Source organism: Acomys minous, assembly GCF_964271855.1.
Source record: "Acomys minous genome assembly, chromosome: 10".
Lineage (NCBI taxonomy): Eukaryota > Metazoa > Chordata > Mammalia > Rodentia > Muridae > Acomys > Acomys minous.
The window spans coordinates 100,989,324-101,061,412 of NC_140491.1; the positions used below are offsets into that span (position 1 = coordinate 100,989,324).

General features: G+C 40.6%; 2 protein-coding genes and 1 long non-coding RNA gene across 4 annotated transcripts; 2 read left to right on the forward strand and 1 right to left on the reverse strand.

Moving 5' to 3' along the window:
* Nucleotides 1-3,407: 3,407 nt before the first annotated feature.
* GALNT3 (polypeptide N-acetylgalactosaminyltransferase 3) lies at nucleotides 3,408-43,163 on the reverse strand. 2 transcript variants are annotated; one of them, XM_084798178.1, is made up of 12 exons: nucleotides 42,412-43,163; nucleotides 35,377-35,446; nucleotides 27,475-28,098; nucleotides 23,126-23,298; nucleotides 18,555-18,704; nucleotides 16,556-16,790; nucleotides 15,999-16,116; nucleotides 14,361-14,561; nucleotides 11,901-12,032; nucleotides 11,632-11,733; nucleotides 6,980-7,132; nucleotides 3,408-6,170 (listed from the first exon to the last, which is right to left on the reverse strand). In XM_084798178.1, the coding sequence occupies exons 3-12, from the start codon at nucleotides 27,987-27,989 to the stop codon at nucleotides 6,048-6,050; spliced, it is 1,902 nt and encodes a 633-aa protein (XP_084654304.1). In that variant the 5' UTR covers nucleotides 27,990-28,098; nucleotides 35,377-35,446; nucleotides 42,412-43,163; the 3' UTR covers nucleotides 3,408-6,047. The 2 variants fall into 2 exon arrangements, with proteins under 2 accessions (XP_084654304.1, XP_084654303.1); XM_084798177.1 differs by lacking the exon at nucleotides 35,377-35,446.
* LOC311607323 (uncharacterized protein) lies at nucleotides 42,383-47,761 on the forward strand (the record flags this gene model as incomplete). Its single annotated transcript, XM_084798978.1, has 3 exons — nucleotides 42,383-42,637; nucleotides 43,217-43,376; nucleotides 46,767-47,761. 3 exons carry the CDS (start codon nucleotides 42,383-42,385, stop codon nucleotides 47,051-47,053), a joined length of 702 nt encoding a protein of 233 aa, XP_084655104.1. The 3' UTR covers nucleotides 47,054-47,761.
* Nucleotides 47,762-47,773: 12 nt separating this feature from the next.
* Nucleotides 47,774-57,668, forward strand: LOC311606771. Its single transcript, XR_014782435.1, has 3 exons — nucleotides 47,774-47,974; nucleotides 54,001-54,049; nucleotides 55,185-57,668. It is a non-coding gene; the product is annotated as an uncharacterized lncRNA (long non-coding RNA).
* Nucleotides 57,669-72,089: the final 14,421 nt, after the last annotated feature.

The following is a 72,089-nucleotide window of genomic DNA, read 5'->3' on the forward strand; positions in this document are numbered from 1 at the left end:
TTAGCATTTCTGCATTAAGTGTGATGGAAAAACAGACATGGAAGTCAAGAGAAGAGAATTATTATAATCTAATGCTGAAACTATTCTGTATAAGAATGTAAAGTGTAGCCGGGCATAGATGTACACACAAGTCATCGCAGCATTGGGGAGATAAAGGATCAAGATTTCAAGGCTATCCTCACCAAGATAGCAGGTTCTAAGCCTGACTGTGAGAAGTGAGACGCTGTCTCAAAAAATTTTTTAATTTAAATAGTTATAACAAAATGTAGACTGGAGGTGGGCATTAGGTTTCAAGATCAATGGTTTGGAGGTCTTGAAGGCAGAGAGTGGTATGTAAGTGTATAGGTGAACTAGGGTTGAGCCTGTAATCAGAATCTATGTTCTTCCATCTAACAGTGTCCCAGACCTTAGCACAACTGACTCCACGATGGAAGTGCCATTCAGGCCATAAAACTCAGTACACAGACAGCACCCCTTGTGAATATTAAAACAAAGACCTAATCCTTCAAAGTCCATAGTTCTGGGAAAGTCTCTAAATGTACTAACCTTGCTTTTTGGCTTCTCAAGTTCTGCTTCTGGCTAAATGTTCTTTTTAACTGAAGTATGTTAACCAGAATGTATGTGTGTGTGTGTGTGTGTGTGTGTGTGTGTGTGTGTGTGTGTGTGTACTTCAAAGAAAGAAAGAGAGAGGGAGGGAGGGAGGGAGGGAGGGAGGGAGGGAGGGAGAGAGAGAGAGAGAGAGAGAGAGAGAGAGAGAGAGAGAGAGAGAGAGGCTTACTCTAGCTTTTCACCCTGAGAAAGCTCAGGATACATGGGGATCCCAAATACCCAGTGTAGTTACCAGTTGGGCAATACTTTATATTACTATATAAGCACATGTCCAGGCAGTCTTCTCTGGTGGATACTCCACAATATTCAAGGACAGTCACTAGCAATAAGGGGGCTTGTGGCTGAGGGAGGAAAATGTGGCAGTCTAGTACTGAGAACTCACTATACTAGAGCCATGGAAATGAGTTATGAAGTTGACTATAAGGAAAAAATAGGGGTGAATCAAAGCAAAAACAAACTAACAAAAACCCAAATGATCAAACAAAAGAAACCAGACAATTCAATAGATGGATAGCAACAATTAAATGAAATGACCATAGATTGATGATTAACAGTAGCACAAATGAGGAAAGAATGAAATATCCAGATAGCATGGTTTCAAATGAAAAATGCAGTTATTCCAAAGCTTAGCAATAAAACCAAAAGTAATGTCATAAAACAAAAATTAAATACTCCTTTCTTTCTAGAAGATGAAGATTCATCGTTAGCAGACGTTCAAGGCAAGATAAGGAATGTAGTATTCATATAAATTAGTTTCCTGAGTAAGAATTGGCAGAGGAAAGGGTTCCTGGAGGTAGGAAGGACCAGGAAGCCATTGTGATAATAACAGGTAGACAGACACTAACCTCTGGTGATGCCTGAATTAATAAGCATGTAAAATATGATAAAGCCATTGTGGTAATCTCAAACATCCATGGGCACCCAAGTCTGTGGGAAGTTATTTATTTGATGTGGTTTTAGTATTAGCCTTGACATCACCTGTGAATGCTGGAGTTGCAGAATCACATTCTCAACCCCTAGGCTTTATGAATTACAAGCTACATATTAATGGCAGCCAATGTGGGTCAAGTGTAAGCAGACAAAAAGCAGCTACTTTTCTAGTTCATTTCTACTGCTGTGACACAGGGGCTTACTTTAGTTTATAACCCCAGGTTACAGTACATCATTGTTGGGGAGTCAAGGTAGGAACTCGCACAGCTAGTCACACCACACCCACAGTCAACTGCTGAGAAATGAAAGCATACACGCTCACTTGCTCTCTGGCTTTATTTCTCCAACCTTCCACAGTTCAGGATTCTCTACCTAGAGAATGCCGCCACCCATGGTGGGCTGGGTTTTTCCACACCAATTAATTTAGTGAATCTAACAGAGACATCCTGTCCTAATAAGCTTCAGGTGTCACTTTGACCCAGTCTACAGCCATCTGAGGAGTCTTAATTGAGGCATTACCCAGATCAGACTGGCCTGAGGCCATTACTGTGAGGGATAATCTTGATAATCGGACAGGGGAGGGAAGAGCTCACTGAGGGAAGGCACAGCCCTAGGCAGGTGGGCCTGGGCTGTGTAAGAAAGATAGCTGAACAAGCCAGTGAGTGAGCCGGCAAGCAGAATTCCTCGGTGGTTCCTGTCTCCTAGTTTGTTCCCAGTCTTCCGTTAATGATGGATTATGATCTGGAAGTGTAAATTAAATTAACCCTTTCCTGCCCTTCTTGCTTTTGTTCAGAGTCACTCACACACAACAGAAGAGTAACTAGAGTACATGCCTACAGGCCAACCCAGTGTAGACAATCCCGCATTGAGACTATCTTCCTGGGTAATTCGGTGTTGTCAAGTTGGCAATTAAACCAGTGCCATTTCATTATTAAAATTTGGAGTCTGTTTTCTGTCTTCGGCTGATGGAGCCACCAGCTTCTCATGGAACTTTTCTGCATGAAAACATCATTGTGCTGTGCAGTCCACATTACAAGATTATAATCTTCATAAGACAGGGGCTATTAATTGTACAGTATTAGTACCTAATGCTTAATATGGTCAACAAAACAAAAAGATGTTTCGTAAGTATTGTTGAAACGATATATGTGGCAAAATTCTGAGCAGACCAACTTAAAGGCAGAAAGCCCTATTCTGACTCATAGTTCAGAGGTCTCAGACCATGGGTGTTGACTCCATTGCTTTGGGTATGTCAGCAACCATATGCTGGAACATAGATGCTTACCTTAGGGCCTCTGGGAAACAAGAGGGAGGCTAAGAGGAGCAATACCTCCAAGGGCACGTACAATCCTGGTAACATCACTTCCTCTCATCATAGCCCACTGCTGAACAGTTCTACTGCCTTCTACTAATGTCATACCTTGGTGATGACAGCTTTCAACAGTGGCCCCTGGGGGGCTTCCAACTTAAACCCTAGTCCTCTGTGTGCAACAGAAAGGAGAATAACTTCTTCAGTGCAGCTGTGCTGGTTGGTGATTAGGGAAAAGTAGATAATACATACGATCATTTGAAAACTATATGAAGTATTTTAATTGAAAATATGCATGAATATACACATACATATACTCCTTTCTGTTTTCTGCATACCAGTTCCCTCACACAGATGCTGCTGTAGGGCCAAGGCATTTATCGGATTATGAGCAAGTTTTCCAAAGCTGAGTATCTGCCTTCACACAAGCTACACTACAACCACAGTATCTTAAGGTATTTATTTCTGTTGTTATTAAAATGCATTTTAAGTTTACAACTTAAAAGACAACAGAATTGAATTTCTCCTATGAATTCAAAATTGTTTCCCCCCAAATAACTTTTTTTTTTCACATTTATGTTTTATTTTCCTTTGTTGAGCAGGATCTTCTTTGACACAGGCTGTCCTTAAATTCTCTATGTAGCACAGAGTGACTTTGAACTTCTGGTCTTCCTGACTCTGGCTACCAAATGCTGGGATTGTATGATGGTGCTACCATGCTTGTTCTTCATGTGGTGCTGGGATTTAATCCAGGGCAGGCTAGGCAAGCACTCTTCCCACCTAAGCTGTATCCCTAGCCCTTCACACGTCTTGATAAATTCATATGTGCTTTCTCTGATAACGTGATGCAAAACTCATCACAGTCAATGGGCAGTTTTAGTTTAGTGCATTGCTTATTTCCTCCTACAGTTAAGCAGGTACTTGTTAGCTTTTGGACTCAGTTCTGACGGCCTCTGGAATGGTCTTCTGGAATGGAGGCAGCATGCCAGGTCTTCAGTAGGAACAAGACCATTTGCCCTGGCAGCTTCAAATTGAGCAAGAGTTCCACAATTTCACACTCGAGTGCAGGCAAATCATGCAGGTGGATGAGAGCCAGGCTCCATGAATTACTGTTAAGTCTGTTCCAGAAATCATGACAGTTAAGAGGGAATCCCAGCCCCCCCCCACCTCCACTCCCACCCCAGTCACCAATCAAATTACTGCTGTGACACCTGGTGACAGCCTCAGGCTGCTGTAGGAGATGAGGACATTTCCTGTGGATGTATTTCACTTGACCACAACATAATCAACCCAATCTGAGAGACTTAACTTCGAACACAAGGCATCAACATAGGACCCCTGGTGAGGGTCCAAATAGTGGCCTCATTTTTAAAAACATGTTTTACTCAAGTTCATTTATAGAATATCATTGAAAAGTGCTTTTTTGCATTGTTTTTAGAGATAAAATAATCATTGAGAGCAACTTTTGCTCATGATCATTTAAATCCAGAGGAACAGAAATTGTGCATCTTTGTGGCCAAAACAGTATGCTTACAATTACATATCATTGTTAGCTACAATAGAGAAACATTCATTATTAATCAAATATCAAACTTAAAAGGTAGAAAGTCATCTCAGTCTTACACATACAACAGTGGCATACTGTTTTTAAATGGTGTACCTTTTTCTCTACCCTAAAAGAGACAGATGAATGGCAAAGTCTTATGTCCTGTGTAACTTTTCATACATAAAGTTAGAAACATGGTGCATGTTCCTTAAACTGAAATGAAAATCTACAATGTAACTGACTAGAGAATAAGGAATTTTTAATTAATCTTTTTAAATTTAATGGGTGATTTATTTCTTAATGAAAGCTATAACACTGGGAAATGTTTTCCTTTGTACAACTGAGACCCTATTAGCTTTAAAAGTTAAAAGCAAATTTTATTTTGCTTCTGAAATAATACAAGAACCCTTTCTATAGGAGGAAACGGTGACTTCAAAAGATAATCTTATGAGGTCATTAAAGGAAATTATCAGGAATTCATATATCCACCAGCATTGTCATTTCCTGTTATCACGCCACTGTTATGGTTTTCATTTTCCTGAAAAGAATCTGGGGCTCCACAAATAGCAGGTGACTAAAACCAAGGATAAAAACACGCATGCTCTCTCTACCCACCATAAATTACAGATCTTACCCCAAATTGGGCAAAACTGAAAGGAAGGTTTGCAATAGTGTTTAGGGTTCTTTTCTCTTCTTTTGTTTTCTTTTTTTAAATTGTGTTTTCCATATAGATAAAAGTAAGGCTTTATTTCAATATGGTCAGAGTAATCCATTGCAAAGACAGTCTATATAATGAATCATTAACAATATTTAGAATTGAGTCAAATATACTGCATTTGAATTCAGTACCACAAACATTCAAGTTAGTAAATATTGCTAAGAAAATAAGACTACTAGAAATGAAAATGAACCCTTATTAACAGCTAATAATTTATAAAGTTTATTTTTTTTTAAAAAGTACTCTGGAAAAACACACAGTGTAGTCACGCCAGAAAAGCTATTTGGGGAAGACACATGTGCATCAAGTGGAGTCAGCTTCAGACTAAAAAATATTTGTGAATTTTCCAAAAATTTGTGTTAAAAATAGTCCTCTCCTTATTCAACTTCATGTTTAAGGAAATATTTGACAGACAAGTAAACAAAGGAGAACAAAAGTTTACCTGGATTTTAAAACAATAAATTCTAGATCTATAAAAATTTCCTGGCTTGTACAGAAAGGCCAATGACTGACCTTCATTGATCCATTTCTATATAGTTATAAAAATACAGTATCAAATCTTTTCTATTCCCCCTAAAATTAGGAGAAATCTCTTAAGCTGTGAATGTGTGGATGTAGGTACGCATATCCAAGTATACAAACACACATCACTTTACTAGGAAAATTGTTTTCTTCATACTGTAAACATCTCTCCTCTACCTCTGGACACTTCGGAATAGTCTTTGGTATTTCTACTTGTGCTTTCAGACAGAAACCTCCAGGATCTCTGCAGCGGTACTACATAGGCATCTTAAGATATAAATAAGGAAAATGCACTTGGAATAAGTTACAATTAGCTGCTTTTGCATAATTTTCAACAACTACAGTGTATGCCTAGTCACAGTTTTTATGAGGAAGAATATGTCTTTTTTCAACTCCTTAATTTTAAGGAACACTTAATCATTTTGGCTAAAATCCCATTTTTGGAGTATATCTGATGGGTCGCATGGCACTAAGTTTGGATGCTCTCCATTTGCTGAAAGGCACATTTTAAATAATGGATTATATAGAAGTTGGTCCTAGGGGAAAAAAAAGAAAACAGAACAGACATTAAGTTTCAAGACTCACAGTTAAGAGATTTAAAAAAAAAAAATGACCTCATGGTTTCACTGAAGGAGAAATTTTGCGTAACAAATGTATGTGATTATTTTTATTTTTGGTTTTTTTTGAGACAGGGTTTCTCTGTATAGACTTAGCTGTCCTGGACTCACTTTGTAGACCAGGCTAGCCTGGAACTCACAGAGGTCCACCTGCCTCTGCCTCCTGAGCTCTGGGATGACAGGAGTGCGCCACCGCACCGGCCTATGTCTCTGATTCTTAATTTTAAATCTAAGATCAACTGAGGCTGATCAAATCTTGGCTACTTTTGTTTATAACACTATAATTCATGTCCCTGCTGTTCAGTCAGTGCAAAGTATGTCATGGGTGAAGAGGTAAATAGAGAGCAAAACCTGACATTTTCAAATGAGCAGCTTCAAAATCAGAAAAGCCACTCTTGGGATATTCTACTACCATACAAAACTAGTTTTAGATAAGAATTAACATGGTCAAGCGCCATGATTTTCAGAATCTATTGGAAAAGCTCTTAAAAAGTCAAGAATAGGCCACAAGTTAGTAATTTATACAAGTTTTTCAACTGTATAAGCCGCTTCAATTTTTCTGATTAGTTGTTCCCAAGGGTACTTAATCCCTAGATATCATTCAAGAAGATAGGTAATACTAGCGGGGTTATTAAAGGCGAAGAAATTCTGATATACGGTATAGTAAGGCAATTGCAGCTATTCCAAAGTAATCTGGTGAATGCATGAGTGAACCGCAGCCAAGTCACCTTCTGAAGCTCCCATATCTGCTCTCCTGAGGCGATTGTCCGGTGACCTTTATAGGCACACGCCTTCAGCTGGACGATGCCCTGAGTAGCGTGAAGACATAACTCTTTCTGGATGTTGTGCCGGATTTCACGATGAGCCGAGTACTCGAAGTACTGTGGGAGGCAGAAGGTCGTGACTGACAGAGGCACTCGGTATGCCCAGTTAGTTGCAGAATAAAACAAGATGAAAACCAACCAGCTTCCCACTGAATGGTAAACTCAGAGCTCTTCAACAGACACAACAAAAATAGCAAAAGTGTAAGCTGAGTCAATGTGACAGGAGATACCAGCCTCATCTCTCTGTCCGTTACCAGCAGTGACTACTTTCTAAATAATGGTGTTCTTTCCTTTCCCAAACTAGAAACTGGAAATTACAAGGCAGGGCGGAGGCTAGCACAAGGGTACTACAGAAAGCAGCCTGGAAAGTTCTAGTAACAAGTTAACTGGCTTCTTCTTCTCTCCCCCTCAAAACAATCCTCTTATTCATCTCAATCAAGGCGTTTTCACTAATCTATGAACTAGAACGGACTCTGAGAGCCTGCTTCTGCCTCCCTCCTCACCCCGCTGTGAGACGGGTGTCATTCATCTGCCCACAGGATCACTAAAATCACCAAAACGAATGGGTTGATGGGTAGAGAGCACTCTCTGCGAAGACCATCACGTGGTCAGCACTTGGTGCCTTGTAGCTCTTTGCTAATGAATCTCTCTCCTCATAGCCAAGTAATAACTCTCCTAGTTCTGCTGCCATTCCTTCTCTGGTGTTCTTTCATTCCTGCTCGCTCCTGTACCCTCACTTCTCTGACACCTGACTTTATAATGCAATGCCAACATCTGACCCCATGATGCAGCAACCCTGTCAGCTGTCTGTTAGCTCCTTTAACCTTAACAAAAGTCACCCCTGTTGCTCAAGGCTATAACCCTAGCATGCAGTGTTCAGGACTCACTCTTACAGCAGCCACTGCCTCAGCTGTAGTAGACCAGGCTCCTTTAACACAAAGCTACCTCTACAGGCTAGCCTAAGAGTTCATTGTATTGGTGAGGCTGCTGCTTGGGACCACCTGGGACCCTTCCCTGCTTTGCTAACTCTTTTTCATCCATTAAGAGCTCAATCAAATATTACTTTACCTGTTTCCCTCTCCCCAGTTGCCCCCTTGGTGGAAAACTATAACTTTCAAGGCTTCCATAGGACACCAGGAATGGCATTTTCTATACTATTATATGTGGAGCTTGGATGGATTCTCTGTGAGCCAAACGTGAGCACTGTATCAACTAATAATATTCATGGTCAGTGTCACAGCAGGCACTTTACTGACTTAACAATCTTCTCAGCCCCAGAGTAACATCCAATATAAATCAAATATTTAATAATGTTGGAAGTCTAAGGATAAAATGAGTTAACATAATTGATTTTCAATAATGCAATAATTTCTGTTAGCACTAATATTTATTGAGCCCTTATTATGTGCTAGAGTAAACACTCCATAAACATGAGCAGAATTCAGAGCCTTGGCCCTAAACTTGAGACTTGGTCTCATACTTAAATTTCTCGTCTCCTGCGAGCAAAACAGTAATTGATTTTATAACCAGCTTTTTAGGTGGAAGCATTGTTAAAAAAAAAAAAAAGGAGTTTAAGAAGGAGAAAGAGGCAGCATTCTAACTATGCCTAACTAAGTAATTTAAACTAAGGTAAACCTTAGGAACTCAAAGATGGTAAGAAACACAATCCAGCACTTTACATGACTGATATTTAAAAGTCAGTAGGATGAAACTTGCAAGGTAGTGAAAATAGTTCAAGACACATCAGTAACAATAACAAAGTATATAATTAAGCAGCTGAAAATATAGGAGAGACATGTCATTCAACTTGGACACATGTTCTAGAGGAACTAGTAGCTGTCATAAAGCTGTAATAAAAAACTGCATTGGATCAGAATATTCTCAAACCCAGCCATATAATAAAAATACTTGGCATTCAGAAATAACTTCATAAACACTGTTACCAAGGGTTATATGTCACAAAACACCATTAAATGGGCAAAATGGAAGGAAATGAGAAAATGCTCAGGTTAAATGAGGCTTCTGAATTTGAGTTCTCCATGAACTAAAATTAGCAAAGTAGTTGAGGGAAATAATTGATTAAAAAGAATATGATTGCTCAAATGTTAGTTGACAAGGATGGAGACCAGTGGACATGCCAAAGTGGGCAGGAAAAAGCCCATGAGGGCCTCACCACTACACAGAGAACTAGACAACAGAGGAAAGCTAAGAGCAGGGGAGGTGGACTTTCTCAAGGAAGAGCACACCCTTTGGATGTCCAGTGCCAAACACATACAAGTAACATTCTACAGACTAAACAGTGATATTTAGGAATATATACATATATATGAATATATATGCATGTGATATATATGCATATGAATATATATATATATATGCATGCAGTCGTAATTAGTGTCAATATAAGCCACAAATTTGAAGGAGCGTGGGGAGGGGTATATGGGAGGGCAGGAAGGAACAGGAAAAATGTTAGTTATATTATAATCTCAAAAATAAAAAAAGAACAAGTAAAATATGTAATTAGTAACTTGTGTTAGAATGACAGAAGCCAGAGTCATCTTAAAATAGAAACCAGACACTATTCTCTTGATCAAAAAGCTCTTGATGGCTTCTGTTGAATTCAGAATCAGATCCATCTTCCTTAATGGGTCTGCAGAGCTCTATACAACCAGGTTCTTTATCGAAAATCTCTGACCTCATTTCCTTCTCTCCTTGCCTAGACCACTATGTGCTGGCCACACCGGCCTTCGGTGTCATCTGCAAACGTCTGCTGCAGCAACATGGCTGCTCTCACTCAGCCTTTCTCTGATGTTCTCCCTGAATGCTAGACTCCATGTAAGATGACTGTCCCAGAAAAATCTTTAACTCAGAGTCTAACCTCTGAATCCATCACTCACATTATCTCAACCTGCCCCGTCTTTTTTAGCACCCCAGAATATATGCTTATTTTTCATTTCTTACGGAAAAAATGCTTCTGTGACATAAGCTCCCCAGGGTCAGTAACTGTCAATTGCTGCAACAGCCCAGGTTGTATCATGAATGTAAACAAATATTTTTTAATGACTGGATTTCCCTTACCCCCAAATTTCTTAACAACAGCCTACTCTGTTGATAGTTTTAAAATAATTTATAATTCTATATAAAAATATCTCCTTGGAAAAGATAATAGAAAAGTACACAAAATAATATACACACTATATTTTAAATGTCTAAGTATTAACAATCATTGGAATATATTTATGAATGAGAAAATAAGCATATTGTTATTACAAAACAATGTAATAATTTATATGACTATTATTCTTATATGCATGTTTCTCTCTACCAAACACACTAAAATTATATATGTATATATATGTGTGTCTATGTGCACTCGCATCCCATTTCAGAATTCTTTGACTGTACAAAGGTCCTTAGCCAGCTCTGGCTTCTGTTATATACCCCATGTGGTTTTAATTACTTTATACAAATAATGACTGAAACAACATTAAGCTGAGTGAGTAGGAAGACATGCGAAGTAGACTGCCCAGGAGGCACATAGATCCTTTTTTCTAATACTGACACTTTCAAAGTCCTCTCAAAGCACGTATCTTTTCTCCCACTCCTCTCATTTTGTCACCATTCCCACCAAACACCTAAGTCTTAACTCAGCTCTCAGTGTAGAGTCTAAAGTGCTGCCTTTATCAGGAAATCCATGGGCACTGCGTCTAATTCTGATCTGGTTTTATACACCTGTGCAGCACCCTGGACTCTTATGTTATACTGACTGTAAATGCTGGTTCTGTAATTCAGGTGTTTCCCAAGGTAGTTAGGAGCCAAAAGGATTAAGCCCAGCAGAGGCAGCACTCAGGGGTCAGTCAGGGAAGTTGCTAACTGACTGGAGAAAGTCTAATCCATCCTTCTGGTAGTTAACTTCCAAATCCTATGGTTTTGCTAAAATCCAGAAACGTAATGTTTTCTAGAGCTTTAGTAGGCCAGGTAGTAACATTTCACATTTGCTCTTAATTGGAAAAATTAAGTGAAAACAAAACAAGGATGTCAGTAATTTAAAATTAAATTAAATTAAAATATTTTTAAAAAAACAAAAGGAAAAGAAAATATAGCATTTGGATGCAGGATACTGAAACAATCTCTTTGCTCCCAAAGGAACCTACAGTGCAGCTCTGTCAGTATTGACTCTGGATGCAATTTGCTATTACACTGAATACAGTCTTCATCCAACAGCTCACAAAACACCCGTACCGACAGTCATACCAGCACAAATAATCTACATTACACACACACACACACACACACACACACACACACACACACACTATCAAATACCCTGTTTTGTTTTTGTTTTCTTTTTTCATTCTTCTTTCTATTGACCAAGTGGGTAACTTCAGAATATTTTCAGAGCCAAAGCGAAAACCAAAGTAAATTACTCTATACCTTCAATATTACCTTGTACACACCAGTTTAATTCAGCATCAAGCTGAGCTGTGACTTCTGAAACCCACATAGCACCTGACTGAAAGTGTTAGTGAAGGAAGGCGTCCCTAGGCAGGGCTCACCTGGTTTCCCCCGAGGCCATGGCACGTGTACAGAATCAAAGGTTTGCCTCCCTGGTTATTTTCACCAACATCCAGACATAAAGGTTGACCAACACTTTTAATCTAAGTAAAAGATTTAAATCATTAAAAAATTAAATTGTAGCATTTTAATTTTTTAATTAATTTTAGTGAAGTGGCATTAATAATTAAAACTTCGAAAGCAATAAATTAAAAGGCATGGAATGGAGTTTTTTTTTTCATGGGAAAAATGGAAACATAAAAATACTCACATATCCAGATATAACAGGATTAAGGTCTGGCACATACACCTCTGGGTAAACAGTGTTCAGGTACCATGTGAAATTTTTACACTGAAGGCGTTTCCTTATTTCAAATCTTTTTGAAAGATCGCCAAATGATTTCTAGAAATAGAAGGGGGAATGAAGGGAACACTTAGTCCTGTGGGCTCTGATAAATACTTCAAAGGCTGCTATTTGATTTATATGTCCGTATTAAGCGAAGTTCTGGGTGCAAACACAAGATGGACTTCAAATACAGGCCACTCATTCAAGCAACAGGTGTACTGCCTGCCTGGTCATTGGTGGTTTCAGAAAATCAAGTCACACGGGAGTGCTGACCAGAGGCTGCCATAAACTTTATCTGCGGACCCAATGTCTACAGAGCAAAGGGTTCTACCAAAATGCTGTGAGCACTGGGATGGTTACGGAAGAATTCTGAATTCATCCCGACTCTCTACTTTAAAATAATCTACATAGTTAGATGTGAGGAAGCACAGTGGTGTTTAGGAACAGCGCTAAGACCCAATGAAATCAAGTCAAATTCCAAAAGATAATCCCCCGAACTCCACAGCTGGCTATTTTCTTTTCTAATTTAAGTGTTTTAATCTTAACAAAATTCCCGGCTGGACCTTGGATCGAAAAAGGCAATTTTGAGTTAATTGTATTTTATTTTCTTTTATTTTAAAGGGCAAGGAAGACAATTAAAAATACACTAAGCTGAAAGATATTTGGTTTATGGGAAACATTTAGAGGAATTGAATTTGATACCTAAATGGATGAGAGCAGAAGTAATGAAGTTTAAAAGTTCAACCAAAGAAGATACTTTCTTATGCCAATTTCAGTATCTTGAATTCCAGCGTTTTAGCAGAACAGAATGACTCTTGGGGACAGCTATGTGTTCTGTCATGGGAACAGGTATTGGCTGGCTCACTTCATAGCTCCTCTATGGGTGAGAAGCAGAGTGTACACTTTATTTTAGCACCTTCCTCCTGCTCAGCCATGCGGTACAGGATTGCTCAACTTGTCTTAGTCATCTTTGGTTAAAAGCGCCCCACCCTGGAGTAGTGTGTCCTACTGACTTGTATAGGGAGATACTGGGGACCAAGGAAATAGGCGAAAAGATCTTTCCTGACTGTAGCCATCAATACACAGATGCCCGACTTCTGGAAATGCCTTCTCTAAGTTAGCGCTGCTCCCTACAGACACGTCCTTAGACTGCTGGTTAATTCATCACTCCCATATAAAGCTGATGGAACCAGTTCTAATGTCTTAAGGGTCATGATTCCGCCAACCACAATCTATGAAATGTCAATAGTAAGAGTATCATATGATTAGGACCTGCACATGATAGCTTAGCCACAGGTATGAAGACCTGAGCTCAGTCCCCAGAACCGCATTATTAAAAAGCCACATGAGGTAGTATCAGCTTTAATGCCAGCGCTGGAGGTGCAGGGTGTAGTCAGACAACCCAGTATTATTCCCAGAGCAGTGACCCTGTCTCCAAAAGAAACAAACAAACAAACAAACAAACAAAAAGAGGTGGATGTCACCTAACACCAAAGGTCACACAGGCATGTGTGTGCATTTGTACATTCCACAAGTGCATGTGTGCACATGGGCATATTCACATCCAGAGAGCATCCTACCTCTGTTAGCACTTAACACTGCCTTATTTCACAGGCCCTCTGGGAAATGAGCAGGATATGTGTGTGTACAGTCTCTCTCCAGAGAGGGAGGGAGAAAGAAAACAGCAGGGCACCACAAACTCCAGCCCAGACAGCTGGCAATCACTTTGTGAAGAGCAGCCTCCCTTTTTGCATTCTTAAAGGGGTGGAAGTTGCCAGATGCATCTCCTGCAGGGAGTTGGGATTTGAGGAATAAAAGCTGTGGTTCATTGTTATGCCACAGTAAGACCCCATCTGTACATTCGACTTAAATGCCACTTCGAATCTCTATGAGTTATTCTCGTCTTTTGAGAATTTGGTTAAGGCGGTTCTACTTAGTCAAATAATATTTGGAGACAGTCACAAAAATATATTTCATATTCAAAGTAAATGTCTGAATTTTATAAAGCTATTTAATTTAATTTAATTTATTTTTTTCTTTCAAGAGAGCAAACTAACATCAATAAGTTATACATTTACTACTGCTATTTGTAATCATCATCATCATTAGTAGTAGAAATGTGTGTGTGTGTGTGTGTGTGTGTGTGTGTGTGTGTGTGTGTCTTCCAGGGATTGAACTTGGCCATCAAGCTTGGTGACAAGCACCTTTACCTGTTACAACATCTTGATGGCCTGAAGTTATTTATTTTAAGGCTTAAAATTTAAAAAGCTTACCTGCAAAAATACTTTGTAAATGATTTCTTTTAACTTGAGGTGATTCAGGCAAAAGGACATATAAACTTGGAGTAGTTTTTACTTGTCATCTCATAATTTAGCCCTCACTTACTTGTTTAACGATTTTTGCTGCATCTGTGTTTCTCCTATAAAATATTTCCTTGTATTCATCCATCCAGACTTCTGCAAGGCGAACTTGGTTACGAGCAATCACCTGCGTGCCTTTTGGAAAGGTATGAGGGCTTTTGCTGCGAAAAACATGTCCAACAACAGAGCAAGGCATAATCTCCAACTGCCCACCACATTGCCACACCTGATAATTAATGATATTTGTTTAAATTTACAGTATTTTTGGGGGGGAAATTGTTGCTTTAATTTTACCTTTAAGATATTAATAAATACACAACTAGTCTCTATGCCAGATCGAGTTATGTTCTATAAACGTAAACAATAGTTTTGCTAAATGCAGTGAGAAGCAGGGAACAAATGAGTATCTTTAGAAAGCTTGTTTACAAACTCATGAGTCTGAGTCCTTCATAAAAACTTATTTCAAGTTTTCTTTTTGGCCAGTAATTATACAAGTGATCTAATATGCAGAGAGGAAACAAGGCCCTGCTGTAGCTCACCTCCCCCTTAAGCACATGGTCACTTGCTCAAAGTGCACACTTTTTTCCTAGGAAATAAAGTAGCCTTCTAGGTACAACAGGACCAAGACTCTGTTTACTTCTTGAATATACAATTAGGCATCAAAGGAAACCATTCAAGAAACCCATTATTACCAAAACAGAACCAATTATAGTTTCAAAGGAGTTGCTCATCATATTAAAAAGTCAACACCTGTCTAGAATGTGTCATCTGAGAGTTCACAGTAGTTCTAAATCAAATGCCTTAAGGATTAGTTCTGCCATCAGTGATCAGTAAGTAAAAGACTGAAGATGAAGTCATGCTTAGCAGTGGATGCTAGAGCTGAGACAAGCGGCCAAACCTCGTCTTTTCCTCACTTAAAGATATCAGATGTCTCAGAAGTTCAGCTCAGCAAACTGCACTGAGATTCAATATGTGCTAGGCCTGGAAACACTAAGGTGAAGTTTTAAAAGATCCCTGCCTTTCAGCCGTTTCAGAGATGGCTAAGGACACTACCACCACTATGCAATGGAGCCAGTAACAAGATGTAAACCTTCTCGTTCCCAGATCTTTGCCCCCCTACCTTCCAATCTAACGGACAAAACGTGAGCGGCATGATTACCACAAAGCGGAACCCACCAAGTTGAATATATCAGGCACATTTCATGACTACTAAAAGCCTTGTTTTGTTTGTATTAACTTATGCATTATGGAAAGAAGGAAAGCAGCTCTTATGGTGCAAAGAACTTAGTCTAGTCTGCTTTGCACTTATAAATAAATGTTTTTCATACTGACTCCCTTGATAATCAACTCATTTCCTGAAGCACTAGGTTTAATTATATTTATCTTGGCTGGAATTCAGTAGCTACAAGTGCATTAATTGGTGTTATTGCCTGGACACAGGAGTTTAACCGATGCCTCTTGTTACACTGGCAACCATGAATAAATATATCAAGTTACAACTTAAACAGAAATAGATCCATGGCCAATTTTCCAGCAATTACATTATAGAAAGCACTAAATATATAAAGACGGCACACATCTGCAACAGTTTGTATGAGTCGGTCAGAACACAATATATTACATTGTTTGACATGCATGCTATGTTTAATCTCCATAAACTTACTCTGAATGACATTTCTATATTTTCACCTCCCCAGATTTCCATTTCTTCATCATAACTTCCAATATGCTCAAAATATTGCTTTGATATAGAAAAAAGGCCTCCTGCAAAGGTGGGGGTCCTAAAAGAAAAAGGTCAAATTTCTATAATTTCATACAGAAATTAAACAGGATGAAAGAAGCCATTTAAAGAACTAAAGCGACATTATAGGCAAAGAGATATTAAACTTAAAATCTTATGTATATAATGAATAACTAAAAATTCTTCAAAGGTAAAGTTCTGGGGGGAGGGGGAAAGTACCTTAAAAATGATCTATTGTCTCTCTCCTTCACCTGTTGTAATAATTCTCAAACTACGATTATGAAGGCATGAGAATTCACCTCATCTTACTGGCTGCTCAATTATGTCACGCAGAAGAGCCTAGTACATTACGAGTCTATACAGAGAATTCAATTTGCTGTTGCTATTAAGAATTATCATGAGCAACTGCTGTGAGTGCGCATGCGCAGGCAGCCTTTGGCGCTACGGTGTGACTGTGCGGCACGGGACAAGCAGCTTACTTAATTGGGTAGGTTTCGTCTTTCCGTCTTTGCTTCTCATGATCAGGAAGTGATTCCCAGCCAAAGGAAAGGCTCCAGTCAAAATTTCCACGGTTATGGTTGCTTCCGTATGGAGAAGGCTTGTTGAACTCAAACGTATTTAGATCTATGGATGCAATATCTGGACTCACCACTGCAGTGTAGTTCTCAGCTATTCTGGCCAGCAAAGGTTCCAACCAACCATAGAAGCACTCACCTGCACAAGGCAGAAGCTACTGTCAACTTAATGCAAATGCTGGAAGATTTTCTCTGATACTTCATGAAAGCTTATAGAGAAATTAGAAGGGAAAGATCATCTGTGTCTTGAATATACACACATGGATGGGTTTTTAAATTTTTTATTAGTTATAATGGACAGAAATGATATATTTACAGTACACAGAGTGTTCTGATACACAAACACACTGTTAAACCTTTGCTATAATCAAGCTAATTAAGACATCCATCCATCACTGTGTGGTATGCGTGTGCGTGTGTGTGTGTGTGTGTGTGTGTGTGTGTGTGTAGAGGATGAGGTCTGTTTCTAGCCCTTTTAATGTACACAACCCAGTAAGACCTATAGCCATCCCACTGTACAATAGACCTCTAAGAGGAGGGATGTTTTAAGGGCAATGGTGAATAGAGTAGGGTTAAAAACAAAAATTAAAATAAGGAAAACTTCTTCTAGAAGGCAATGACCATTTTCCCCTAGAATGGCAGATGGACACTAAGGCATTTGCTGTCCTTGAAACGGAAGCCCCCTTCCTTTAAGAAAAGGCTATGAATCAAGTTAACCTTTGCACTGAACCTTAAAATTATTCTAAATTAAGTAAATTTATTTTCCTCCCCACGACTAAGGCATAGTAACTGAAACCTTACATTCTTGTCCTGGGTCGTAGGAGAAAGTCATCAAGTTAGAATATTCTGAATTTAGTGGCTGGAGAAAAATCATTCGAAGCTGCAAACAGTCCCGATGGAAGTGCGGCTGGGGCAGGGAGTCCCATAAAGGTCAGAATCATGGTCTTGGGCCACATTGTACCACATCGTACAGGTGAGACCCTCATTAAATTAAATTAGGCAGTCATGGCTCAGAAGGACCATTGTCCACGAGGGGAAGAATTCCAAGTCAGATCTTACTGCGATTTTGATTAAGAAAAAATAAATAAATACTATAGAGTAGGATTTTCCTTTGGAAAACACCTCCAGCTCTCTAATCACTTTTCAGATGGCTAGATTAAAAGAACAAAAAGCAAATCCAAAAGTGTGTCGGTAACAGTTGGTGCACGTTCAAACCAGATCCTGGCTGAAGTGCAACCGAAGAGCTGGGCAGTTCAAGGTCAAGCATTCATAGGATGAGTAAAACTCCCAAAGCTTACAGCACCAGTAACTCAGCAGTTTAGGACTGCCTAGCACACCCACTGCACACTGCCTCCAAAGGACTTTCAGAAGCTATAAAACAGTGCCACTGAAAACAACGGGAGCACAGAGAAACACCCCAATAGCAACACAACTAGCAAAGACTGCAATATTCATAGATTAGATAGCAGGATACCCTGTACGAGGTAGAAGAGTTTCAACAAATCTTCACCAGGGGAAAAGAAAAGACTATCCAAGTTAAGCATGGCAGTATTGAGGCAAAGCTTAATGACAGTGCTGATCATATTTAGATGCCAGTTTAAACTGACAGTGTAGGAATGAAAAGAGCGTGGAAAAATTCCTCTTGCTCTTCCTTTTCCTTAGAGCAGAAGGAATATCTGGGGCAGGGGGTTCCTAAGCAAGAATCAACCCTGGGAAAGCTGGGCAGTGTACAGTGGCCAGAGTTCTATTTGTGATGTGAGGATACAGAACCATTAGCTGCTTGGCCTGTTGTGGTAGCATCAGTTAAACAGGCTATTGAGGAGAATGCAATTAGGCATCTAAAGAAAACTAACTTTCAAATGAGGGGGAGTAGAGGGAAAGCTACAAGTACACGTGCACTTACAGTGAGCATCTAAAAATGTGAGCGTCTCCGCAGTTGCTACTGCTGCCCCTAGCAACCGAGCCGTGATGAGGCCTTTTCGTTCTTGTTGTCTGACTATTTTCACTATAGAAAACTGTTTTATATATTCCTCTAGCTTTTCATGCAAGTAGTCTGTAAAGGAGAAAAAAAAATTAGAATTAACTTTCATTGAAATTTATTTTCATCCATAACATCTGAGAGCTAAGGCAATCACCTGCCGTTGACCCTTCTAATTTCACGGCAACATTTGCTCATTCTGCCAGTAAGAGAAACATTATGTTACCTGTCTTTGAGGGAAATGAGACTATGTACACAAATTATAACTCCTGTATTGCCTAATGCCATAACTTGTATTTATTCTGTCCACTTCATTAAAATGCAGGCAACGTGTCAGGGCCGTGGGAGAAGCCTACAAGGAGCGGACCCCAGGAGTTTAGAAAGCTCACAGAGAGCTGAGTCGGGGACTATAAGAGTCAGAAACATAGATTTCAACTGAAAAAAAAAAATAGTCAACAAATCTTTAAACTGGTACTAAAAATTTGAGAACCCTAACAAGAAATTCCAGGCCATCAGGACGGCTCACTAGCTGTTCGGCAGTGATCACAACAGCTTAATACTCAAACGTCAAGAAAAAGGCAAGTAGGGTGGTGCTCAGAGTTGTAGTCGGTTGGGGATAGTTCTACTATCAGCACACGTGTTAGGTGTCTCTTGATTTCTTCCTCAGTAAAACACAGAACTAAAAAAGAAACATGTAAACCAGCAGACAAAGCTTTAGTAACAGACATAATTTAAGACCTTATACATCTGAGTTTGGATGAGATAGGTAAGAGGCAAAAGTTGAGACAACAGATGATAGAAAACTGAGCCAAATCAATACAGCGTTTTTTCACATTTTTAAGCATCTTCACTCTATTCTTTTGCCATTGCGTTATTTTTGTTGTGATGGGGGCTTTTTGTTTTTGTTGTTTCTTTCAGGCATGGTCTTGCTGCATAGCCCAGACTAGCCTTGAATAGAATGTGGTCCTCCTGCCGCAGCCTACCGAGTTGCTGAGATTACGGGTTTATCCAACACATCTAGCTTGCCATTAAATACCTGAATTCTTATTAGTATATAATTCAGTTTAAGTGACCTTGTTAGGCCCAGAGCACAGCGTCAAATACATGGGGGGAAAAGGAAGAAAGTAACCCCCTGGGGAGTGTGTTTGCTCCTGTCACATTTTAATGGTAAGTGCAGAAGAGTTTGGCTTTAGCTTGGATGGCACAGGTGTCTTCAGTGATGCAAAGGGAAATGTGGTGTAAAGGTTAAGGATTCATTAACAGGATGAGATTCTAGGAAGAACACTCCGGGAAAGAGAAATCTAAACATTACCCTCCTATTGTCCTCACTATTGACTTAACATTTTAACTCCTTGTAGGTACCTCAGGGATACTCTCCTAAGGACAAGCAAGACTGTATTATGCCAACATGCAAAAATCTTATCAAACTTTTAAGTGACTAGTAAATTTCAAAGGTTCTCATGTAGACTTATTCACTGAAGTTACTATAGATCCCTTCAATGTGCATCCTTCCTTTTTTAAAAAGGGATGGAGAGATGGCTCAGAGTTTAAAAGAATTGGCTGTTCTTCCAGAGGACTAGAGTTCAAATTGCAGGGCCCACATTCTGGCTCAGAACTGCCCAACACCACTCTCAGGAGTATCTGACACTCTCTTCCTGCCTCCTTCAACACTGCATGCATGTGGCGTACAAACATACATGCAAGCACTGCATGCATGTGGCGTACAAACATACATGCAAGTAGAACACCCACACTCAAAAAATGGAGGCATCATTTTTCTTAAAATCTGAAGTATCTTCAAGTTTTTATCTGCTCCCATTCCTTTTTGAGGATGTAAATAAAAATGTACACCAACTCAGGGATCCTGGGCTAGAGGGACATCCCTTTTAACTGCTTGGCCTTAGGCAGGTTATTTTGCCTTTTCTCTACTTCAGATCCCTCATCTATAGGGAGGGCATGGCAGAATTAGCAGCACTGGTGACTATCAGGAGAATGAGGAGAACACAGGACCTATCAGGTGCACCACTCTAGTGTGTGTGTGTGTGGGGGGGGGGGGAGGTGTGTGTGCGCGTGCGTGCCTGTGTATGAGACAGGTGTGTATCCTACGTTAGCTTTGAGCTCCTGAGCCTCTCTCCTCAGTCTCTGGGTGCTGGGACCACAGGCACTCACCACCACTGATGGCTTTTCACAGTTCCTTACACCAGAGAGGTGCTCACTAGATAAGTTTCAGATTGGATGCAGTGAGACAAATTATACTAGCATTCAAGTATGAATTCTGTTAAGAAATCAGCCCAAATTTATTGTCAAGTGCTTTTTAAAACTATAAAGGGAGCAAGCAGGTCCTTTAGCTGAGAACTCTTCCTTCTGCACCCTTAGCTAGAGGTGGAGGGCAGAGTGAGTGACCCTGAGTGACTCAAGCAGTGATGCTGTGGGGACAGGCAAGACGAGCCATTGGGAAAATGCCTAGCTCATCAAACAGAATTTTCTGAAGGCAAAAAGGGGGGACGGCGGTAATTGCAGTATCATTTGAAAATGTTAAGTTTTAAATTGGTATGAGCCTAACGTAATTAGGTAAGCCTTATGTTTATTTTGAAAGTTATTAGGAAAGATGGCAAAAAAGAGTGCTTGAAACAGGAAGATGAATAGGTAAATTTTCATCTCCATGTCCTTTCATTTAATGGCTGTTTGAGCTTTTAAATAAAGATGCGGTTTTCAAGGGAATGCCTACTTGTAGTCAATGTGCCATGCCTCTATTGTCTCACTACTTGGGACCACCAAGCAAGAGAATAACCATCTATGAAAGAACATTCAAGAAATCAACCGGGAAAAGCATTTCTATGACTACTTTACTAGCTTTTTTTTTTTCAGGTAAACTTATAGGGGACACAGATCTTAATCCAGCGTGACTTAAAACGCTCTGGCTGCTGTCCAGCGAGACAGGAAGAACCACAAAACCGGATTAAGCAGCAAAATACCAGTTTGCTACAATTCTGTGCTAAAGCAATAGGAAAGGTATTAGAAATTCAAAGGTCTACATAGTGTCTAACTCCATGTCCCCTTCCTTCTCTCAGCCCACTCTGCTCCTGTCTATTTGTTCGTTTGCTGTAGCCTCAGGCATTAGCTGGCATTGCAGGCATGCAACACCCCATCTCACTTATGGGAGTCTAACTTGAATACAGAAGACATCAACTATAACACTTCCTCATTCAGAGACTAGGTCTCATGTCAAAAATCTCTGAACTGGGCAACCCCCCCTCCCCCCCCCCCCCGCCCGCCTAAACATTTCTCTATGGAGAGTACACTCACTTTATTCACAGTATTTAAATGGAAGCCGTGGAAATACTTAGAATTGTATGGAGATGAGATGAGGCTAACAGTTTCATTTTATGTCAACTTCTTATCATGTCTGGAATAAGGATACATCTAATGTAACCTGTTGGGTACCTGCCCTTTTCTTTTCCTGAGCATATAAAATGATGATGCACATAACAATGTTTTGGATTTGATGAGGGCATGTTGTACCCATTTTACAAACAAAGAAACAACTAAAGACACGGGATTAAGTGTTTGGGAATCTAACTCCAAAGCTGTGTTTGCTTAGGAGTAATTTTGTAAGCCCTGAAATAAATTGTTTTGTACTTAAGATAACTGTAATTTTGAAAAATTAGAAATCAGAATATTTGTTAGACTTTTGATTCCAATTCAAAATATCTAACAGTGTCTGCCTTATAATTGTAAGTAGTAACAATCATTTAAAGAACATTGCTAATTTAAAAAAACAATACTGAATTATTTTTTCAAAGCCTAGATCTGGAGCCACACTTCCGTGATATAGCAGTTGCCTGCCATACATGAGGCCTGTAGTAGATCCTCAGCACTGCAATGGGGAAAGTACCCTCCAAACCAGAACTGAATGATACCACGGCATTAGGTACTTTATGAGCATCACCTGTTAGTTATGGCACTTAAATTGATTCCTTCGTATTTAAAAACAACCCAGTTATGCTCCAGTTCTAAATCCTACAACGGGATGCTTCACAGAATCAACAGCACATTAATTACACTCACTGTAGTTTTCCTTTTCGGTGGTTTGTGAGTAATGGCGCCATTTAAATTTGGTACAGCATTGTATTACCTCCCATTTTATCAATAAAGAAACTGAGGCCAAAGAGTAAGTAACTTAACAAATTCACAGAGCTGGTTAAGGCCAGAGCTGGGGTTCCAGCTCAGCTTTCCCTCATGCTCACATCTGAGCTCTCAGCCACTGTGCTCTAGAGTAGAAGCCATATATCCAAAAGCACAGCTAGGGACCACAGGCACAAAGTCTCACAACCCAAATTTCTCAAACAGGACATCCTAAAAGCCAAACGTCACCACTCGCCACACACCGCCCAACCCCTTTCAGGCTGTAAGACGGCACACCGACGGCACACCGACGGCCACGCAGTCTCTGGACTTGACCACGTGGATTTACTGATAAGCATGTGCTTTCTTACCGTCTACACTAGCGTCATCCACCAAAATGATTTCCTTCAGCAGTATTGCAGGTGAAGAGTAGAGCACACTGTGGACAGTTCTAAGCAGCGTGGACCACGCTTCATTATGAAAGACTATGATGACACTGGTGGTAGGCAGGGGAGGGCAGCGTTTAAATTTTTGTTCAATACATCTAGAAAAAAGTCAAAGAAGCAGGAGAACAATTATGACTTTCGTTGGTGTATTTCACCATTGTTACACCATTTCTAGAACATCGCTAAAATAAGCATCATTTAATCACTCCTACCCCAGCTGACAGCAACTGGGTTTCTTCCTGTATGAAACTACCTTAACGGCATATAAATACAACTAGACTAAGCAAAGCTCTACAAGCAGCTTATTCACCCTAGTTATGTCCATTGTTACAAATAAAAAGAGTTGAGTTTTCTAAACAGTCTGACTTTTAGGAATAACTATAACCTATAAATGAAGCAACTTGCAAAAATCAAAATTTCTAACTACTGTTTGATACAAACTAAAGTATTTTGTTTTCTTGCCTAAGTTACCAATTTTTCTTTTTTTTTTAATTTAAACTGCCTTCATTAATCAAATACTCAATTTTGCAGACATTATTTTAAGTTAGATGTGTCTTTAAGTACAGGATGTGTGTGTATCCTAATTATTTCCCAAGATATTTAATCAATTTACTTTATTTATGGACTCAAAATGGGAAACAAGCTCACCATAAAACCTAGGTTCTTATGATCATCAAATGTCCAGTACTGCTTACTTAACACCTGTGTTAAGGAATTCACTCTGAGAATATGCTTTGCTGTTTAATTAAGACCTGACATTTTCAAGTTGCCTTTTAACATGATACATTTAGAAAGTTAAATACCTACATACTCATGCTGAGCCAGTCATGATGGTACATGCGTCAGTACCAGCACTTGGAAAACAGAGGCAGGTGAATCTCTGTGAGCTGGAGCCAAATTTGGTCTTTATAGCAAATTTGAGGCCAGGCAAGGCTGCATAATGAGACACTGTCTGTTAAAATGAAAGTCTTGTGTACATAACCATCAGTTACATTGAATGTATATACGGAAAGGACTCCTAAGTGGTTTTGACTTAAGTAATTAGTGTTACCATGAATTACCTAAAAGCATTAGTTACAGATTGTTATCAGATTCACTACTGTAATACTGTCTTCCTCAAAGCGAATGTTATTTATAAAATAATTAAGACAGCAGGGTGACAGTGGTTCAGTACAGCCTCCAGCCTTGAGATGCCAAGATTATCAGTCACCAGCCTTTAGAGCTGAGGTGAGGAAATAGTGTGGGCTTTACAATATTGGGGCATCAAATTAACCATGTGTGGTCTGTGCGGAAGACCAGCTGCCCAGGCAACAGTGTCTCTAAGTCCCATAATGTATCATGGTTGTATCAATTTGGGCAACAGACTATCATTCTCCTACAGGAGAACATGTAGTTCATGAATAATCAAACCTTGCTGCTCACACTCAAAGGTAAGATGCAAGTCATTTACTTGTTGAGATAAGACCCAACACACTTTGTTGCCCTGAGTGGCCAATGCTCCAATCACATCAAGTTCCCTTGTGAAAAGCCTTGTAGCAATGTGTGTGGGATTCTTTACCAAAAGCAGGTCAGCAGGGTGGAATGTTTACGGAAGAAGAAAGACGTTAGATCAGAAGGGACCTGTGAAAAGGACATGTCAGCACAGCTGAAGGGAAACGGGAAGGGCAAACAAACAAACAAACAAACAAACAAACAAACAAAAAACCCACACTATTGGAGGTAGAATGCCACATAGAATCACAGCCAGTTACTTTTTGTAAATTGAAGTTTGAATATACTACTGGTTAAAAATAACATACACTCGCACAAACACACACTTTACCATAATGACACAGAAATAAATTACTAAATGTAAGTTCATATTTCAATACATAATAGTTTATAAACCAACACAAATGCTAAGTAAGATAGCTAGAAAAACTCCATGGCATGGTATAGTCTTATGTTATAGGGAGGAAAGAGAATTTGGGGATCAAAGATTTTTATATACCTTTATTTGCTATGTGGTCAATTAATACAATTAATTTATATAATATTAAAGATGTGCTGTATAAAACTTCACACACACACACACACACACACACACACACACACACACATCACTAGTAAAACATTATCAATTCAACTGTGAAGAATTTCCTTCTGTTTAAGTAAGCCAAGATTTATTTGCTTAACAAATAACTACTAATGTGAATTGGTAAAAATGATACCAAGAGGGTCACAGCAAAGTGCTGGTTATATCATTAATGCAAATGATAAAATTTCTCAGTATGCCTATAAACTGCAATCATTTTGAAATAATGTATATAGTAAATTTATGCTAAAAAACCAATTTCTATAATTTAAAATAGTGCAATCAAATAATCTGCCAGAGAGACTCTGTATTTACTGTAAGGCAATTTGTAAAATTCAGCATTTAGAAGACACTTAAATTATCAATCAGTTCATCACTTGGCTTTAGGAGAAACTAGACCCACATGACTGATGAGCCTCAAAAAAAAATGCTAGTGAGTTTTTCAGAAAATGGGGTTGTGTTAATACTGGTATATTCAAAGTAAGAAACCACTGGACTTAGCTGGGCAGTGGTGGTGCAGATTTTCATCTTAGCACTTGGGAGGCAGAGACAGGTGGATCTTGGTGAGTTAGAGGCCTACAAAGTGAGTCTACAGAGTGAGTTCCAGAACAGCTAAGGCTAAAACAGAGAAACCCTGTCTCAAAAAAACCAAAACCAAAACAACCAACCAACGCAACCAAACAAAAACACCTGGCCTTTAGCACCCACCACAAGCAGTGGAGAAGCAGCTCTCCAACTCCCCCAAAAATAACTGCTGTTAATGTGCTCAGATGATTTTCTCTTCCTCAGTAATTAAATTCCTGAACACTATTGAAGTTTGCTAATGCTAGAATTAAAATGCTCATCTTCAGCTGATAGTAACTGACATCTCAATGAATAAAAATTATCCTTAATGAGTTTTTATGTGAATTGCTTTTCAATCATGAATTTTCCCAGAATTAGTAAAATGTAAATGCTACATCTGACTCTATTACCACATGAGAAGACCTCTGTAACACCAGGATATTTCTTAGAGCAACAGTTTCTTCCCACATTTACTTTGAAGTGATAGGCAACTTAGCCTTGAATCACACCGATGAGAACAGAGTTACATATATATACACGCCTGCCACAGCAACATGCAGGGATGCATGGACTCATGAGCAGGGCTTCACAATCACAAATCTGGCACAATCTGAGGAAAAGAATAAACCCACTTATAAAAGTCTGTATTGTTTTGAGTCAGTGCCAAATGTAGTGTTAGAACCAGAACAAAACAAAACAAACAAAACAAAAACAAAGACAAAAAACATACAGAAGGCACCAGTTGCTTACTGTTTGCCTGTCTTGTGCTCTCAATAATTCTTTTTTTAAAAAAACTTTTTATTAATTTATTCTTGTTACATCTCAATGGTTATCCCATCCCTTGTATCCTCCCATTCTTCCCTCTCAATAATTCTTGATGGCCCAAGAGCGCTATGAATTCATCTCAACTCTTGCCATTCAAATATAGCATTTGGATGTCAATTTACAGGTAGCAAAATGGTTAAGTCTGTATAGCCGAGACATGTATGTAAATGACACCACTTAATAATAGGGAATATTTGTTTCCTGGTAGTCTGGGGTGGAGGTGGCAAGAATGAGCAAGCAGGGGTTACTTGCAACAACATCCACTCTTAAAGTGCACAAAATGCAGGGAATTCGGAGATATATTCATGTCTTGACAGTACTCTCAAAGTGTGTAACACATTTTGCAAACCAATAAACTACCTAATAGCGTCAAAATCTTGGCACATTTTAAAGATCATTTTCATCAGATCAGAGAGATGAAAACAACCCCTTCACCTCCTACGTTTTCTATAAAAATCATCCACACGTTCCTAAATAGATAAGGAAATTATGCTATTTAAGGGGACGAAAAGAGAATGTCCCTGAGTTCCACATCAGACCTAGAATTCCGTTTTCTAATTCATAAGGTACATTTCATGTCCTCACTGCCAAACCTGTAAGAGCTATGGATACTCTACCTCAATAATTATAAACAAAAACAAACAAACGAACAGCATTGGCTGATACTCTGCTTCAGAGTGCCTAAAAACAATCAAACGAACAGCATTGGCTGATACTCTGCTTCAGAGTGCCTAAGATGCGCCCGCCCGACTTAACGCCTCTTCCATGAACACCCTGCTGACAAACAGGAAATGAATATTCTTCAACATACTCAGGCGGTCGGGTGTCAGGTCCAAGATCCCGGTGTAACGAAATCCTGTCACTTGCAAAGGCATTGAAACAGTGCTTCGTTTCCCCGCGTTCCTTCTCCTTCTGCTCCTCCAGGCTGAGGTGTGTGATTTTAAACGCCTTGCCAGAAGCACCAGGTGCGTTGGAATCCTGAGGTGGGCGGTCAAGGACAGGTTTCAACTCGGCTGCAGTATAGTACCCTTGCAAACAGGGTCTCTCGGGGACATGTACGCTCTGCTTGACGGGAGCTCCGATTTGCATCTTTGGCATTGCGTCTTTAATATTGTTTACAGCTTCAAGCATAAAGTCGAACATTTTGTTTTTGTTTTTCAAGGTTCTCTCCATCTTTAATTCCTCCTTGGAATATTGAACACTTACTTCTCTTTGCATTAAAATCAAAACTACTAAAAAGAAAAAGATGACTGCACCAAGCTTCCAGAACTTTTTATGGTAATGTCTCTTAATGTGCAACTTTACTAGTCGTTTTAGGTGAGCCATCCTGACATTAAATGCTTGTTACTTGACAGATAACAGTTATGTTTTCCTTTGTTACTTATACTTTTTATCATAGATTTGCCAGTAGAAAGATTTCTTTAAATGGAAATACCTATAAACAGAGATGACATGTATTAGTAATTAGTATTAGCAATGACTCTTTCCTAGAGTCAAGGTATAATGCATTACTTCAACCAACAACTGAACATGAACTGCAAAGTACTCTTATCACTTAAACAATACACAGACGTCTTGCCCTCAAGAAAATTGTACTTTAAGAAGAAAATACTTTTGCTAATTGATCCTCATCTACTGGGCCAGTCAAAGAATAAAACTTTTCTTGCCAGGAAAACCAAACCAAACCAAACAAAACACCCACACATTTTGTTAATTCTGTCAAGAACTACTATATATTATATACACAAAATACTGTATTGCAAATATATTTTCAGATTTATAAAAACAATATTTTAACTTGATAACCAAGGAATCAAAGGTCTTCATTAAATGGGGTTATAAGCAGGGCAGATCTCAAAGGAAAGTAAAGTTCTGCTTGCATGCACTGCCAAACATCCCAACAGTGACCTTTTTTTTTTTTTTTCTTCTCTTGTTCTGGGCATTAACCTGTGCAGCACCACCACTGCAGCTAAGCAAGCTGATCAAGCAGCTTTACCAAGAAGGCAGCTGGCTCTCTCCCCCTAGGCATATGCTCACAGTCCTGCGAGTCATCTCTCAGGAAGACAAGCAAGAACATTTAAGGCATTGTTTTCAGCAGCTATTTTTAATAGCCCCCATAAATAAAAAGTCTTAAAAGTACAAGGAGAAATGATCTAGCCTTGCTTGAGGTGTCTCCGGGCCTCCGGGGTTTAAAAGGAAGGAGATGACTTGAAGGACTGCTTGCAATTAAGTGTGAGAAAAGAACACAGGCCTCACTAGGACCTAATGTGAACCAGTGTGAGTCGGTGACAGCCTATATTGGGCTGGAAGTGGATTTTCTTCATGGTACTTTAAAACGTGTGACGTAAAAGGGCTCAGTGTGTGACTCCGTGCCAACGCACTATTTAGCCACGTCATCAGGAGGGGGCAAAAAAAAAAAAGGGAAATTGACTCTTGTCTCCCAATCTACACAATATTTACAGAAAATATCATTTGTGACAGTGAAAACTAACTTGAGCACTTTATTCACCATGTGTTCCAAGGTTATTTTAAAATTTAGAGTAAGAAAAGCAAGTCAACTTTGGCCCCCAAAGATACCTCAATTATGATGTCTGCTGCCCATAAAAGTGTAATAATTATGGGCATTTCTAGCTTTAGGAGCTTAGTGTTGGAATGAAGTGACTTATCAGGTTTTCACTTAAAAATGATTTATTTTTATTTTATGTACATTGATGTTTGACCTGCATGCGCATCTGTGTGAAGTTGTGAGAATGCCTGCAGCTGAAGTTACAGACAGGCGTGATGTGCCATGTGGGTTCTGGGAACTGAACCCGAGTCCCCTGGAAGAGCAGTAATCCTAACCACTGAGCATCTCTCCAGTTCCTTCACTTTTCTTTAAAAACTTCAGGTAGTTTGATCATGTCCTTTGTGACAAATATTGTTCTAGGCTTGGCCATAGCATTCCAGATAACCTTTACCCTCAGGTAACAGGCTGAGTGCAGTCAAGGTAATAAAGGGCAAGCCAACAGGCAGAACAGGGTCATGCGTCCTATGGGAAAGTGCCCAGGAATAACTGACGTGGCTGAACAGAATCTTTGAAGATAAGAAACTTTAACATAGACTGGCAGGACGCAGGTGAGAGGTAGAATGGCATACTTAAAGGCTCAGAAGTAAGAGAGGCCACGGCCTGAGCCGGGTACAGAAGAGGAAGAGAAGCACAGGTGGGAAGTGACAGAAGAAGACGCAGGGACACCAGGTTCACAGAAAGGCTGAACACCTAGGGAATCTGGAATTTACCCCACAGCATTTGGTAAGAGAAGACCAGGAGCCAGGCAGTTACAGTGACAGGCAACAGTTTGAGATTTGCAGGGACCTGCCTTTGGGCATTCTAGAAGAAGCTATTCAAAGAGAGAAAGAGGTTTCCAGGACTGGCTAGGTGCTGAGGAACAGTGCTGGCTTCAGAAGTCGGGTGCACTTTTTTTTTTCTTTCTTTCTTTTAATATGCAACTGAGGCCAAGATAATTTTGAGCTGGCTTCCTGGGACAAAGGGTAATAGCTGCCTCCACAAATGACCAATTGTTTCAGACCTTTGTGTAAGTCTTGGAAAAAGTTTGAGGAGCAGTGACTTAGGCTGGGAGAAAGCAGCCCTCCCTCCTGCCCAAGTCAAGCTCTGGAAAAAGGAGGGAGTGGAAAGAGGCCAGCTCTAGCACACCTGTTCCCTGTAGGGACTAGTTCTAAACAAAGCCATGTGACGAGTTGAACAGGGGCACAAGTATGTTCATTAAGAGCCCTGAAGGCAGGAAGGGAAGACCCTGCTGTCCTCAGTGTCCTTGAAGCATTTTACTGACAAGGCTGAACACTGTACCAGATGGCACAGGAGGTTCTGGCCAAAATTGCAGAACAGGCTAATAATTAAAGGATACGGGCAGTAACTTGCTAAGGAGTAAAGGCTATCCTCAGGATTATTTGGCCTTCCCCATCCACTACAGGGCTGCATGGTGGTTTCTGTAGAGTAGGACCAGAGCAGTAGACTTGACACATTAGGACGGGAAGCCCATGTGTACGCAGCCTCCATTCCTGTACACTAAGCCAACTATTGACAGCCGTGGGGAAGGCCTCAGGTAGCTGGGGAGGTCTACTGGCTGACATCCATGGGTGTGTCATTCTATCCACTTGACCATTAAAGTTTTTCTCTTGAAGTCAGAATCTTTTGGTGGGTTTAGATGAGATAAACCTTTTCAGGGACTCTGCCCCTTCTGAAAGGCTTAAACACATATCCTCAAATATCAGCATCACTAGTCTTCCAGGCTCAAGTCTTTCAAGGCACCAAACACACAAACCATTAGTAACTTTCAGGAAGTCAATAAAGATCTATACCCCTGTCCATCTTTCATCCTAATAAACACAGTAGACAAATGCAATGTCTACCTATCAGAAATTTTTCCTCTTTTTTTTTTTCTTCTTTTTTTGGCATATTTCACAACTAACAATGCACAGGGCTAAATTTTGCAAAGGTAGATTCTCAGTGCTACCAGGTAACTGCAAACTCATCTGTAAATCAGGATTGATGGATCTCTCTCTCTCTCTCTCTCTCTCTCTCTCTCTCTCTCTCTCTCTCTCTCTCTCTGTGTGTGTGTGTGTGTGTGTGTGTGTGTGTCTCTGTGTCTCTGTCTCTGTCTCTCGCTCTCTGTATGTCTCTGTCTCTGTCTCTCTCTCTCTCTCTCTCTCTCTCTCTCTCTCTCTCTCACACACACACACACACACACACACACACACACACACACACACACACATTTGGACTAAGAAAATCCCCCCAAGAACTCACAGATATGGGCTAAAGAAGACAGTGCTATGGCTTGGGAAAGTGTCACATGAAAGGCTTGCCTGCCCTCACCCCTGTTCAGAGGAGGGAGAACCTTCGAGAAGTGAAGCCTACTGCGAGTGCAACTCCATCCGTTACTTAACCTTGGTAAGTTGCTAATTTGATATTTTCAGTTTCTAGGAATTGGTGCAAAAGCCTGAGTGCTTTCTTTTCTCCAAAGGATACTCTCTAGTAAACGGCTGTTGGTCCAGCTCGGGGGAACTCTGGGTCTGTGACTTAGGTTTCAAAAATGGCTGAAACTATAACTCTCAGTTCTGAAACCTAAAAGTTGCCCATCTCTTTCATTCACTTGTGACCACCAGGAATCTGCCAAAAAGCACCTCAGCCACCAGAAGTGACATCGGGGGCAATGCTTTCTGACGGCTCTAATAGCCCCTGCCTTTCATTATGAAATCTGTATCTGCTTTGGTTCTGGTCATTAATGCTTGTGGCCTCCTCTGTTTCTGCTGCTATGGGATCCCATTAACTCACACTGAAATCAGGAAGCTGATCTCAATGGCCTGAAAAGAGCAACCGCAGACTGCATTTTCACAAGTGCATTTTACAACACCTAGGGGGAAGGAATGTTGACTGACCCTATGGAATGTAGCTGCAGGGTGAGTGTCCAAGATGCACTCGGTAATGCATAAATGGAGTCAGTCACTCCTAAGTAGAAGGCCGTTTCTGCCCATTCGTTCTTCCTTTGAAGGCCCGAGAGTTTTAAGGGATGGGGATACAGGGAGTGTGGGGGGGGTGGGGGGTGGGGGGTAATAAGTAACACTTCTTCTTCAGGTACTTCCATCTTTCTACGGACCCACCCTCCACTCCTCCCTAGACCTCACCCTGTGTCTCTCAGTGCCCAGCAGCCTGTAGAAATGGCAGCAAACTTTCATAGTCAGTCAACCCCTTCCTCCCCAGCTTCCTTCCTTTCTTTTGGACTGAAGACCATATGGCCTCTATTGCAACTTCTGAGTGCCAGAAAGGCGGGAAAAAAAGGAAGGAAGGAAAAGAAGAGGAAAGAAGACAGTGCACAAATGAATAAGCATGTCTGTGGCCATGCTAAATTGTTTGGTTTGTTTGTTTGTTTTACATTTTCTTTTTTGTTGTTGTTGGTTTTTTTGTTTGTTTGTTTGTTTATTTGTTTGTACAAAACCAGGCTGTGTCCCAAATTTGGCCCAGGAGCTGTACTTTGTTCATTTCTTGCTCTAAACATCCTACCCGAGCTGAATTTCTACCTAGTAAGTTTCCCCATTACTCCTTCCCTAGTCCTATCGACCTAGCTATTAAATAATCAAATCCAATACTTCAAATCATCCGTAGCATTTCTAAGATCAGGTGGCAAACAGGACTAATATGAAGCATAAAATATATTTGACTGCTCCAATTATCTCTGGTATCACTGCATCACCCTCTCTTGGTAGTTAAGCAATCCGAGGCTTCCTTTATTTTAAGTTTACCTTGGACATAAACCAGTGTCAGCCTAGAACTTAACTGTTCCTTCAACAGCTGACCTCACATAGGGTAATTTTCCTTAAGGCCATGGATAGTCCGTTGTCACAGAGTAAGGCTGAGCATCCCTGTGCTAAATGCCAAGTTCCAATCAGGGAAAGAATGGATCCTTAATCCTGTGGGGTTTAAACTTAATTCCTTAAGCAATGGGTGGAGGCCCTGGTGGATTTTAAGCAGTATAATAACTCAAACTGAAAGTTAAAAGTGATTACCCTTGAAAGTTGTATCTGATATAAGATATTTTTGGAGAAAGAGGAGATCAGATAGGAGGGTAGAGGCAATTAGGGGATTACTAAAAACAATTTGAGCAAGGGATGAATACAAGAGATATGGAGATTTGGTAAAGAAACTTGAGAGTCAGCTGACGTCAGATAATCAGTTACTAGGGAGGCTACGAGATTCAATCTGAGTTGAGAATGACTCTTTGCTTGGTGAAAGGAACTTGATAACAAACTCTGTTTTAAAAGGAAAATTGTGTCAGACAGCAATCATGACAGAAAAACTTACTGCATGCTATTTTTTAAAAGGGTGACTATCATGAAAAGAGTTACAATAAAAATAAATCATGAAGAAAACGTAAAGGTAGAAGTGATTTTCATAATGCAGTGTCCTGACTTTATTAACTCCATAAACATTTCTCAGGAAGATACGTTACACAAAACAAGGGCTACCGCATGTAAAAAATAGCAACTCAGAGATGTCATCAAAGGGAAATGACAAACGGAAAACTCAGAACAGGCCCGTACAGCAACGGTTCAAAGCAGAACAAGAGGACAGACACGGGGGACCAATAGTCTGAAGCTCAGACTATGTAATACAGAGAAGTTGGACTCCAACTCATATATAGAAAAATTGAGCAAGTCAGTTTTCTTAAATTGAATAACTACTAACCACAGCGCGTTTAAAGCAATTTCTAAGCTAGCCACAGGACATATGCTGGTAAGTTTCAGTTTCAGGTATTTGGAGTATGAAGGATAAAGATTACTGTGTCAGAAGACTTTGAGGCCTACCTGGTCAATATAGCAGGAAGACTCTCTATCAAATAGAAGAAAAACTACAATTAAAGACCAACCTTGGCTGAGTGTGGTGGTACACATTTGCAATCAGAAAACTCAAAAGTCTGAGGAAAGGGAATAGTGAAAACATTCCGGACAACACAATGAGTGCTTATATGTTAGTCTATTTCAAACACTGAATAAAATGACCTCCATAGGCTCCTTGGGATTTGTAGACAGCAGTAGCTACATAATTATAATAAATAAATATTAAAATGCAAACAAAGAATAAGACGTCTATATTGAGGAAGGAATGGCAGAGGTGTATGTGTGAATAAAAGAGATGAGTATTTATCTGCCATAATTAGGATTCAGCAGACAAATACCTACGTGAGAGAAAACACTCTAGGCATATTCTAAAGGTGAATACTGTTAGACGTTAAAAACAGGGTGGAGAGATGGCTCAGTGGTTAAGAGCACTGACAGCTCTTCCAGAGGTCCTGAGTTCAATTCCCAGCAACCACATGGTGGCTTGCAACCATCTATAATGTGATCTGATCATGCTGTATACATAATAATAATAATAATTTAAAAAACCAAACAAACAAAAAACAGGGTGGACAGTGACTGGAGATCAATTGTTACACTTGTGACTCGTTCACTAGTCCCATTTAATTGGTGGATGGAAGCACTGATTTATAATCAGACTTTCAGGGCTCTGTGTTTTAGTCCTGAGATTTCAAGAACCATCTAGATGGAAGTAAATGAACTGAAGAAAAAAAAAAAAAGGAGAAAAACAGTATACACTTCACAGGTTGCTGGGAAAACTTAATATTACGTGTGAAATTGCTTAAAATATGTCAGATGAATGAGCAAACAGTAAGGAAGAATCAATAACCACTATGATAATAAATATGAATTATTACATGATAAATATAACAGCTATTAGGAACCAAAAACATGGCTTAATAGGTGGGGTAAATATTAAAGTTAGCCACCCTCTTCTGGGAGGAAATTCATTTTAAACGTTGACTCATACTTGAGTACCAATTAGCTTGTTGTTTCTTTAGGAGACTAAAAGTTTAGTGCACGGTGGAAGTGAGAGGAGTAGAGAGCGCTGACAAAGTCCAGTCATAGTCAGAGGAAAAGTGAGGGAGATCAGACTGGAATTTGACGGCTGAATGTTAGCTGACAAGCCCGAAGGTGGGGAGGTGCTTATTGCAGGCAGAGAGAAGGACACTTGGCACTGACCTAGAGGCAAGAAGAACCTGGCAGTAAAAGAAGTTGCCAGGGCTCAGGCAGGAGGGGGTGGGGTGGCAGTGGCTGAATCATGCCCAGACTTTAGGCCACATTAAAGGGTTTGTCTTACCCTAAGGGCGTGGAATGGCTTTGAGAAGGGGGTCACTGTGGCCAAGTATTTTGAAGTCTCATTCTGGATGCTGTGTGAAGAAGAAACCAGAAAGAAATCAGAAACCGTTCAGAAAAGCCGGCCATCACGGAAGTCTAGGGGAGAGATGATAGTCTTAACCGGGCCTGGTGGAAAATGCATAGATTTGGAAGACATTTGTTTAAGAGATAAAATGCAGAGGGTTTGGTCATGGACTAGAAAGAAATTTTAAAGGAAAATAGCTATAATCAAGGACTCTTTTTTAAAAAAAAAATTTCTGTCCCCTCCTTTCTGGTTTAGTCTAACTATACTATGCTTAAGTAAAACCTGCCCTCTCATAGTTTCTCACCAGGAGTAATGTCCTCTATTGAGGAATAGTTACAAGCAAAAACTGCACGGACTTTCGGCCACAAAGTTAACTTTTCACTTCCGAAAAACGAATCTTATATGAAAAAGTTCAAAAATAGCAGAATTCAAAGGACTGACATGGGCACAATAGCAGTCCAAGGTAAGCAGGCGAGTTCAAAGAAACACTTGCCCCACGTTGTTAGTTTTTCCTTATGTTTTCCCATCTTCTGTTTTTTTTTTTTTCTTTTTCCAAACCAGTGCTGTGGATCGAACACAGGGCATCCAACATGAGAGGCAAGCAATGCTCTACCATGAAGCTACCCTCTCAGCTGCCATCACTCCACTTCTTCAGTCTGGAAACTTGGCTTGCAGAAAAAAAAAATGCTTGCATGCTCTGCAAACCATCCAAGTGGTTATGTGTTCGTGCAAGTGCAGAAGCAAACCCACCAAAAAGCTCCGATCTGGTGAGAACTGACTGCTACGGAAAGCCTTCGGTGAGCTCTGCTTAGAGGAGAAAGCAGTTCCAAAGCATGGTTTTTGTTTGTTTTTAATCATCGCCTCTGGGGTTCTGCTGAGGATGGACTTGAGCATGGCAAGAAGACAGACAGGAAGTAAGTATGGTGCCCTAGACAAGACTTGTTAACACTCTGATAAAGGCGAGGAATGGGAGGGGGGATTTGTAATGATGGAGAAACAGTAAAGTGTGAAGTGGACCGAGTGAGCAGCCTAATGGTTGCTGTGTTAGCCTTTCTGACATGGCCATTACAAGTACACTCTCTGCTCAGACTAATTTTTCGACAGAAATCAACTGAGGCCCACATTCTATAGGATGAGGTGCGGGCAGATCCAATGTGTAGAGAGGGCCCATTCTCATAAAGGACAAACTCGTATGCACACTCCATAGATTGAATTATAAAAAGCTACCAACTCTCCAAATGTCTTAGCCCAAATGAAGGTAGAGCCCTCGTGCCCCACTCACCTTCTAAAGGCTCTTTTTGTTTGTTTTGAGACTGTCTAAACTATGTAGCCTTGGCCAGCCTATAGATCGCTATGTAAGCTAGCCTGCCACTCTGCCCCTGTGTTCAGGGACCCTCCTGTCTCTGCTCCCAGGACACTAGAAATAAACATGTGTACCACCAGCTCTCATTTCTTAACACCAACAGACATGCAACTAGATTTCCATATATGTATTTTGGTGTGACACAAATACTCAGATGGTAACTATTGTCGAAGCTGATAAATCAAGGTTAAAAAAATACAATATTTGTAGCCTGATACCCAGATAGTACTATAGATCCATAGTCTTCTCCTCAGAAATCTCTTGAGCCAGATAGATTTCAAATTTCAGAGGGTTTTTTTTTTTCTTTTGACATTACTATGGTGGCATGGTTCACACACCTAATCCATGGGGCCTAGGGCAGTGTTGCATAAGAAAAGATGCTGAGACCCACAGCCAAGCATTAGGCAGAGCTTGTGGAGCCTTGTGGCAGTGTAGGGGGGAAAGGATAGGAGGAGGGGAAAAATTCTCCACAAGAAGACCAACAACAGAGTCAACTAACCTAGACCCATGGGGGTCCACAGAGCCTGAAGCACTGACCACAGAGCATGCATGGACTGGACGTTGGCCCCCTGACACATATGTAACTGATGGGCAGCTTGGTCTTCTTGTGGGGCCCCTAGCAAGTAGAGCAGTCTCTGACATGGACTCTGTTGCCTGTTTTTGGATCACTTTCCCCTAGTTGGGCTGCCTTGTCTGACCTCAGTGGAAGAGGATGAGCTTAGTTCTTGATGTGCCAGAGTGGGCTGGTAGTGGTGGCGGCTCCCTTTTTCTGAGAAGGTGGGGGGGGGGAAGGGAAGAGGAAAGGAGGGTAAGATAGGGAGGAGATGGAGTAGGGGGGCTTCATTCAGAACATAAAGTGAAGAGTTAAATAAATTAATTTAATTTTTAAAAAAGTCAGCACTGCTTCTATAGCAAAATGCACTATACCAGTGGTCTAGACAGGAGTGGTCTAGACAGCAGTGGCCTAGACAGGAGTGGTCTAGACAGCAGTGGTCTAGACAGCAGTGGTCTAGACAGCAATGGTCTAGACAGCAGTGGTCTAGACAGCAGTGGTCTAGACAGCAGTGGTCTAGACAGCAGTGGTCTAGACAGCCATTTCCTAAGAGCTCACTCACATTTTACTCCAAATGAGCTCAAGGTTTGCTAACAAATGAGTCGCACAAATTTTGTGGGTGACACAGTAAAATTTCTAACATCTATAGATAGACTGCTGGAAGTGAAACTTTTCCTTTCCTTTTCTCTTTTGGCTTGTTGGGGTGATGAAACTCCTGCTTTACACTCGTGTGAGCTCCAGTGACTATGGTAAGTTAAAGATGCCCCACAGGCAATCTGGTAGATAAGCAAATTAGTTTACATGGCTTGAAATTCAAACAAGGACAGAGAAAAGTTACAGAGTCCAATCCAGAGAATGATTCAGGAAGGTCTTATCTAGTTGTCAGTAGCTACTTATGACCCAGAATTCTAAGTCTTAACTTCCTTGTGTTTTACTATAAATTTAATCAGCTTTGTTCTCCTGCCATTGCTGGAACTGATGAAAATTCAATGTTGCCACCAGGCTTGGTGGCGCATGCCTTTAATCCCAGGGCTCAGGAGGCAGAGGCAGGTGGATCATTGTGAGTTCGAGGCCAGTCTGGTCTACAAGGCGAGTCTAGGACAGCCAAGGCTACACAGAGAAACCCTGTCTCAAAAATCAAAACAAAATTCAATGTTGCCATTGCCATTACATTAATTAGGCTTAAATCACCCAAATTATATTATATAACCAATTATCCTGTATTAACCAGATGCATAATTGGATAGGTAACAAAAATAATCTTTTCTTATTGGTCAGCTTTTAGTCTAATACATGATCTGTTTATTCCAAATGTATAATTATACTTTATGGACTAGAGAACTGAATGTAGCTAGATGAGTTTGGTATTAACCATTTTCAAAATATAAAACACAGTAATATTTTTTTTTTCAGGAGAAAGGTTCCTTCCACCAAGAATGTGAAGGCAGGTTAAAGTTAAAAGTGTCCTTGAAAATGGTAATTATCACCAATTAGATTTCTCAAGACTGTATTACTGCGAATCACTTGGGTATCTAATGTATTGCTCCTGCTGTTTTAAATATGGGATCTCAGCTACATAGCTCTGGCTGGCCTGGAGCTCACTACATAGATTAGATTAGCCTCAAACATATCTGCCTCCACCTCCCAAGTACTTGGGTTAAAGGTGTATACCACTACCCCTGGTCTTAATCTAATTTATTGATTTATTTCAATACACTTGTTTATATGTTATGTTTATAGGTGTTTTGCCTGCATGTATGTGTGCACTGTATATGTGCACATGTATGTGTGCAGTGCCCACAGATGCCAGGAGAGGGCGTCAGGTTCCCTGTAATTGGTGAGACTGTTGTAAGCAACAACATGGGGGCTAGGAACTGAACATTTTCTGGAACAACAGCCCATGTTTATCTGTTAAGCCATAAATCAGCACTTTAGTCTAATTTCTGAATCTAGTATTTTATGGAGGAGAGTAAATGATTCCTGTAACCCTATAATAAATCCTATAATAAAGGTCAAAATTTAACAGAATATATATATATATATATATATATATATATATATATATAAGAATATATGTATGATATGCATTCCCCCCTAGAACTGTAACTCAGTCATAGAACTTAGGATAAAACTAGCACGGGTGCGGGGAATAACAGAATTACTTGATAGTTGCTATCAAAATCCCCTCACAAAAACATTTCTAATTTCTTTTCGGTCCCTAAATACACCATAGCATGAGAACCAATTTAAAACATAATAATACACAATGATTTTTTGTGTAGGCCCTGATGTCTGAGAGATGAATCTAGTGTCAATATCATAGAGCCTCCATCAAATGCTTAAGCAGGGGTGCAATATGATTTTATGAAGTTTTTATTCATTTGTGTGTGTGTGTGTGTGTGTGTGTGTGTGTGTGTGTGTAAGCTTTTAGAACAATGAGCCTTAAAATATGTACATTTACAGGAGAATATCATTTTAGCATTACACATACCAGCCATTAGCTGACATGAAATCAATCTAGTATGTTAAGGCAAACTTAAAAAAAAAAAAAAAAAAAAGAGCATCCATGTCCTGAGGTTAGATATTGTTTTGTGAAACTTTTTTCATGTATGCACATACACCCTCACCAGCATGTATTGGTTGAAACAAAATATTTCAAATTAGAGGATTGTGGGTTTAAAAAAAAATGTTTTTATAGCACTGGTACTAAGGAAGTGTGCTTGAAACCAAACGTCTAGATTATTGCAAGTGGATGAAAGACATTGGGCCTATGCCTTACAAAATATGGCTTAAGCCAATATAATAAAAGATCAGAACTGACTAATGCCATCCAAATTGGCTCAAAAAAATAACTGTGTCTCTGAAATACCACAAAGAGATTAAAATCTCAGCCCACATGGGACCATCAATATACGTAAGAAATTCTCAGCTAGGGAAATCCTAAGAGCCTCACTGAGTCTCCACAGAGCAGGGTGGGAACTGGAGTAAAGTAGAGCTGGACAGAGAACAATTGACTCTCCTGTAATTACAACGTCCTTACAAACTACAAGAAGGGAAGGAAGATAACCGTCTTGTGATAAGTGAGAACATGAGCAGTGAGACATAATGATATGGGAGCCCTCAGTCAGCCCACCACAATAACGCTATCTCCAGCACTTGCAGCGTAAACTACAGTTACAACACCTTTCTAGCCTCCGCTACTCAATTGGGATGGTTTGACTGGATGGCCAAGGCAGGAAGGGGAGTCCAATGATACAAGCATTAGAAGATGTCTGAATGCTCTTACAGCTTCATTATCTTAGTGTAGGAAAATACTCCCCTCCCCCTATCCTTTAAGGATAGAAACGAATGCCCCTTTGTTATTGCAATTAACAAGAACAAGTTACTTCGCCCTCCCCCCTAAAGTTAGAGTCACGAAGGTCTGATAATACCTGTCCAATAGCCAGTGAAAACTAATGTGCAAAATTTAGGGGGAAATACGTACTCAGTGTTCAAACAGCACTTAGTACATCAATTTCTCAGTACAGAGACAAGACTAAGATGACAGGAGAGGCTCTTGAAATCCTTGGTTGAATTAAGAATTATGTGATGCTATGGTGTGTATGTGTGTGTGTGTATGTGTGTGTGTGTGTGTGTGTTTTAGATTTTAATTGCATCTCTTTCAAAAATATACGTACAGCCTAAAGCATTTGAAGTTAAATGTACAATCTAAGTGTGTGTGTGTATATATATGTGTGTGTGTGTGTGTACATATGTATATACACACATATAAAACTTAGTAAAGGCAGAACTAAACACGCCTAGAAAGGGGAATTACTATTTATTAAAAATTTCTATGAAAAAATGATGGTTAAAACAGTGTATTAAAAATGTTCAGTAGGAATACACTGCCCAGAATGTTTCAGCTAACATGTATGTTATGTTTCAGCTAATGTTAAAGCTTAAGAAGAAATAATTATAGGGTGCGGCTTTGAACTCATGTCTCTAAGCAACAAACTCAGACGATAAAAGTTCAGATTTTTCTCAGAACCAGAAATGCTCAAATTCAAATGTCATAACTTTCTGAATTTTTACTAAAGAATTCTAGTTCAGATGTTCGTTATATGGTGTAACTTCAATAACAAGTCATAACTTAGTAACATTTTCTTTTTGAAAAAAAAATCAGAAATGGGGTGGGGGGAGGCGAGGGCAACCTGACGGAGTTCCTAAAACAGAAGGAAGGAATTAACTCTATGGTTATTCTCTATGGTGAGACTAGTTTCAACCTTAATTCTTAGGCTGCCGAAAATCCTAATTAGGTAGACAGGAATTTGGGCTTGGCACTCCCAGGTTCAGACGTGGCAGGATACTGAAACAAAGTTTTTTTTTGAACCTTTGAGTCATATGCCACAGGCACACCAGATCCTAGATACACTGGTCCTTAAGTCAACAGGTCCTCTAAGAGGAGGGCGCGCAGTTGGTGAACCGCAGCTCTATTTCCTGGACTCTGCCACCTTCAACCGGAAAGTGGGCGCAGCTCTGGCTCGGGAGTGCACCCGGAAAAGTGCTGAGCACAGGGTGCCCCCGTCCCGACCACCGAGCGCCTTCCAAACCAGTCGGAAAGCTTCGAGATGGGCTCGGGCTGCCGCAGTTTCCAGTCTTAGGACTGTCTGGGGTTGGCGGGGAAAGTTGCCCGGCACAACCACAGCCCTCCCTGTCGCGGGTTTGATCCACTCAGTAGCCAGGAGCGGGCAAGCAACCTGCTAGCCCAAGTTGGCGAGCTTTGCGCTGCACCTCGGCGAGAGACCTGCTCTCCCGAGGACCAGCTAAGGGACCAGTGGGACTTTCTTCCCGGGAAGAGCTCTCGGGCTAGAGCCTAGTGACCAGAACAGCCTAAGAGCACTGGCGACAGGCGTGACCCGCGTCCCCACCGGCCTCTCTGGAAGTGGGCAACTGAAACCCGTTCTCGAGACCGCGCCCAACCGGCTGCGGGCAGCTCCGGAGCCGTTCCGCACTCTGTCCATCACCCCGACCCGGGGAGCCCCCGGATGCCCCGGCGGGCCGGACACCGGCTTACCTGGCAGGTGGGCAGGGCAGGCGGCGGGAAGCGGCGGCCAGCCGGGGCTCTGCCCGCCTGCCCAGAGCCAAGTGCAGGTGGCGGCGCCGGCGACTCGGGTGGCTGTGACTATCGAGGCCGCTCGGTTCAATTCTTCCTCCGCCACCGCTTCCTGCCTTCCCGCCGGGCCTCCCGCGTTGCCAACTGCGGCCGCGGTGAGACTCCTCTTGCTCTGCGAGTCTCCCAGGTGAGCTCCCGCCGGCGACGTCGGCAGGGGCGAGGCCGGATCCCGCGCCTGCGCGCCAGCCCAGCGCCCCGCCCCGGTCCTACCTGAGCGCTCCAGGTGAGCCTCGGGCCAGGCGGGCGCGCGCCGTGCAACTCCTCGGTAGCTCGCGCGCCGCCCGCCAAGCTCCGAAGCTACCCAGCCGGTGCTGCCCCGCGCCGCGGCCACCTGGTACCCAGAGCCCGCAGGCAGGGACCCTGCGAAACCTGAGCTGCACTTCTCCCTCAGGCGGCTCCCCTGCCTCTTCGCAGGGTCCAAACCCAGGGATGCGGCACCCTACCCGCGAGACCACTGTGGAAACGTGCTGCTTCCTCCGCGGGGCTCAGCAGCTTGTCACCAGTTAGGTCGGTGAGCTTCCTTCCCCTCTAGCCTTGATTTCATCACTCTTCTCAGTTGAGCGTAGCTAGTAGTTTCCGTTTGTGGCCGCAGGCACTAGGGTAGAGAAGCCTCACGTCCCAAGGAGGCGCCTCCCTCTTCCAAAGTAGAGCTTCTGGTATTTGGTCAAGCTTCGCTGATTTGAGGTCCACCACCTCCCCTTCCTAGGTTGCTGTCTATTGCAAGGCAAACCACTATCCACAGGGGGAGAGACAGCAGCGCCCTCGGGAGAACCCCTCTGCTCGGGTTTGGAAAGAGTTTGTGGTTTCCTGGAGAGGAATTGTTTTCATTGAAGAGTGGTTTAAAACCCCAACATCTGTTCTGCAAGGTGAGAACCTACGCTCTTAAACATGTTAGGTTTTGCCAGGGTGTTTAAGACACTTAAACCCTTTCTTTTTCACTATGACTTCTGTTCTTGGGGCGTTGGCACCCAAAACCAGGACTTAAAATTGCTTTTACACATTTCTGTGAACTTGTTATTTGACTGTTCTTAAAAATATTCAGAGAAGTAGAAAAACAGTTAAGGACTTTTGGGCAACATGTTTGATCACATAGTGATAGGTTTCCTATAAAGAATAACAGAGGCCGTTACCTACATTTTGACACCCACAGTGCTTATTTACTAGCTTATGAATTTTATATGTGACCTGGAACTAAGGTTTAAAATCATTAGCACACTATCAACAGGTGTTAGTTTTATTTGGCTTGTGTGCATCGTTCATTTTAATATAGCCATTTTATGGTTCTACACCTATAGTTAGGTTTAAAACTCAGATAATTCTTTGTTTTCCGTATTTCTGATTGACTTACAAGACATCTAGAAACTTTTGTGTGACATCTTAGCATTAGCATTTAAAATCTTTTTCCTCCAAGAAATAAAATAAAATAAAGATCCAGAAGACATGTGTATATTGTGTATATTACCCTAATAACCTTTGGTTGTGTGTCTGTAGGCCCAGAACTAAAACCATTGATTTCCTAAATTCGTTTTATTTTGTTAGTTCTGCCGCTTCTTTTGTATTTAAATGGAAAGAGATTAATGCTCATCTTTGGAGGAATTTAGAAGAAACCCTAAGTGTATAGCCACAACATTACTATCCCCTCGCGGTGCACTACCCATCCCCAATGAGGAAGAAATTCTGTTCCTCACCAGGAGGCTAAGAGTGACAATTTCCACTGACAATGACAGGACCAGAGAAGATGGCATAGGATGGCAATATATAACCACAGGTCGAGATGCTTTGCTATAAAGACTAGTCGCACCAGAAAGCAGCTGGAAGAACCGCTAGGGCAGACTGACCAAAAGAGAATGAGAGACAGGAGATCCAAAGCTGCAAGATGCACAGAAAATATGGTACCCAAGCCATCGGTATTTCTGTATCTGGCATATTTGTTCCACTTCATGCAGTATCTGTACTATTATTTCATATCATTCTGAAGGCCAAAAAATCTTAAAATTAATTCTTAAAATGTCTGCATCACACTAAAATTAAAGTGCTTCAGGCCAAGAAAAACTCTTATTATGCCGAAATGTTTAATATCCTAAGTCTAATCAGCTATAAGAATCTTGGAAGTACCATTCTATTCAAAATTATGAAATGAAGCATTTATTTCATAGAAGTAAAATTAACACTGCATCATAAAATGGAATTCAGGAGGCTTCATGTACACAGGTATCTCTGAAACAAGCCTATTTAATATTATAAATTTGGCATATAATTACAGGTAAGCTAGGAATCTGGGCAGATTTTACGCTAGAAAGAAGTTCCTCAAACACCTCTTCTATCCCCAACACATATGCGTATGTTCAAGCACTAGTTTGGGACTAGCTGGTCATAAACTGCTCACTTATGTAGACTTTAGATACTCACTGGCTAATTGTTTCTGTTACCATTTAAACTAGTGCCAAGAGCAATGCCTGATATGCAGTGGCTTCTCAGGAAATATGTGCTAACTGAATAAGTCCTTCTAATGCCAGAAAAAAAAGGCAGTGTATAAGGAAGGCATCTTGACCACAATGTAGAGAAATAACCTTGGGCATGAAAAAGTAGTGGGTTGGTAATCTAAAGGGCATAGTTTGAGAAGTGACCAGTCATAAGACACTGTGTAAAGCACCTTCTACCCCCACGGAACACAATCCTTCCTGCAAAGTAAAATGTGAGTATGTACAAAATTCTTTTACACTCAGATTTATCTAAATGCCACACTGTGAGAGTCATCACGGGGCGGGGGGGGGGGGGGGAACACATAAAATAAGGACAAGGTAGAAAAATTAGAAATGACTTACACAAGAAATAATTTAGTAAAAATTAATTCTAAAAAAAAAATTTAAATGGTTTAATAAATACAATTGGGAGCTTGTGCCCAACAATCTGTATTTTTGGCTTGTTAATTGTTTAACTGATGATTCAACAGGACTTGTTCACTGTAGTTTGAAGCATATGCCTTGGCTTAGACTTTAGAACTGTTCTACCTCATGGAACTCTCCTTCTGAGCTCAAAGTCTAACTGAGAGACTTAGCTCAAAGACAAAGCAAATTGAAGTGCTTTCTACTAAAAGGAATGAAAAATCTGAACGCTTATTGATTCAACAAGGAGAAGAGTGGTGGCATGTCCACAAAGTGACGTAAATATATGAGCACTTTAAACATAATAAGTTGGCATAATCCAGCACTGTACTAGTCAACACAGTGAAATCCTCAGTAACATCTTACTCATGTTTACACTGTTCTGGAGTTCCTGTTGCATGAGTTTTTTGCCTTAAGAACATTATCAGGATGACTATCCCAGATTTTGGAAAGATATAGACACTTCCATGAAGCCATTTATTGACTTAAAGTTCAGTAGAACTATCTAGTTAATGTTGTTTCCTTGATAATTGGCACATAGTAGGTGCTCAATAAATATTTGATGACATATATTGAATAGAGAGCCGAGTTTCAGGCTTTTAAGCATTAGCATAAAAGCAAAATGAAATGCCGTGCTGAGTCAGACTAATATTCAATCTAACTAGCTCTGAACTCTGATGGAGGCACAAAAGGACATTTCATAGAAAAATATGATGATGGTCTTGCATGATGTTGACCTCTGAGATCTATTCCAGGTATCCTTAGCGAATACTCTTTCTACACTGAGCTATTTTTTTTTTCTGTACAGTGAGTATTTTTCATTGCAAAAGAATCCATACTCACTATTGAAAGGGTCTTTTAAGCTAAGAAAACCACTTTAAAAAATACAGAAAATTGTTCATAGCAAGATGCATCAGTTCATGTGTGTGTATGTATGTGTGTGCGCACGCACGTGTGTGTGTGTGTGTGTGTGTGTGTGTGTGTGTGTGTGTGTGTGTGTGTGTACATGTGTGAGCGCGCGTTGGATATTGAGTTTAGGACCTTTTCAAAATACCAGGCAACAACCTCTCTACCACTTAGCTCCACTCGTGTCTCTTCAAACATTTTCTATTAAATTTACTTCCAGATATTTTATTACTGAAGACATTGTGAAAGTAGAACAATGAATATAGAAAGCAGCATGTCAAGTAAATTCATTTCGGTATTATTTCAAGTGGATGTCTGGTATCACTTTGTCTGGTTCCATCTATTTGTTAGTTATTGTTGGACAATGAAGATTGCTTCCAAACCTTGTTATTTCAGACAGTTCTGGAAGAACCACAACCTTCATCTCTTGTAACGTTAATAATAATTTTCTTTATTTTTACTAAGGTAGCTGGTCAATACAGAGCTGCTTATACAGGGGAGGAACCAGCAATGGAACAGCACTGTGGAAAAATCCCCTAGAGGGAGCAAACCAAGGGCCAAATCATGAGACTCAAAACAAGAAAATGAAGGCAACCAGTGGAGCACAATGTTTCAACTGCAGACAAAAACAACTCAAGTTTCAACTGCAGACAAAAACAAGTGTCAGTACCAGGACAGCTGCAGTTCCCCACAGGCTTCATTGGAATCTGATGTTTTTGGTTCATGGAAATATGGTATCGCTGGTCTTTTGAAAGAGAATGGGCCCCCATAGGCTCATAGATTTGAATACTGGCTCAGGGAGTGACACTATTTAAAGGTATTAGTAGGTGTGGTCTTGTTGAAGGAAGTGTGTCAGTGGGAATGGACTTTGAGGTTTCAGAAAACCCTCTTCTAAGTCCAGAGCCTCTCTCTTTCTGCTGCCTGCGGATCTGCAAGTGGAACGTCCAGCTGTTTCTCTAGCAGCATGTCTGCCTGCATGCTACCATGATGACAATGGACTAAGCCACTGAAACTGTAAGCAAGCCCCAGTTAAATGATTTCTTTTATATAAAAGTTGCCATGGTCATGATATCTCCTCACAGTAATCAAACAACGACTAATACAGTATCCAATGAGGCCTGTGTGGCTTTGGTGGTTTACTTTGATTGCCAATCTGATGGAATCTACAGTAACCACGGAAACAAGTTCTTTGGTAATGTAAATGAAAGGCTGTTCCAGATTGGATTGATTGAGATAGAAATGCCCACCCTAAATGTAAGCAATGTCATTCTACGCACTGGGCTCCTGAATGGTTATGAAAATGAAGTGGAGCCAAAGGACAGTATTCATCATTCCTCGGCTCTCTTTTCTTCCCATTTCCGCAGCTGTACTGCCCTTGCTAGAGTGTACTGTATTCCCTAAAACTGTAAGCCAAAATAAACTCACCCTCCCGCTTTTAATTCCTTTCTTCCTTAACTTGTTTTTGACAGGTATTTCAACACAGCATGACAAATGCCGTTGCCTGAAGGTCTCATGTGTGTCTTAGAAAATGTCATCAGTGGGTATTGTGGAGCTCCATCCTCCAAGGGATAATACAATCATTACTGTCTTGAAATCAGAGTAATTGTGAAAGTTCATTCCAGAACCTCACAAGAGCCAGCCTGTTTACATTCCTGAGCTTCTCTTCCAGCTGCGTAAGGACCCTGTGTGTTATCTTGAGAAGTGGGAGGGATATACAGAAAATGGAATGTTGATTAGACTCTATTGGTGTAGCTTCTATCAGCGCTCCTCGATGCTAAGCTGAATGTTGGCCTTGAGTCTGACCAAGAGGTGGTTGCCTATGCACCTATATGTAATTTCTCACTGTTGCTTTTATAAGTAAGTCTAAGCTACTCATTGGTTTTCCCCAGCTTGACTTGTATGAAGCCTTTAGTTTGTTGATGTCTTATCTAGAATGAATAGACATATCCATACATTTCCCCCCAAGAAAAGTCATGAAACACTGTAAAGATTCCATGTCAGTCCAGGATTTGGCAAGTGAATGACCACCTCCCCTTACGAGAAGTGAACCAGTGGGATTCAGCTGGTTGATGGGAAAGCTGGCCTACCTTTCAGCCCCAGCCCCATTCCTCCTCTTTTCTTTTTCTTTCCTTTTTTTTCTTTTTGTATTTTTCTTTTTATTTAATTAATTTTATTTATTTACTTTACATCCCAATCATAGCCCACTCCCTCTTCCTCTCCCAGTCACACCATCCTTCCTTCTTCCTTCTTCCTCCTCCACTATTCCTCAGAAAAGGGGAGCTCCCCACTCACCCACCTACCCCAGCTCATCAAGTCACATCAGGACTGAATGAGTCCTCTTCCTGTATGGCCTGGCAAGGCAGCCCTGACAGCAGGGAGTGATCAAAAATCAAACAACAGAGTCCATGTCAGAGATATCCCCCATTGGGGGACCCAGATGAAGCCTGAACTACCCAGTGGCTACATATGTGTAAGGGGCCTAAGTCCAGGCCGTGCATGATCCCTTGGTTGGTGCTTCAGCCTCCACAAGCCCCTATGGGCCATGGTTGTTTGATTCTGTTGGTTTTCTTGTGGATCTCCTGTCACCTCCAGGTCCTTCTATCCTTCCCCACGACAGACAGACAGACACATGCACACGCACACACACTCATTTCCACAAGACTGCCTACATTTTGCCCAATGTTTGGCTCTGAGTCTCAGCATCTGTTTCTATCAGTTGCTGGGTAGAGCCTCTCAGAGGACAGCTATGCTAGGCTTCTTCTTCTTATAAGACACTTTCTCCCCACAGACTATAATATCCTGTCCCATTAGGTGTTTCCCTCCTTCCTTTTTTCCTTCCATAATCAACTCTCTTCAGATGATCACTGAGATAAAAAGTAACCTAAAATGTTGCCTTCGAATGCGAGCAAGATTGCAAATTGGATAGAAATTATTCCTACTCTACTATGTAGCAGCTTTCATACTTTAACTTTGCTGGTCCTTCCACCAAGAGATGTAATTCATTTTCTTCAATATCGACCTTTTAGTATCTGTATAATTTACTTCAAACAATAAAATACAGTGGAGGTAATTTTATGAATTGCAAAACATAAGAGAAACATTTTACCTTTTCCTTTATGTTCCTTGGAATGTACTTCTGAGTTCGCCATGCCACAAATCAGTGTGGAGTGAAAGAGTATGTGTGTTTGGGGGGGGGGGGAGATTAAAGATGTAGAGAAGGTCATGGAGAGAACAGGAGATGGGGAAATGAGGCCCCCCTCTATCCTCTATTGATCACAGGCACCTGCCAAGTGCCAGCTGAGTACAACCTGGTGAATAACCCTAGATAATTACTTAGAGAGGAACCATTTGACCAGCTTAGAAAGCCATGAGAAATATTAATTTGTTGCTGTTTTAAGCCAGCCATTTTGCAGTTCATTTTAAGTGTTTAAGTTTGATATCTCAACAAACAAAAATGGAAGGCTCATAAGAGGCAAAATATTAGATTTATTAGAAGGAGGGGAGGGTGCTGGGCGTAGTGGCACATGCCTGTAATCCCAGCATTCGGGGAGACAGAGGCAGGGAGATTGCTGTGAGTTCCAGGGCCGCCTGGTCTACAAAGCAAATCCTGGACAGCCAAGGCTACACAGAGAAAACCTGTCTCAAAAAATAACCCCCTCACGAAAATGAGAAGAGAGTCAGGAGCCATGCCTGTAATATCTCACAGTTTTACAGTGCCATTGCTCAACTACCTAGGATAGACCAAGATGATGAGTAAAATTAATCTAACCTTTGAAACTTGGACTGGCAAGAGGATGCTGAAAGAGACAAAGCAGAGAAGTTGGCTTCCTTGACCCTACCATGGCAAGAAGTGAGCCCCTAATGTTACATATTGCCTAATTCTGATTAAGAACAGAAAGCATCTCAGATAGCGGAACAATGTAATGTGCCCCCAGAAAGACGGACTGGGCTCCCCACATGTATCCAGTTGCAGGCAAAATTATTTTTGTAAATTATGCTTTATTGAAAGAGAGGCCTGTCCATTCCTTTATCTGTTGGATGTTACAGTGGCAGTTTGATGCAGTTGTGACAGAGACCACATGATCTGCAAAGTCTAAGGCACTCACTGTGCCTTGAGAAGTCTTTGGTTTAGAAGAAGTACAGGAAACTGAGAAAACATGCATCTTGTGTGATAACACGAGATGAAGTAAACTGCATAGACATGGCCAAAGCCACACTGAGACCAAAGTCAAAACAAGACTTCCTGGATGCCCCTGATGGCTTAAAGTCCCCATCACTCTCACTGTGTAACTCACACTGGGGATGGGGGTGGGAGGATTTATGAAATGGAGGAGCTGAGATTTGATTACCACATGGTGTAGTAGGGAAGGATATGAGGAAAAAATAACCCTCAAGAATAGACATAGACGGTTTTAGAGATGGTTCAACCAAAGTGCATGCTGTGCCGTACAAGCATGAGGGGTCTTGAGTGGATTCCCAATAACAAAAAGCCAGGGCTTCTGTTTGCACTTCTAATTCTGCTATTGGAGAGGCAGAGACCCGAAGATCTCTGGGGCTTGCTGAATCACTGAATGAGACTCTGTCTCAAAATAGAAGATGGAGAGCAACTGAGAAATACACAACCTCAACCTCTGGCTTCCACATGCATATGTACATGCATATTCACACACAGCACACATGGGCATATGTGCACACACATGCAAAAGCAGACACAAAAGTAATGTTACATTATGTTTCCTGTATTTGATTCTTTCTTTAGACTCATGTGCTCCTGCTGACTTTCATGGTGAGAAAGAAAAGAACGATGCAAAAGAAATGCATGTTGAATATGTAATCTCCATACTGCAGGAGAGTGTTGGCATTTCACAAAGACAGGATGGTAGGCTCAGCTCAGGCGTGTGAGCTTTTGCCTCTGATGTTCTGATACTGGTGGTGATAACTTACTTGTGCATTACCATTCTTTCTTGATGCAATTATTTCCTTTCTCGTTTCCTAAATGCCAAGGATAAGAGAGACCGCTGCACGGGAAAAGACAGTAAAGCAAGGATCTTGATGTCTGATGTTTATTGCTTAAACTAACACTGTTAAGTGCCTTAGAGGACAAAGAAGTGATGTATAATATTTTCCCATAACCTTATATTCCAAGAAAATTTTACTTATTTTGGACTAGGGTGTGGGAGAAATAAGAATGTTTGCTGAAAATGGACACTATGCCAGGAATTATCTCTCCTCTGTCTTATATTGTCCTTGCAATTATTATGTGTAATTTTTCAGATGAAAAGGTACAGGGCCATTGTTGGAGATATATAGCTAACAGTGTGGGAAAGTAGGAGCTGTGTGAATGTCCTGGTATCTTTGTGTAGCCTTAGATTTCTGTCCGAGCGTGCTTTCTGTAGCCATGATAAAACACTGATCAAAAGCATCTTGGGAAAGAAAGGGTTTATTTAATCTAACCAGATACATAGTCCATTATTAAGGAAAAGCAAGACAGGAGCTTGAAGCAGAAACCACAGAGGAATGCTGTTACTGGCTTGCTTTTCATAGTTTGTTCAGCCTGCTTTCTTTTTCTTTTGATTAACTAATTATTTATTTGCTTTATATCCCAATGACAGCTTCCCCTCCCTGTCCCTCCCTCTTTCCTGCCCTTCCTCCCATCCACCCCTTTTCCCTTTTTCCTCAGAAAAGGAGAGGCCTCCCATAGATATCAGTCCACCTTGGCATATCAAAGACTAAGCACATCTTCTACTGAGGCTAGGCAGGGCCGCCCCTGCTCCTTCTGTTAGGAGTCCCCACATGGACACCAAGGTGTGCAGCTGTTACATATGTACAGAGAGCCTAGGTCCGTTCCATCCATGCCATCTGGTTGGTAGTTCAGTTTCTGGGAGCCCTCTGGGTCCAGGTTAGTTGATGCTTTAGGTTTTCTTCTGGTGTCCTTTCTCCCTCTGGCTCCTTCAATCCCTCTTCCACAGGCTTCCCCAAGCTCTGCTTAATGTCTGGCTGTGGGTCTCCACCTCTGTTTTCATCAGTTGCTGGGTAAACACTCTCAGATGACAGCTATGCTACAGCTGGCTGGCTTTCTTTCTTTCTTTCTTTCTTTCTTTCTTTCTTTCTTTCTTTTTTTACATTTTTATTTTTATTTAACTAATTTATTCAGATTACAACTCAATTATTTTCCCATCACTTGTATCCTCCTGTTCCTCCCTCCCTCCCTCCCTCTTTCACCCTGTTCTCCTCCCCTAGGTCTATGACCAAGGGAGACCTACTCCCCCACTATATGGTCATAGGCTATCAAGTCTCATCTTGGTAGCCTGCTTATTCTTTCTTTGAGTGTCACCAGCCGTCCCCACCAAGGGGAGGTGGTCAAATATGGAGCACCAGAGTTCATGTCAGAGTTTGCTTTCTTACACACTCCCACACTACTGTCTCAGGGATGGCACCGCCCACAGTAGGCTAGGCACTCCTCCATTAGGTGCACATCAACTAATCGTCCACAACATGCCTACACGCCAGTCTAATGGAGGCAAATCTTCATTTGGTTCCCGCTTCATAGGTGTGTCAAGTTGACAACCAGGAATAGTCATCACAATACTCAGTGAAGTTTCTGTTTCCCCGATTTCTGTTTTATTCATTCAGTAAGAATATATGGGGAAAGTTAAACCATATATATTTAATTTCACAAACACATTTTACAATACATTCATGTATATTAAACCAAAATGATTAATTTTGTCATGTAGTTTTTCTTTTAGGCATATAATGAAACATAGTATCATACCCCCCCCCCCAAATACACTGATTTCTACACTGAAAGTATTAAAGACTATAGGATTCAAAGATGTAAAAGAAGTTAAAAGTATGTCAATACAATACTCCTTTTGAAAATTTGTTTCTTTTGGTACACTAAGTATATCTGAAGGGCTAGAAATGTAACTCAGTGAAATGCTTCCTTAGAATATACAAGGACCTGGATTTAGCATGTACCTATACACACATATACATACATGCGTACACATATATAAACATATATTATCAATAGTTATCTATTTGTATTTACATGTAAATATATATATCTGTATACCTATGTAAAGTATAATAATAATGAGAACTTAAATATGTACTTTTTATAATCATTTGGAAAGGCAACATGTAATGTTTTTAAGACATAAAATGTTACAAAATAGTGATTTATAATGTTTAATAGCATGATTTGGGCCATTTAGTCATGATCAAAATATATAAATACAAATTTAAAACTCATATTGTGATGTAATAATAGTCTTTATGTTAAATAACATATAAGCTGTAGTTGAAAAAGAACAACTCTTAGACAAAGTACTCTTGACAGCAGCCAAACCAAGGTGAGATGATAAAACGTAGGATATAAAAATGAAATTGTGAGCTTTAGAAGTTAATTATACTATAACACATACGAAAATACTTGAATTTCAGAGGCTGGATTGCATTTGCAGAATGATTCGACAAGCATATAGTAGAAAAATGATGGCGTGGACTAAATAAATGTGGACTATGGTACTTTGTAAGATTCCAAAATACTATTTGATATCTAAAGATTGTCAGATGCTGAGGACTTGTGGCAACTTGTCCCGTTTAATTTGTGGAATGTAACCTCTTACAGTATTGCAAACCACAGCGAACAGGATTTACTAGTTTTCGTCTGACCTTTCCTTTTCTCTTATAGTAATTAAACATCTCTGTCACCTCATAGAAGTCATGAAATGCTGGCTTAGGTAAGTTTTCAAATTTTTACTTACTTTTATTTCATATGCATTGGCGTTTTGCCTGCGTGTATATCTGTGTGAGGCTCTCAGGTCCCCTGGATCTGAAGTTACAAGTGATTGTGAGCTGCCATGTAGGTGCTGGGACTTGAACCTCGGTCCTCTGGAAGAGCAGCCAGTGCTCTTAACCGCTGAGCCAGTTCTCTAGCTCCAGGAATGTAAAGGCTATATTACAAAAGTATTTTTCTTAGATATAAGAGTGGCAATGGTTTCTTTATATTCTTTTTATACTTTTATTAAATATGGAACATTTTGTAATGATCATTCGTTACACGTGTGTACTATATGAAGAACCCTGGAAGAATGAAGAGCTGTGATTGGTTTAGACAAAGAGCTTTGCTCTCTCCTGTGATCACGCCCAGTTCTGAGCTCTGTGTTACTCATTCTCATCGCCTTCCCACAGAATTTGGCCACATTTGTATTTACCCTATATGGGTTAATTTCATGGAGTTTTAAACGTAGTATATCAGTCACCATACACTGAGCATGTAATAGTTTCCCCTCCGTATATAAATGATTTACACACGCTGTTCCATGTAGCTGTGGCAAATTAAACTTCTGCCATTTCTTGTGTTCTTCTGCATCATTTTGATTTTGAAGAATATTTTAAAATTTTGCTATATGTGTTTATAAGAAAAGAGATTAAGGACATGCCTATACTTGCCTTCTTGGACAAATACCGCATATTAAAATGGCTGAGTCATTACTGACTTATCAGATGATGCCCAATTGTTTTTCTGTATGGTCACATAATATATATCTTTACAGTCTTAACTGTACACTCTTTACCAATTTGCTGCATAGATGGTATATGTACATAGCCATATATGTCTATGAGAAATACATCCTCTTGTATAAAAGGGTTTTATATTTCAGAAATCTAAAGAATAGTACCAGAGCAGCCTTTTAAAATAACCGAACATTGTGAAAGCTGTGGTCGATTGGGAATTTTTGTCATTGGTTGCCAGGGAACAAAATATTAAAGGAAAAAATGGGAAGAATGTTTTCGTTGTATCTTAACAGATGGAAAAACAAATGCATTTATCTTTCACTTGCCTCCCATAACACTGCGATGTCTTCGTTTCAGAAGCTGGACTAGACATTTGCTCCTTCTTCAATCCTGGTTCTTGGTCTTTTAAAGATCCACAGGCTGGTTAGAGACATTCAAATCCATGTGTTAAACAAGAAACCGGTTTCAGAAATGGATTGTTTTTCTTCAGCCATAACTCCTGAAAAACATCAGAATTGGAATCCTGGAAGATAGCTTAATATATTTTTATTTTAACCATAACTTTTTGGGCATATTTTCTTTCTGCTATAATAATTATAAACTTTAAGTGCATAGAGACCCACTAACTGCACTATTGGGTATATTTCAAATATCCTAAAGCTTTAGACTTTACGTAACTAAAGTCCTCTGGGTACAGTACCAACAGAAGTGCATGATTCTCATTTATAGCTAACTAGGTTTCTTTAATCAGTGCAAAATCATAAGAAAAGTGTTACTCGTTAAAAAAGAATATTTAGCAAAATGCAAAATGGGGGAGGGGCTCCTATTATGTTCCCTTTGGGTAAACACACTATTTTCCAAAGTTTCCCAAGTTATAAGAACTCCAAATTATTTAATTAGAACCAAGCAAATACTAATAGCTTGAAAATTGTTGAGTGGTTCATACCAGCTCTAATGCTCCTCTGATTAATGTCTGTGCCTTTTATGGTCTACTGCACTAGGAGCAGGTATTTCATTATATGCTCAGTTCAATAGGGCAGCACATTCACTAATGTGCATTATAAGTAGCAAATATGTAACCAGAAATACATCCAAACAACCGTTGCTATTAACCTAGTGAGCTGTTTATTGAGTATTCGATAATACATTTGGAAATATACCACAGACCTCTACTGATAATTAAATGGAGAATCATAGAAAATTTCTGGATTTTCAAAGCAGATGATGTTGGATGCTAAATTATTTGGTGGTTGTTTCTAATTTGTTGTTGGAGAACTACTCAAAGCAGAGATGGTTTCTGTAACCCAGTGTTGCAAAGTAAAGGTATCAGCCATTAAAGCTTCAAACATCTCAAACTCAAATAATAATGACATTGAGTGAATATTAAGGAATGCTTTTCATGGGTACGAAGAAGTTTATATATATTATTCCTTATTTTTGCCTAAAGTCCTTGAAGGTAGATATTACTGGACCATGTTATAGATGAGCCTTAGATAATGATGCAACCTACTCAAGGATGCAAAGCTAATGAACAGATGAGTGAGAATCCAGCCTGTGCAGACGATTGCAGAAAACTGTATCCATAATCACACCCTGTGACTTTAATAAGATACACCTTGCCTTAGTGTCTGCCTCCTCACAGCAGTGATCTCTCATGGCCAAGACACTGAGCACTCGACATATACACTCCTTAACCACAATTTAAAAAGCCTACTGTATACACTGTGCCATGAAGCCATTCACTATCCCTTTCCCCAAGGAGCTTATGGTGCAGATTAAGGGACAGTACACAAAATGCAAATACATGTGATCAAAGGCAAAATGTGACAAGTGCCACAGAGGACACACTAAATCAGTGTACAAAGGGCAAATCTTCCAATGGCTAAAGGGATGAGTCTTCATAAAGACAGGGATGTGATTGTCAGGATTTTATAGCAAACTTGTCTTTCATTTAGAAAGAGGGGAAGGGCTAGATGTCATGGGTATGATGACCCTTTCTTATAGTTCTGGTTGGGCTAGGAGAGGGTTTTTATAGAGGGTAGAGGTAAGAATCTGTGTTAAATATTAGAGGGTAAGGAATTAGTGGAGGTTTGAAAACATCAATACCATTCCTTTAGCAAATATGTACATGGTGGCTGTCATGTGCCAGGTACTGTGGTAAATGGCGGCACCGGAGGAAACAAAGCCGGTCTGCTCTGTTTCCTCCCGTAACTAGTATAGGCTGGTGATAGAAGAAGCCAGATTTTCTCTTACTGAGAAAGTGATGGCTACGTATCAACCAAGAGCGAAACCCAGACTAGAGAAACACTTGGTGCATGGCTTAATGATTCTTAAATAAACCTCACTTAAAAACTAAGTACCAGGAAACTGGGACAGAGGGGAGGACATCCCATTGAGACTCTGGATGAGAGAAGCATGGGAGGATAGCAAAGTAAAAGGTGCTCCGGAGGAATCTCCATACCTGATCTCAAACTGTACTATAAAGCAATAGTAATTAAAACAGCATGGTACTGGCACAGCAACAGGCTGGTTGATCAGTGGAATCGAATCGAAGAACCAGATATGAATCCACACACATATGGTCACTTGATTTTCGACAAAGAAGCCAAATCCATTCAATGGAAAAAGGATAGCATCTTCAACAAATGATGCTGGTCTAACTGGATGTCTATGTGTAAAAAAATGCAACTGGACCCATATTTGTCACCTTGCACAAAACTCAAATCCAAGTAGATTAAAGACCTCAACATAAAACCAGAGACACTAAGTCACTTAGAAGAAAAAGTGGGGAAGAGCCTGGAACATATTGGCACAGGAGACAACTTCCTGAACAGAACACCAACAGCCCAGGCCTTAAGGTCAACAATTAATAAATGGGACCTCATGAGGCTGAGAAGCTTCTGTAAGGCAGGAGACACTGTCAAGAGAACAAAACAACAACCTACAGACTGGGAAAAGATCTTCACCAATCCTACATCTGACAAAGGTCTAATATCCAAAATATATAAAGAACTCAAGAAATTAAACACCACCAAACCAAATAACCCAATTGAGAAATGGAGCTTGGAACTAAACAGAGAATTCTCAACAGAGGAATATCAAATGGCTGAGAAACACTTAAAAAAATGTTCAACCTCCTTAGTCATCAGGGAAATGCAAATCAAAACAACTCTGAGATTCCATCTTACACCCATCAGAATGGCTAAGATCAAAAATTCAAGCGACACCACATGCTGGCGAGGATGTGGGGAGAGAGGAACACTCCTTCATTGCTGGTGGGAATGCAAACTAGTACAGCCACTTTGGAAATCTATCTGGTGCTATCTCAGAAAAATGGGAATAGGGCTTCCTCAAGACCCAACTATTCCACTCCTTGGAATATACCCAGAAGATGCTCCAGCACACAACAAGAAAATTTGTTCAACCATGTTCATAGCAGCCTTATTCATAATAGCCAGATCATGGAAACAGCCTAAGTGTCCCTCAGTAGAAGAATGGATAAAGAAACTGTGATACAGATACACCATGGAATACTACTCAGCTATTAAAAACAAGGAATTCCCAAAATTTGTGGACAAATGGATTGAGGTAGAAATGATCATAATGAGTGAGTTAAGCCAGAAGTAGAAAGACTCAAATGGTATATACTCACTTATATCTGCATACTAGCCGAAGGGGCATGTCCCATGAAATCCTTCACTTACCAGGAAACTGGAACAGAGGGGAGGACATCCCATTGAGACTCTGGATGAGAGAAGCATGGGAGAATAGCAAAGTAGCAGGATCCAGAGGGTTCTAGAAACCTACAAGTAGAACATTTTGATAGGCAGATTTGGGCCCAGGGGTCCCGCTCAAACTAAGGCACCAGCCAAGGACAATACAGGCGGTAAACTTTAAACCCCTACCCAGATCTAGCCAATGGGCAGAACAGTCTCCACACTTGAGTGGATAGTGGAATATGACTTTCTCACGTACTCTGGTGCCTCACATTTGACCATGTCCCCTGGAGGGAGAGACCTGGTGGCACTCAGAGGAAGGACAGCAGGCTACCAAGAAGAGACTTGATACCCTATGAGCATATACAGGGGGAGGTAATCCCCCTCAGGAACAGTCATAGGGGAGGAGAATAAGGGAAAATGGGAGGGAGGGAAGAATGGGAGGATACAAGGGATGGGATAATCATTGAGATGTAACAAGAATAAATCAATAAAATAAAAAAATTGAAAAAAAATAAAGATGAGATCAATGAAGATGCCAAGGTGGATATGGAAAAAACGTATGAAACTTCAACCCTACAAAAAGAGCTACAGCAACGAAGGAACACTGAGAGGAGAATTTATCTTTCCCAGGGAAGAGCACACCAGTGGGTTGTTCAGTACCAAGTGGCCAAACCTGAAAACATACACAAGTAACAGTATGCAGACTGAGCAGGTTATGTTTAGGAATGCATATGCATATACACATAAGTATATAATAGCAATTAATGGAAAAAAGCCATAAATTTGAAAGAGACTAAGGAGGGGGTAAGTGGGGGCGTTTGGATGGAGGAAAAAGAAGGGGCAAATGTTGTAATTATAATCTAAAAAGTGACCGTAAGCATGTTTTGTTTTAGAATAGCTTTAGATTCTATTACTATTTTAAACTTACTTTAAAACAATGTGCTGCATTTTTATTCAGAGCATGTTATAATGAATCTGAACTTAGTCATGTTGACAACATCCGCAACAGTTTTGACAGTGCTCTCTGGTAAGGATGGTTTAGAAAATGTATCTCAGTCTCTTTGGGGTTTGAGCTTGAGGTCACTGGCAGAGTATATGCTTGGCATATATAAGGCTCCAGGTTCAAACCTCAGCACTAAAAACATCAATGAAAGCATTTCTCCCTTGGGGCTCCTCCCCCTCTCAAGAGGTGCCCCCCCCCCATTTTCCTTAATAATCTACTTTCTCTATGAGGTAAAAGTAATTATCAAATGAATCAATTCAATATAATTATTCTTTGACCATTAAAACACGAGTCTATTCGGAATTCTTGTCAGTCAAATTTTGGAAAGACAGTTTTATACATTTACTTTCACAGTCCAAACTTCTGCCGTGACCAAGTAGACACACATATTGAGAGATGTATTTGGTACATTTGGATTTGGCTCTGGTATCCCCAAATATAACAGATTAAAATGGTAGTTGAATTAGAAATTTTTCTAATGAGCCAATAATAAATCTTAGAAATGTAGAAGTCCAGTCTGAAAGGAATTCAAAAGACAATAAGCTCAAAATGAACTGTCCAGCTTGAACTGCACAACTCCAGCCAGATTAAAAATATGAACTGACAAGATTGCTTTAATGGTCCTCCATAGGCTTGGAAATATAAAACATTATGGCTGAATTATTGTTTCTGAGAATACTATTGTCTCAGAAGAGGTTAACAGTAAGGGAAGCGCTTTAAAACAATCCACTTGGCCTGTACACAGCTTACAGGAAGAAAAGTAATTAGTCAGAAATTTAAAAACATCAGATGACAGCCAATTAAAAATAACTGGGATGGACTGGTGCGTACTTTAGTTCAGCGGCTCAACGCATGGTACTGGAAGATGTGGTAGGATGTACGCACTTGTCGCCTGCATCACAGAACCAGCATTTCCTGTCAAAGTTCCCCCAAAATAACCTGATTTTCATTAGATAGCCACACAAAACTATCACTTTACCTTTTTTTTTTAATGTGTCTCCTTTCTGATGTAAAATACAGGACTTTTTGTTCCCTGATATAGGTACTTTTGAGCTAGGCAGAGTGATAGCACACGCCTAATTTCAGCAACAGAGGCAGGTAGATGTCTGTGGTCTACGTAGTTAACACCTTGTCTCACAAAGAAGATTCATGACGGTTAAGATTCTGTCCTATAAACAACTTAAACAGCTCTGTCTTTGTGAAGATTTTATGTGATAAACTAGTGTTGTTGTTTTTTTAACCAGAAAAAAAAAATCTTCCGAGAGAAACTTTCTCTTTTGTATCGTGTCCGTGTCAGTGATGGTCTATATCCTGCGTCTTTTTGTCCTGAATTTTCACTGCTTTGGCGACCCAGTTACCCCATGTTAGTTAGGAGTATATTGGATTGCAACCTGAAAAAAAGAACCACAAATACTGACATGAATAGAGGTTTGTTTTCTCATGTGGCAAGTCTGAAATGTGTAGCTTCTGCCATCACTTCCATCCGTTACCAGGAAGTGCCCGTCTGATCTGTAGACTGCTTTTTTTTCTGAGTTTCCACTTCTTTGTATTAAGGGTGCTGGCTCTTCCACCAAACAGTTGTCTTCCAGAATGACAGTTCTTCTTCTTCACTCCCCATGCTGAGGACTGAACAAGGCTTTTTGCATGTCCCGTGACTGTTCTACTGCTGAACAACATCTCCAGCCCCTGGTTGTCACATCAGACATACAAAATGCAGGCAGCAATACTTAACTGTCACACAAGGGGAAGTGGCCTAGACAGGCCGTGAGTTGCATCTGCCTTTTAATTCCGTATATAAAAGACACCTCCCACTTTTTCTCAACGATATCCTTATGCTAAATCCAGCACAAACTTCAGAGGAGCCTACGGAAGCAAGAAACACATTTCTCCAGCTTGCATGCCCATCAGCTGATGTGCGAATAGACACGATACATATACACAATGAAAACGTCTGCAGTCTTAAAGAAATATTAAATCATGGCATTTTCAGGAAAATAAGTGCAACACAAAGCATCATGTTAAAGTAAATAAACATGACTCAGAAAGAAAAGACATATTTTTTTCTCATATGCAGAGCCTAAGTTTAAATAGATACATCTATGTGTGGCAAGACTGTAAGTGGGATTATGGGGAGATGTGCTAATGGGGCAAGAGAAGATGAGATGGACTGAGGGTATAGTCCATCTGAGGGACCAGATGGAGAGGAAAGGATAGACAGGGGAGGGTGTGAGCGGGGAGAGAGAGGAGTGAAGACAGAGCATAATGACACAGGTATGACAACGGTATGACGAAACCTATTTATTACTTTATGCACTAACTGAACTTAAAAAGCAATTGAAAATAAAAAGCTTTAAAAAAAAATAAGGATAGTATTTCTCTGTGTAGCTCTGACTGTCCTGGAATTCACTGCGTAGGTCAGGCTGGCCTCGAACTCAGAGATCTTCCTGAGTCCCGGGTGTAGAGAATTTAAAGATTAGGATTGCATGGATTATCTTCTGTATATTCAGGACTGAAGTCGTACCAGGCACGTATCCCCAAATTTCACCCAGTTGTACAACTGTGAGACGTTCTATACAAAACTAGAGGGTAACCATATGGTGATAGATAGATGGATAGATAGATAGATAGATAGATAGATAGATAGATAGATAGATAGATAGGCAGGCAGATATTCTTTATTACTCATCAGCACAGCATGCTTTAGGAAACATTACAGCCAGGACAACTTGAACAGCAGGACTTTCAGAGGCAGATTCTGGTTTTGATGGGCTCCCTTTGATGGGTCTAGATTTTTAGCATCCTTCCTGCTGTTTTACACAAAGTAAATAATGCACTCTGGTGTTTCTTCCTCATTTTATAAAGAACCCTATTATAATGGGACTTCCATTCTCATTTCTTAACTTAAACTTTATCAATTCCCAGAGACTTACACCCATAGTCCATAATGTATAGTATATCCAAAAAAAAAAATACTATGGGAATACGTGAGCACATTTGGGTTCCATGGCTTATTCTTCCTGTGTGCAACAAAGCTGTAGATTCTGTAGGAAAAATAACAACAGAAAGTGGTTCTCTTTTTAGTGCGATTTCAGAAGAGATGAAGAATTTATAGCTACACAACCCGAGAGGCGCTGGAGTTTTATACAAGCGGCGCGCTGTTAGTCCTTTATCCCATGTCTGTTGCTCGATGACAGCATGACCCACTTTACTGAGTTTCCCCCACAACCGAGCCAGTTATGCTCCTTATCTTATGAATAGGAAAGCTGAAATCTGAGCCTCAGCACTAGGAGGCCAAGGCAGGATTGCCACAGTTCCTGGCCAACATGAATTACGTGGTGAAGTTCAAGCCAGCCTGAGCTAGAGGGAGAAAAAGGAAAAAAAAAAAAAAAAGACATGGAGCCCCGGTTTGCACTAGAGCTGTTCCGTATTCAGTGTGCATCATGTTTGCACACATAGCACATACTCCTACAGGGCCACTGATCCAGTTTGCAAGGGCGCGAGGGGCCAAAAATAAAGCTTCCCTCCTTTTACAGCTCTGCTTCGTTTTCACTCCCGTCCCCCACTTTATTCCTAGATTTCTCACTGGTGACGATGATAAGTAGGTAGAATAAGAGAGACTGGATTCTTGAAAGATCAGATACGCTTTATTGGTTTGGTTTGTTTTTTGTTATGTTGGCTCTGGGGTCGAAGTGCTGCTAACATCGATGTGAGGTTATGAAGAGGCATGGGTATGAGATAAAAGGGTAGAAGAAAGGAGGGGGGGGATAAAGACTATGGAACTAAGAGACAGAAAAGACAAGAAGGGGGGGAATCCTGAAGTGTTTCTCCAGTACCCTTAATCCTTTGGCACAGTATCATCCTGCGCTGCAACCCTGTCATCTTTGGTCTCTAGCCATGTAGGTGAGTTAGAGCATGGTCTATCAACAGTTAGCAGAGTCCTGGGGAGGTATTGCAGTGACTACCTTACTATTCTTGTGTTCTAACCATTCCCTGAAGACCTTCGGTTGTTCGTCTCAAACCCTATAAATAGTTCACTCTGAGTTAGGTTTCAGAAGCCTGTTTTCAAATAAGTGTTGCGTTAATACTCTCAGTTTGCACAGTAGGCTGAGATGAATCTATCATAATTTCACCGTCTTATTCCTCTTGTAGTGTTTCGAAAGTATAGCTGTTCAAAATTGCCTTTATTTTGAATCTACTTGCATGTGCTACTAACATGTCATGGAATCTCTGATATGGAAAAAAAAAGTTTAAGTTCAAACATGCACCCAAGATTTCAATACATCTTTCTTCCAGGCTTAAAACAGAGAAGAACAAAAATACTCATGACCCTAATTGGTTTCCTCATTCTAGTTTGGACTTTTCTCCATCCCTGTACAACTCTAACGTTTAGAGAGTCCTTTCCTAGTGACCACTCAGTTGCAGGTCAGGTAACGTAGAAAGCATGTTCTAGCCATTCAAGTTTCCATCTTCCTGTAGGCCGGCACAAGTCACATGAAATCCTCTTACTAGGAAGGGTAGGCAAGAAATCAAGGCAACCCAGAGACAGACCAAGGATACCTTGAATAGCATCATCTTCAACATCTTTATTGAGTCAAAGCCCTTACCTCACTATATTCAGTGATATATAGACCTATGGTCTCTACTTATCGCCTCTTCTTCTTACAAACTCTGCAAATGTTCTGAAATCTCAGCAGCCATGGTTTCTCTTCTCTAGCCTAAGAGGTTCTCCTTCCTCTATAGACCTATTCTCTATAGTTTCTGGTGTCACCTCACATCCTTTACAGTTGTTTTAAATCTCCATATGGTGACAGGACAGGTTTGTTCTCCAAAAGAGGGTGGTGTCTCTTAACACAGTCATTTTAGGGTGATGGCTTTTTGCTGGGACCAGTCTTCTAGACTAACAGGCTTTCCTTAAATAATGTTACCCACTATGTCACCTACTTTCCCAGCACCTCATATGGTCACGGTGCTCACGAACCCACAGGCTCCTTGCCTATCGTTACATACATCAGAAGTTATTGGTCTTTGAAAACTTTTAAAGTGCCTATGTCAGATCCCTGACAGTCTTCAGTCAATTGTCAAAACAAAGGAAAAAACGTATTAAAGAAATTTCAACTTTCACCCTATTCCCTTCCCCTAGGTCTGTGACAGAAGGGGACCTCCTCCTCCACCATATGGTCACAGCTTATCAGGTCTCATCCTGGTCGCCTGCTTATCCTTTCTCTGGGAGGGAGTAGGAACAGGAAGATACAAGTGAGGGGATAACAATTGAGATGTAATGAAAAAGAGAAAAAATTTCAACTTTCCTTTGAAATAAGACTAGTTGAGAATGTGGGTTTTGAAAGTGATTGGTATTATCTCAAACCATAATTCCTCTAAGTGGTACCTATGTTACCTCAGGCAAGCTTATTAATCTGTGTGCTTTAATTTCTATATACCAATAACAAACACACTGAGAAAGAAATCAGGGCACTATCTCACTCACAATAGATGAAAATAAAATAAGACAATAACAACAAAAAATTGAGGAATCACTTTAACCAGGGAGGCAAGAGCCTTCTGTGATGTAAACTTTAAATCTCTGAAGAAAGATATTGAGGAAGACGTCCAGTCTCATGGATCGGAAGAGTTAATAATGTGAAACTAACCATCTTTCCAGAGGCAATATACAGATTCAGAGCAATCGCAATCAAAGTCTCAGTGACATTCTTCACAGAAATCAGGAAATAATCCTAAAATTTATATGGAAGCAAAAGACCCCAGACAACCAAAGGAATGATTAGCGAGGAGAATAATACTGTACCAGATCTCGATTTATTTATTTATTTTTCCACTTAAGAGGTTTAATAGGGAGATACAGGGACCATCTCTAGAGACACACGTGGAGAGAGAGAGGGGAGGGAGGGAGGGAGGGAAGGAGGGAGAGAGAGAGAGAGAGAGAGAGAGAGAGAGAGAGAGAGAGAGAGAGGTAGATAGAGAAGAGTTAGAGAGGTAGAGAAGTAGAGAGAGGTAAAAAAAAGATAAAGAGCCTGATCTCAATTTATAATAAGAGTAATAGTAATAATTTCCCTACCTAAGGAGGCAGACCTAAGAGTTGTCTTCATCTGGTCCCTATTAAGAGGACGAAATGACAATGGGACGTAGCAGGAGGTGTGTTTTCTGGATCTGTGTAGGGTCCAGGATTTAGAGTTCCCTTCACTTTCACCTGAGCATCAACCTCTAGTGCATTCCTTTAAGCTCATGACAGACCTGCAGACTTCCTTCTCCAGGTATCCTTCTGTCCTGAAATCTCATTGCTAGCAGCATTCTCCAAGCTTACCCCGCATCTCTCCCCCAGTATTTTCTGACAACAAGCTCTACTATAGTCAGCCAGAGGTTCTTTACACCCGCCTCCCCCCATTTCAGACCAGGAACGGAATCAAAACGTGGAGCTGTATGGAGTGAAGGGTTTCATTATAACCCTTTCAAACCCTTACTTTGATCCTGTTAACTCTCCATCTACTTGCTCTTCCTTCCTCTCCCACTCTCTTCCCCTTCCACAGTCTAGTCTCTACACCTTTAACATCATTCTCCTAGTTCCTTCGCTCATTCCAAAGGTGATGGAAAACATGTGACATACTCGTGAAATGAACTTATTTCACTCACCATGGTGTTTTCAGTTCTCTCGATTTTCCTGCCAAGGACATAATTTCATTCTTGTGGTAAATGAAGCCCTACTATGTGTAAGTCACATTCTTATCTGTTCAACAATGGATGAGCAGCTAAGCTGACCATGCATTCTAACGAGCTCCCCAGATGGGAATGTCAGATAAAATGGAAGGCTTCCAGATTCATTTGAATTTTGGATAAACAACAATGAATGATGTTTAGAATGTCCCCTTGCTATATTTGAACATAGTGAGAAATTATTAGTTGTCTATTTAACATTTAGCCATAAACAAGTGTTGTGTTTTTAATTGCTAAATCTGGTGGACCAAATCCTAGGGATTCTGATCTTAAACTTGAAGACCAATGGCCTGAGATAGTTCATTAATCAATCAATAAACAGATAAACCCTCAAATTTGACTTCATGAGCTTCCCCTCAAGGAAAGACAGTGGAAAGTAAAAATATTTCCCAAGCTCTGAAAATAAGCAGTCTGAAGAATTAGGATGTAGCTGTCCCTTCTTTAGTGGATCGGCCTTTGTTTTCACCATCCACAACAGAAAAGATGGACAATCTGGTGGCCAAAGCAAAATCCATTTCCCCGCATCCCCGATGCTGCTCTGGTTTTGTGTTGGCTCCAATTGCCTCCTCTGAGTTTTCCTCTCCCCCTCCTCTGCTCCCTGCTCCTCCCTACCTTTTTTTCCTCCTCCTTCCCTTATCCATACATTCCCACGCAACGCCAAGCACCCATCTGCCATCTAGTCTTTCTTCTTTAGTCTTCCTAAAAGGCATATTGGATATTTCCTCCTCTGTCTGCTTTTCCTTCACAGATGCCAGAATACCTTAGCACATGGCTATCTTTCTTCTCTCAAGTGAAGCCTGGATTCCCTCTATTTTTATCCTTTGATGGGACTGCTCTAACTCTCTACCTTTCCTGTATCTTCTATAAGGCTGTATTACACTAGGTTTATGCAGTTTGTGTACATATACAGGAGCAAAGGCTGTCTTAATTTCACAATTACCCCCTGTGTTCATTAGAGTTCCCCCAGAGGAACAGAATGATAGAACAAATATATATTACAAAGGGAGATTTATTATACTGCCTTATTAGGGCATGGGCTGGGTATGTGTCTTAGTTAGGGTTTTATTGCTGTGAAGAGATACCCCATGACCATGGCAACTCTTATAAAGAAAAAAAAATTACCTGGGGCAAGCTTACAGTTCAGAGATTTATTTGAATATTGTCATTCGTGTCAGGAAGTGTGGTGGCACACAAGCAGACGTGGTGCTGGAGAAATAGCTTAGCATTCTACATCTGGATTAGCGGGCCACAGGGGGAAAGAAGGCTACTGGGCCTGGTTTGGGATTCTGAAACCCAAAAGTCATTCCCCGGTGACATACTTTCTCCAGGGCCACATTTCCCAATAGTGCCGCTCTCTATGAGCCTATGACAGCCGTTTTCATTCAAACTACCACATTCGACTCCCTGGCCCCCCGTAGGGTTATAGCCATATCATAGTACAAACACCATTCTGTCCAACTTCAAAACTCCCCTTAATGTATCAGTCTCAACCTGTTTAAAAGTTCAAAGTCTCTTCTGAGACTCTTGGCAATCTCTAAACTATAATCCCCCTAAATAATCAAAATAAAAAAGGAGATAATATACAGTGGCACAGGATATACATTACCGTTCCGAAAAGGGAGGAAAAGAAGCATAGTGGATAAATAATAGACCAAAGCAAGACTAAAAACCAGCTAGGCAAACTTCAAATTCTGTATCTCCTTGTCTAATAACAAATCTCCAACTCATTTCAGCTTTGTTGACTGTCACACTGTTCTTTCTCTTGGGCAGGTTCCACTCCCTGTTAGCAGCTCTTCTAGGCAGGTGTCTCATGACCCTGGCATCTCCACCATCTTGGGGTCTCCAAGGCAGTCTAGGATTCACCTTTATGGCTTCACTCAGTGGCTTTTCTAGGTCCCATACAGAGATACCCCTGACACATGCCTGGCCTCAGTGCCTTTCTTTAGTTGCAGGGGCAGATTCCATGACCCCTTTCTTGTATCTTTATCTCTAAAGCCAGAACCACTTGGCTAAAGCTGTCAAGTTCTGCTCCTTGCTCGGGCTTTATATTTTTAATGGCTTCCTTCATTGCCTAGGTTTGGCTGTCCTGGAACTCACTCTGTAGGTAAGGCTGACCTTGAACTCTGAAATCTGCCTGCCTCGGCTTCCTGAGAACTGGGATTAATGACACGTGGCCTAAGCTTTTCTTTGATTCCTTTTCTCAATTGGAAGCTTAGCTGGGTGGAGTCTTGCCCCAAGGTCACCACTCCCTTCATCCTACCCAGCAACAGGCTTTCCTCTAATCTTTTTATCTCCTGGAACACAGGATTTAGCTCCGTTAAACTTTCTGATGCCCCCTCTCCCTTCCAACTGTACATTATTTAGTTTTCTTTGCTCAGCTTGCTGCTTTTCATTAGAGATCTGTCTAAGAGTGGCCACTACTAACTGCCTGGAAGAGTCAATGCTAGAATCTCTTCTGCCAAAGCTGTCAATCCATAACTCTTCCATTTAGCCTTGGGCAGATTTATTTATTTATTTATTTATTTTGACAAGAGCAGAAAGCAGCCACATTCTTCACCAAAATATCGGAAGAAGGGTCTGTAGACCATATACTAAAATTCTTCTTCTTTGCAAGCTCTTGAGCTGGGCCCCCACAGTCAATTTTCCCTCAGTATCACTGTCTTCCATGGTCCTACTTGTATAGCACATTAAGCCCCACTTAAATTGTTCAACGATAACAATACCCCAGGCCCTGATACCAACTTTTGTCTTAGAGTTTCTGTTGCTATGAAGCAATGTCATGACCACAGCAACTTCTAGAAAGGGAAGCATTTAAATAGGGCTGGCTTGCGGTTCAAAAGTTTAGTCCGTGATTGTCATGGCAGGAATCATGGCAGCACTCAGAAAGTCAGCGCTGGAGATGGAAATGTAGCTTTGATTTCTATATCTGCATCAGCAGGCAGCAGAAGGATAGAGTGCCATTGTGCCTGGCTTGGGTTCTGAAACCCAAAGTCCACTCCCAGTGACACACTTTCTCCCACAAGGCCACACCTCCCTATAGGGCCACTTCCTATAAGCTTATGGGGGTGGGGGCTTTGTATCCCCACTACCACAGTGGTCAATCCTAACTGTCGCATGCTGGATCAACAGAGAACCCTGCAGTTGCTCTTCTGCCCACAAAACTGGATTTCTTAGCAGTATAATCTCATACTGAAGGCCCGGCATGTTCTGGTAGAGTACCCAGTCTTGAGTCCACATTGGAAGGCTGAGAAAGCTGGCTTCTGTTGACAACAAAACATGACAGCAAGAACAATGGGATGGTCCCATTCACACTCATGAAAGGAAAATGGACCAGCAACCAGCATGGCTTTTCTCTTGTACTTCTGGTTATCCAGCCACTGCCCCCTAAGTGCTGAGCACTCTGGGGGGAAATTATACTCTCCCACTTAACCCTGCCCAGAAATACCCTCACAGACCCTGCCAGAGGCATGTCTCTTAGATGGTTCAAGATATACTCATTAGAAAAAAAAAAAAAGATATACTCATTGGGGGGGCCAAGATGAACCATGATACCCATAACTAGCCTAAGGAAATTAATAAATAAAAACAGAGAAGTTGAAACTTGTGTCTGGACTGTTTCATTCCAAGACCAAAACTCTTCACACAGTCATTGCTTTTTCTCAAGCTTTTAAACTTCAGTTTGTTTGTTTATTCGTTTGTTTGTTTTGTCACTGAGGATATTAACTATACCATGGCTGTGCAGCCTTGGTCAAGTGATTTTTAACTGCCTCTGCTTCCATGTCCTCATTTGAAAAAAATTAATTTAGCAATAGTACCTATAGCAGATTGTTCTAGGTATAAAGAGATGACCAGCCAGTACTGAGGAATCATGAGTCATTAGGAAATCTTTCCCTGGACCGTGTTTTTTCAGGGCCTTGTTCTCAGACTTGTGTCTTTTGATCAAGAGGAGCAACATGTGGGAAAATTGTATGAGAGGTAACAAAAGGAGAAATACCAAGGGCTGTGCAATGAGGTAATGCAAATCTACGCTGATGTTTCTCTTAGAAAATACTTCCTTTATGATCCTGCTAGTCTCCCTGTATTTATCACCTCTCATGCCTAAGATTTTATGCCTGTGCATAGTAAAAAAAAAAAAAAAAAAAAAAAAAAAAAAAGGAGAATAACCCACTGTAATCATACTGTCTTTAATCAAACACAAGCTCTAGAGTGTGGCAGAAAAAAAAAACTCATTAAATTATTTGTATCTTATCTAACCTCCTCATTTCTGAAACTCCTTTTCATTTTTCATTTGTTCCATGTATCCTTTTTTTTCCATTTTGATCTTTTTACAATAGACAGTATGCTGTGATATTACTACCAATGAGTCTGTAATGGGAAATGTCGTAGAATATTTTTTGTGTTGCAGCTAATTAGGGTCGTTTCCTTGAATATTTACTTAGGGTGATGCTAAGATGGGTGACAGACATGAAGGTGGGTTGTTTTTTTCATACACATGCACCCCCTACCCCCCACAGACACAAAAATGCATGTACATGAAGAACTGAGTGAGTGAGAGAAGCTATAAGACAAACAAGCTAAGTCCAGGTCGGTGTGTAACACCAGGGGAAATATAAAGATGTAAGTTCCCTCTCATGTTTAGGTCAGCTCCTGCATCCCAGTTGTCTTTCTTCTTAGGGGCAGGACACTATATCCATGTGAGACACTAAGTGTATGCTTACGGCACTACAGCCGGGGAAAGCTCCTGCAGACATGGTTAACGAAATGGGACTTTTAACTTTGATTATATGTTTTCCTTGTTATTATTTTCTGTGTGCGTGAATGAGAAGAGCAGAGGACAACTTTCAGGAATCAAGTCTCTCCTGCCACTATTGGTCACAGGGATCAAACTCAGGATGTCAGGTTTGGGCAGCAAGGACTTTGACCTGCTGAACCACTGTCCCAGCACTTAATTGTTTTTCTTATCACAAATGGAAAAATTGCAATTTCACTTTCTTTTCTTCTTAAAGAGTATTTTTGGAAGGGTAGTGGATAGGTGAATATTGAATTTCTTTTTACATTTAGAAACTGTAGGAGTCTTAATTCCCCCTAGTAGAGCATTGCTTAGGGATAGGTATTTTTTGCACTGACTTGGGAATGTTACAGTCTTTTACCTCTATCTGGATTTTTTTCCCCCTAACTGGGAGCTGTGGAATGTGTTAGTCTCAGGCCTATGCTCAGGCATTTGACATGGACTGGAGAACTGACCGGGAGACCTTGAGCTGCTCCAGTCCTCTAGTCTTTTAGCGGTATGAGCAAGTATATGTGTGGCATCCACGCTCCACCCTTCCCCATCCTCTGTCATTCTAGCATACCAGTGTGCTCCATTGCATAAATGTTGACTAAACATTTGCCATGCACGCAGGATATAATCTCTTCTGCTATGCATCACACACAAGGAATTTGTCCAGGGATAGGAGGAGGGGTAGAAGGAGGAAGTTCCTGTTACTGGAAGTTCAGCTGTTCAAGAGGAAAGGCAAAGGCTAGGGCCATCTGTATTGCCTCTACAGATAAGATGGGGTGTGAGTCGGGTAGAAGAAGGAGGAGGAGGAGGAAGGAGGAAGGGAGGGAGATATTGAGAGAGACAGAGAGGGAGACACACACACACACACAGAGAGAAAGAGAGAGAGAGAGAGAGTTGTGCAAAAGGGATTCTGGGAAGGTAACAAAACTGCAAAGTATAAATAGAGCCTAGAGTCATGTCCTAGGTTTGCATTTGAGTTGAAGCATGGGTAGTAGGAAATACATAGGTTTGGAATGCTAAATATAGTTCTGTCA

Bases quoted from the DNA above. Each gene is read 5' to 3' on its own strand.
- GALNT3 (XM_084798177.1), bottom strand. From the start codon at position 27,989: ATGGCTCACCTAAAACGACTAGTAAAGTTGCACATTAAGAGACATTAC. The intron at 16,117-16,555 runs GTAAGCTGCTTG...TTTTTCTTTTAG, and splicing joins GACGAAACCTACCCAATTAA to GACCCCCACCTTTGCAGGAG. The intron at 11,734-11,900 runs GTGAGTATTTTT...TCTTTTACTTAG, and splicing joins ATCCTGTTATATCTGGATAT to ATTAAAAGTGTTGGTCAACC.